The following is a 72,089-nucleotide window of genomic DNA, read 5'->3' on the forward strand; positions in this document are numbered from 1 at the left end:
TCAAATATCTAGAAGCTTCTGACAGTCCATTAATATATGTAAAATGCCACATGAAGTGCCCAAAGTGCAGGTGCATTTTCCCTTATTATCGATCATAGATCATTTCACCCCATTGTTTGCATAGCAGGGGTTCATCCCAATTCTTAACCTTAATAATTCTCTTCGTAAATGCCTGTCGCGTAACCTATCGACATAAGGAAGCATTGTTTGTTTTTCCACGCGGTAGCCTTAAAATATACTGATATTTTATAGTCTTGATCCTGTGCCTGTAAGATTTCTTTCCCTTGCACTCTAAGTTCCCTTTTGTCCATTTTAATCAGTTAAGTTTTGGGGCACAATGTAACCTTCATCAGACAACATGCCTTTGTAATAGTAGCTCTAATTTCTTTTGCCCAAAAAAAATTGCGCTTCTCAATGTAGTTTTTTCACCATTGTGATATTTTAAAATCCTCTCCTGTTCCTAAACGGTGCCAAAACGAAGTAGGGACGTACAAGCTAAAATGTCCCATGAGGTAATTCCCAATTCAAGTCTCACTGCCTGAACCATTGCAGGCTTAGGCAATGAGAATACATTTCTCATTTGCCCGCCTCAGCATCCCAACCATATTTGCCACTCAGGTAAAGTAATTATGCACCATACAAAAACTGAGGGGGTACCACATAGCTGAGTAAGCTTTTAAATCAGATCTATCGGACATCGCGCAATAAGCTGTATTACATTTTTTCCGATGCTGATGATCTCTGCTTTAGTGCATCTAGGTGGGTATGCCATTTTAATCTTCTTTCAAACCACATTCCCAGGTGTCTATATTCTGCACACTTTTCCAGCTTCTCAGCACCCAGAAACCAAGTGAACCCAATTTTCTTTCGGCCAAAACCTAGGATCTTTGTCTTGCTCATGTTGACAACAAGTTTTTTTCAAGCGACAGAGGTCATTGAACCTACTTAACTTCCTTTGCAGTCCAATTTCAGTTAGATCCATAATTACTAGGTCGTCCACATATAATAGACATGGATATGCTTTCCATCTTGTTTGGGGCTTGCCCCTTTTACACTACCTAAAATTGACGGCAAACCTGCTAAGAACAGGGTGAACAGCATAGGGGCCAATACGCACCCCTGCCGCAGCCCATTTCCAATCTCAATGTTTCCAAATAGGCTTCCCTCTGTATCTAAAATTACCTGGGCCCAGTTGTTTGTATGGAGAGATTGTATCAGTCCTAGCAAATCCTTAAGGAAGGATACCATATCCGGTTAAAGTCTCCCACAGCAGCTCCCGGTCCACTGAGTCCACAACTGCGCGGAAGTCCACGAAGCAACAGAACATACTACCCCTCTGCTCAATCGACTTCGGCGCAATGGACCAGAGAGCAAAGCAGTGGCCGACCATAGAATGATCCGCTTTAAAACACCCCACCCCCCCCTGTTCAGGGGGTACAATCTGATTTTCTTCAGCCCAATCCCTGAGCAATTCCAATATTACTTTCGCAAAGACTTTTTCCCCTATATCCAGGAGATTTATTAACCTGTAGTTCTTTGGCGCTTATAAATCACCCTTCTAACTGATTGGTCTTATAATGGCTCCTCTCCAGTTTTCTGGTACAATCCCTGACTCTAGGATCCCCATAAACATCTTTGCGAAAAACTCTGCCCACCACTTAGGTCTTGTTTTTATTAGGTCTAGCTGGTGATGCAGCGCGAAAGCGGTGTCGCCAGCGAGATCTATTGTTGTCGTCTTGCCTGCCAAGTGGTACAGACTGGGGCACGCGCCGATTGGTATCTGTGGACGCGCTTCTAAAGAGACGCACTTGCGCAGATACGCTCCCATGGCGGCATGCCGAGATAATTACTTTCTGTTTTGTGAGTGTGCGTCTCACTGGCGCCATGTGGTAGAAGCTTCATTTGACATTCATTTTTGGGTTTGTGCTTATTCTGCTGCTGCTCGTACGCTATATGTGGGCGGGAGGGTGACCTTCAAATATTTAACTCACGCCATCGCTCTCTTACCTGGCCTACCCGACAGAGGTACCAATTAAGTAAAGATCGAAAGTTAAAGCCACTGACTTGTGAGACATTGTCGTGCACTATATACATTGTACCGCCAGTCTATTCTCAGTGCCACGTCCAGGTCACCAAAGCAACCTCTTGATGTGCAAAAAAAAATAAAGAACCTATGCGGTTGCTTCCGCCATTACACCATTCTTCACCCGTTATTACCGCCGTGTTTACTAGATTAGTTTCGGCCAAAAAAATAAAGCCCACCCGGTAACATTTGTAGATCGTATATCATAACTATTTTGCTCCTGTGTGTCTTTTGCCCGCAAACAGCCTCCAGCCTCCGATACCACCGTGCCTTAGTGTCTTTTGCTTACAAACATCATCTAATCACACCCCCCCCCCCCCCCCCACACACACACACCCCCACCGGGCTCTTTTGTCTCTGCGCTGGTGTTGTCTCCTCCGCGGGGCTCTCCCTCAGGCATGGGAGCCCCGCGTCATCACTGCTCCTCTTGGCCACGCACTCTTCGGGCGCGGCCTTCCCGCCGAAGTCTCACCCCACGACAGCCTTGTTGATCGTAGCTTCTTGTTGAATTCAGTCTGAGCGGCACATAGTTCAGAACAGTGCTCATTGGTGCACGTGAGCAGTGCAAGTGTTCTCATCATGGCGTTGTCTGTAAGTGCTGGTACAGGCTTACATGATAACACGCTTCTGAAGTTTTTCTCCGTCTGGCCTATGCAGTTCACTATCTGCCTAACATATTATCTAGCTCTGCCGGCAACAACTTATCGCTGCTCAAGCGATGTGGCATAGCTGACGTTGAGCAATGTCTGCTGATTTTCGGGTCACGAAACGGCCATCTTGAGTTGAGGATGCCATCAAATGGGGAACACTTTTTTATAGACTCCGTTGTGTGATTGCTTGGGGAGATCCGACATCGTTCACGCGCATATCCTACGTAGTCTCAGGGTCCAATGGGAGTGCATCTCTCTCTGGACTCGATAAAGTGTTTTGTGTTTGAGGCATCCAATAGCTGCTGTCGGCGGTTTGGACCGCTCCACAGTGGACATGCACAGTGTGGAAGCATTAGGCACAGCAGCTGTGAACATGGAGGAGGTAAGGGTTCTTACAAACCATCACATCGTTTTCTCTTAGGCCAGTGAGTCCCAACAGCCCCCCCTTCCCACACAGCAACCCATGCACCCTCTACACCACCTTTACACCCAACCCAGATATCTTGTAGAGATCTACCTAAACAGCCCACAACAGTGTTTTGAAACCATTTAGCACCCAACACAGCTACCCCCAAAGACACCACCTGCTAATCAATGGAGACCAGCCAGTGCATTAATTTATCACCAATCTACTTTACAGAGACCACCTCGAATATACTCTACATCGCTAGTAAAAGAGAAACCCACGCCTTTCTCGCATATTGTCACTGTCTGCCCAGATTCCTCTACAGATCACCCAAAATAATATACAGAAGGCCCTTCTGATCTCTACTAGCGTCCAATGCAGCCTTCATTAACCACTTTCACGCATTTACTAGGAACTCGGTGGATATTACAACAAGCATTTGCAATGCAATAGGTCTCGCATTTGCGAGAGTTTAAGCTATTGGCATTGTAAATGACAATGCCTTTCATTTATGTTTTAAAAAGCAACACGTAAATAAAAGGCATTGCCATTTACAATGCAAATATCTCAAACTCTCACAACTGCGAGACCTATTGCATTGTAAATGCTTGTTATCACTGCTGGCAGATTATCTGGGCCTGCAGCACGAGTAAGGTTCAAACTTGTTATAATTTTCATAATGTGGCTGGAGGTAAAGTATTCTTTTATATCATCCCTCACTCGTAACCATACTATTGTGCTTGGCTTCTCTTGTATTGGCCATTTCCCATATATTTCTCCCAAGGAGCCCACCCAATCGACTTCAGAGACCGTACAATTTAGGGATTCTATTTTCCTACCAGCGCTATCTTGGGCCAACTTCCAAAACCCTTTCACATCTTTGGATTCAATTACAGCCAACATGTTTGCCCAGCAAATATCTTTCTAGGTTCTTTTTTGTTCCTAGTTAATGATTTATATTTTATCCTTAGCTTCTGGAGGGTCAATGATACTTCCACATTATATCTTGCCCTCAGTCTTCTCTCGCTTTGCCTGACAAGTGCCTTGGCTACACAACATTCCTCGTCGAACCAGGGACACTCATTTTTAGGTCAAAGCCTAGCGTAAGACTGCGCAGTCTCTCTGGCGAGATTTAGTGATATTGGGTAGCTTTGACTAGCAAGCTTTAAGCCCCGCCCCTCTTTCCCATTGGCCAGCGTCACCGTTTATGCTAAAAGGTGGCTGGCCATTGGTAAAGAGCTTGTGGTGACGTACGTTTTTACTCTCTTTCTTCCGTCCCACTTGTCTGGCTCCCCTGACTTCCTGCTGGCGTAAAAAGGTTGTTATTTTCTTTATGGGTCAAAACAGATGGCAAAACACACAAGATGATGGACGGAATGATGCACAATGGCAAAACATTCACGCCCAGTCACAGATCTGGGTTTAATCCATCGGTATTTTGCTCACCAAGCCACCCCAGTTCAGACTTGGCCATATGCAAATCAGTTTTGTCCCTGTGCCTCATAGGAACAGTTCAGATCAGAACTGCCAAGCCATGTCTTCCCTGGACCGGAATCAAGCATCCTAGGACTGGTTTCTGGCTATCAGCTGTCTTCAGCCAGGATAGCTTGACTCCAGTGGCTTAATGAGCACGGGACCCACGTCTGGGCATATCCTTCCCACATAGGGGGAACAGCAAAACACACAAGATGATGGACGGAATGATGTACAATGGCAAAACATTCACCCCCAGTCACAGATCTTGGTTTAATCCAACGTTATTTTGCTCACCAAGCTACCCCAGTTCAGACTTGGCCATATGCAAATCAGTCTTAACCCTGTGCCTCATGGGCATGTGTGTTTTGATCAAAACAGATGGCCCCATAAAGAAGATAATAAACCTTTTTTAGGCCAGCATGAAGTCCGGCCGAGCCCGTCCAAGTGGGACGGCAGAAATAGAGAAAACTCAGCGTCGTGGCGAGCGCTTGTTACGCTGGATATGCTCTCCAGGCTGAGATAGTCAAACAAAGTGCTTCACTGTTTACAAACTCTCGGCGGTCTTTTCTTCTCAAGGAAAAAATACAACTATTCGGTTCCAACACTCTGCAGCTCCCGCGCTTTGCATTCACAGGGGCGGTGGAGAGCAGGCGCCTTTGTCTGCTCCAGGAATGAGCCGCACAAGCTGCGAATCCAGCGACAGCCAACAATGTGACTGGTAAATAATGCAATCAGCTAAGGGTGTCATTGTACAGGAGAAGCACTTAGTGAAGGGAGGGGCAGTCAGAGCAGCAGAGAGGCAGAAATGTGTTAGGAAGCGAGGAGGGACAGAGCGCCCGACTGAGGTACCACTAAGAGCTATATGTGTGTCTCGGTAGTGGAACAGAGTTTTAGAGGTTTGAGGTGTATTGGCAGAGCGCTGTGCGCGGCCCTATGATAAAAGAGCAGGGCAAGGGACTGAACATGATTGCAGAGTTGTGAAGGTCTTGTTTCTTAAATAGCAGGGGTGTTTCAGTACATTACTGAGGAAAAAAGGTAAAAGTGCCTATTGTTTATTTCTACAGGTCAGGACTGGGGTGCACCATCGGTCCTCTGAGTGTGTGCTAGTAATGTAATAGCGAGGGATCGCTGCGAAATAGGGTTGAGGTCCTCTTTGTCCAAACCGGCAAGCGAGGCTGCAGTGTACAATTACAGCGCTTGTATCTGGAGGTCGTGGCTCTATGGCTCGGGTTGTGAGAGCTCCTCTGCCCTCCAGTTATGGCCTTCTTTAACTTTCCGCTGCAAGCCGGGGAGGGGGTATATTTTATGATTGCATTAGGGCCCATGCCATGCACCCTTGCTGCGCCACTGTCCTATTGATGTGCATTGGCAGAGCTGTGCGTGCATCCCGGTGCTGTTATAAGGAGATGGTAAGAGACCGGTTTGAGGTGCAGGGTTACAGAGCTCCGAGTGAGGCAACCTGGGAGAGCTATTGCATGTGGGACCTCTGGCATGCAAATGAGGACTGAGATGCACTGTCACCATCATTTGCATATTCAAGCAAAGAAAGAGCAGGGTGCGTCGTGGACCTTGAATGAGATACATTAGCAGGGCTGTTCCATGACCCAGTAATGGATGAACAGGTGCCCTGCATACTAAGATTGAGATGCACTGGCAGAGCTGTATGCGTGCTCAGCAATGAAAGAACGCAGTACGCTCCAGACGCTGGAAGAGGTGAACTGATTTAGTCCTTCGGCCGATCTAGCAATAAAAGAATGGGGTGCGCCCCAGACGTGGGATGATGTGCACTGACGCAGCTGTTTGGGTGATCTAGCGATGAAAGAGGTGTCGGCACTTGCGGATAATGATTGAGATGCACCGGCAGAGCTGCTTGCACAGTTCACTAATGAGAGAGCAATAACCTTGATAGAGCTGCGCTGGCAGAGCTGCGCGCATGTTGTGTTATTGGAGTAAATGAATGGGCTACAGTCAGGGATTGAGGTGCACCGGCAGAGCTTGTGTGCTCTGAATGAACCTGCAGATTCCACTCTGACGTATCGGCGTGCGCGCGCCAAGACCAAGGACTAACAGGCGTTTAGTTCCAGACAGTCCTCTTGATGAACAGACCGCACATCAAGAGAACGTGTTTGATATATATCTATATCTATACTACTATTATAAAGAGAGAACACGCACCTTTGAGCCAGGTAAACTCTGGAACCACAGCGCCAATCCACACACCCGATACATTGTAGAAATTGTCAGGGTGTACAGATGGACATAGGCTATAAAAAAAAAAAAGTACATTTAAAAATATAACTTTAAAAAAAAAGTAGTGCCCTGGAAGTAGCGCCGGCCGCGATGCTGCTCTGGCCGTGACGTAGCGCTGGCCGCGACGTGCGTGATGACGAGAAGGAGAGACATGGAGCTGCAGTGAAGTGAGCGCGGGCGCGTCATGGCGAAGAGGAGCGGCGGTGAAGTGAAGATCGCAGTAAGGAGCGGCAGCTCAGGTAAAGTAAATGCTCATTGAAATCGAGGCGGGAGGGGGCGGGAGGCAGGAGCGGTTGTGCACAGAGGAACAGGCGGGAGGGAGTGGGGGCGGAAAGGAGTCTGGACGGGAGGAGGGCGGGAGCGGGTGTACTGCCCCCAGCCCCTTTCTGCCCCAGGCAACGCTGGGGCGGGCTGCTAGTATATATATATTTTGCTCCGACACAGTTATTATCAGCCTTTGAAGCACGAATGTGAAAACTCAGTGAGCAAATTGAGATAATGGTAAAAATCAACATTGGGGCTGCACGTCTTCCAAAACATATCTTTCCAAGGAAAACGACTTAAAAAGAATTAGTGAGGACTGTGCCAGGGGCGTAACAATAACCCTCGCAGGGAAAGGGGGGTGTCGAGCTCCAGGGGCCCCCTGGCACTGAGTACCGGTGGCAGGCATCAGGCCTAATAGGCTAAGAGCTCCTAACTGGATGTGGAGCGCGGGCCCTCCCTCTATGTACTTTGGCGGGGGGGGGTCACACAGTTTTTGTTACGCCGCTGGACCATGCCACATGAATCGTACCTCTTCTGTCTATAGCTTTGGCCTATTTGACCTGTGCAATGACTGTATGGTCTGAGTCCTGGGCATCTATGGTCTGTATCGCCTGAGTAATGACGTGTGATACCTGTGTGGAAGTGGTTGGTATCTGTCCTTAGCCTGTATAGTCTGTAGCACCTGGTGATGACGTGTGATACTTGTAAGGTTTCAGACCTGAGTCTGCGTGGTCTGGTAGCGCCTGAGCCATGGCATTTCTGTTTACAGTCTTAGCAAGTGGTATCTTTGTAGTCTGTGGGAGTTATACTCCTGTCTTTGGCTCTACCTGTTACAAGTAAGTATTCTGAGCCTGTATAGGCTCTATGAAGATTAGGGATAGCTCTGCTGTCTGTGTGCTTGTTGTAGCTGAACTCCAAGCTACGAACTCAAAGTTTTAAAGTAAGAAAACTGATTCTATTCAATTTTTTTACATAGTTAAAGTCTATGTACGTGGTCTACATAGTGGGCGTGATAGTATAATTTGTGGAGATATATGATAATTTTCGAAGTCTGGAGTGTTAAGAGCTCAGTTGAGGACAATGAAGTGGCTGATTTAAGCATTCTGCTCCAACATTCCAAGGTTTATCTTTGTTTCTTCCTTTTTAATAACATTCTACCCTTTGCTGATGGAATGTGATGATAGTCTTTAGGGCCTTCTGCCTTGGCTATACTGGTTGTTAAAGGCCTTCTCCCTCGTTATAGGCCCCTGCCTGTATAGGCCTATAAATCTGTTCAGAGCCTTCAACTACCGGAATAGGCAGGGATTAGGCTATGTTAATAAGTCATGCATTGAAAAAGGGACATTGTCCAGGTATAATGCTAAAGTACTCAGTATATGCATTTAGAGAGAAATGTGAGTTGAGTTTTCATGATCTTACACATTATATTTTTATTTTACAGGTACCTTTATTATTGGCAAGAGACGATGAATACAGTAGAGCAGCTACTTGCAAAGTCATTCCATGCACTGAGTCATGAAAACAAACTAATTATAAAACGATTAGGACCTGACCGGCCAGACATACAACTAGAACAATCTGCCATAGACAGAGGGAAGATATGCAAACGTACATTCTCAAAAACCTGGTACACAAAAGTTGATTGGCTTACAGGAAGTACTTCAAAAAATGCTTTGTTCTGCTTTCCCTGCTTGCTGTTTGGTGGTGACTTTAATTGGGCAAGAAAAGGAGTGACAGACTTAAAGCATTTGGCAATTATTATAAGGAAGCATGCACACTTGAAACGTCATATAGAAAACCTGACCAGACTGGGAATGTTGGGCGATGCAACCATTGAAGCCCACGTAAGCGACACATACCGAAGAGCAATATTGAAACACAATGAAGCAGTTGATAAAAATAGACGCATATTGTCAACATTAATTGATTGTATTTGTTTCTGTGGTGCTTTCGAACTTGTGTTTCGAGGGCATGATGAATCTGAAAGCTCCTCAAATCCTGGTATGATAGATTTAAGTGCAAGCTTAGACCATGAAATGGAAGAATGTTTAGCAAATGTTGCAGTGTTAAAAGGCACCGCTAAAACCATACAAAACGAACTTCTTGAATGTATGCTACAGATTATAAGAAGCTACATTGTCCAGCAGTTAAAAACCACAGACTTTGTGGCTATTCAGGTTGATGACACCACTGATGTAGCCAATAAAACACGGGTCGCATTAATCTTTCGGTATATTGAAAATGACAAAGTAGTAGAGAGATTCTACAGTTTTATACATTTAGGAGACTCTATTGCAGAAACTGTTGCTACATCTATGCTCACTCAACTGGACTTGATTTTTCCAGAGCACTCTGAAAAGCAAAAACTAATTGCACAAAGCTACGATGGTGCTTCCGTTACAAGTGGAATTTTTGATGGAATACAGAAAAAAATTCAAGCTGTCTACCCTAATGCTCATTGTGTACACTGTTACGCCCACCAACTACATCTAATTGTACAACAAGTAGTAGGCAAGTTCTGTGAGGCATACATTTTCTTTATGGATGTAGCCAGCATTGCAGCTTTCTTCTCAGGTTCATCCAAAAGAACCAAAATACTTCAGGACATTGTGGAGAGTAGGGTTCCAAACGGATCTGCACCTTGCTTGAACTTTCACATGCTCACAGTCAACCTAATATATGAATATAGGGTTGATCTTGAGAAATGTTTCAATACCATTGAAGCCAGTGGCGACTTTGAATACCAAAGTCGAAGTGAGGCCCGTGGCTTTGGTAGAACACTACAAGACAGGGAGTCCCAGTTCTTTCTGTTTTTGTTTCATGAAATAATGTCTCTTCTTTACAAATTCCATAACCAGCTACTAAAACATAATATAGAGGCTGTATTTATACAAAGGGCTACAAATCAGTTTGTCACCGAAATGATCAAAGTTAGAGAAGGAATTGACAGTTTAGACACCAGACTGCCAAAAGATTCTATTTTTTCAAATCATAGAAAAAACATCAGCAGACTGGTTGGAAATGCAAAGCAAATATGTGACATTATTGTTAAGCATGCAACGGAACGTTTTTTTTTTACAAAGCACTTGATCAGTGCCACATTACTACATAGTGGCCTGTTTGCACTTTATGATATTTCTTTCCCTGAGCAAGCACTGTGTGACGCTGTGGAAACTTATCCTATGCTCAACAAAGCGGATCTAAGAACAGAGTTAACTGTACTATATGGAATGCATGTCTATCGGCAGTCTAATGGTATTGTTTCTTTGCTGGCTTTAATTCAAAAACTCAATATGGAAAACTCCCTTCCAGAGACGATGACTTTACTAAAAATACTCCTAACTACTCCCATGACAACAACTGAGTCAGAACGATGTTTTCCAGCTTTGAAAAGAATCCAGACATTCTTGAGGAGCACCATAATAGAAGAAAGACTAAATGCTTTTGCAATGCTATCTATAGAGAGAGACCTTGTTAAGCGAATTCCAGATTTTAATATTCAAGTAATTGAGAAGTTTGCAGCTATTAAAGACCGACGTGCTGATTTCATCTACAAGAAGTGAACAAAAAGTGTTAATCTTAACATTTCTATAATGCTGGCAGTTTGTGACCTGCTCTGTTGTACAGATATTGGAGTCTGTGAAGTCATTGATGTATGCCAGGCTGCAATCTGTCTCTTTTGCAAAATGGATGCTCTGAAACTCAGTACTGAACATGTGAGACATTACATATTCCATATATTTGTTTTAGCAGCACCTATCTCATTATATTGTGTAGGTTGATACTGCTGTCTATGCAATTGCTATCTGGTCCAAAAAACCTGTTTCATTTTTTATTACTTTGTTCTGCTAGTTTGTTGTTGGATGTAATGGCACTCATATTTATAACATGTGTTGCTCCCAACTCGTGAATATAATGCAAAGTAAGATTCATTAAGATGTATCACTCCAGAGAGGAATGTGCTAATTAGAAGATTAATATGTGTATGTACTTGTGTAGCTGGAATCTGCCCACAAATGCAGGAAAGTTTTGGTCAGGGTCAAAGAAAGCAAACTATACAGTCAACTACAGACGGGACTGGTAACTGGTTAGTGTTTTGTTGCTTTATTGTGATGTGGTGTTATTTTAAGCAGTGTGTCTTCAAATCTTCCCTACACTGCAGCAGGTAGTATTGGATGAGATGTTATTTGATACATGGATTTTGTGCCTGGGCGCATAGTTGGAAAATGTCTGGGCCCTTATTTTTTTTTCTTTTGTACCCTTCATCTGCAATGATGCTGTCCTGGCTGTAGGAATGTGAGAGCTAGCAGAGGAGTGCCTCGGGTCATGTGGCTTTGCTGGCCCACTAAATCATTAATGTTCGTAATAATGTACCTGGTTTTGATGTAGTGCACTGAGGTGAGCTAATGGAGTTCTAGCAAATTGGAGGGGTGGGTGTTAATGTGATCAGGCTTCTTCACCTCTTGCATATATCACTTTAAGTGCCTTGCAGGGCACCCTTTAAGGTTTGTCTTGGAGGTATGTCCAGTCCTGAAAATCTCAGTAGCTTGTAATTACTTAGTAGATTTAATTTGCAAATTATTCAATAAAAAAAATCTTTGAAGTAATAATAATTGTTATCTCAAAGCCAATTTGAGGTTTTCCGGGTATAGAACGAAGCAGCTATGTCCATATTATATTAAATGCCTTTACTGATGTCATTACTAGGCTGGGAGAAGAAAATGGCCAACACGTTCTTATAAAGAGATCGGAGGCTCCCACCATGCGCTATATATATAGCGCATATATATAGCCATGCTTGTCACATTGCACAGTTTGCACGCCACAGTAATTGTTGAGCAGTTGAAATTCAGTAAGCTATAGAGCGTTGTCAAGTCTACACGTTCAAAGTGCTTTTATAAACCTTGCTTAATCAAATGTTCTTTATTATGCACCTTATGCCCACTTCTTTATCAAAATCTTCTTGTGGGAAGGCCCTACCCCCACCAAACTCCCCTTATGTCTGCTGGGCTGGCTTGTTTGTTTGGGATGCAACACCCAGATGCCGTCAGCCACCACAGGGCTAACTACATTAGGGAAATACTATTTGGGGTTAGAATGATGGGCCGAAGCTGGAGGTAATCTGTAACAAACTGATTACTTTGAATGTGTGATCATGCTTCCTATGCTCCAGACGGAATGTTTTGGTTGCCTGTGTATTTGATGCGGTTTGTGAGGCTATGTTTGTCTATCCTGGCTTGGGGAGGAGATTGGGGTATTTGTTTATATGGCAGGGCCACAGTCTGTGATCCTTCCTGGAGACAAACTACATCAGATTCAGAAAAAAACACCAAAACATAATTAATCGCCTACAGGTGAACTGTGCACCGCAGCTAAAGAACACTTCACACACTGGATTCTAACTACCCACTCTCTCCCTACTCAACTGCAAACTGACCTAATGCCAGCTTTCACAACAATGTGAAGTAATCCACAGCACAGAGCTCTAGAAAATGTTATATAATGTGCCTACCTTTGTACAGTGTAAACCAGGGGTGTGGTTAATAAAAGATCTGCTTGTCCATGGGGAAGGTGGCTTCATGCGCTCTATAAATGCTACTTCATTCATTATTTGCTGTGTCAGGGTGTATGTTTATTCTTGTTAATCAAATACTCAAGTGTAGCATTTAGATAAGGTAGTAATCCAGGTTCCAGTAAAGGTTAAGGTAAATGCCCCACCGGGAGCAGCTGCCGTAGTGCTCAGCCTCTAAGGTAAATGACAGTACACTTAAAGATACACAGATAGAACTAAGGATGACATCATAGAGACAGGCTGAGCAGCAGAGTACAAGATACTAAGAAAGGACAAGAAAGAGAGAAGAGCAGGTAGAATCAGGATACAACACACCTTCCCCCTTTAAACGAAAAGTGAAAGAAGATAAAACAGAGAGCAGAAGAGTAGAATAAAATAACAACATAAAAACGCACAAAATAAACACCCTCTTCAGAATGGTGGAGAGAAGAGGTAAGTGCGAGGGTACCAACATTGTACCAACAACATGAGCTAACAAGAATAAAAGTGGTTATGATAAACCACATGACAAAATCAACATTAGATGAAAATGGAACTGAAAGCCTCAATGAAAATTTGAGCAATAAAGGTTCGGTAGCATCAATCATAAATGAAATCTGAACACCTCTATAAAACATAAGCACCGAAGTGGTTCAGCATACATAAGAACCAACTGAATTGAGCCCTAGACTCATCAGCCGAAATAATAAATAGAACTGTGAATCTCAATACAAATAGAACACCTCTAGCAAAGTAGAGCACCAAAGTGGTTCACAAAATGTAAACATAAATATAACTGAGCACATCTACGACTCCTCAAACACGGAGCATGAAAATTTAATATTAACACTTCTAACAAAATAGAGTTAAGCATAGATAACACTGAGCACCTCAACATAAGTTGAGCAAATAAATTGCTCAGTAGCAATACAAATTAAAACTGAGCATCGTTATGGCTCATCAAAAACACTGAGCCCTTTATGGCCCATCACCAATAAACATAATGAGAATGGAGCACCTCAATAGATATTGAGCAAAGAAATGGCTCCAACAAACGTAGCAGAATTAAAATTCCTACAACTAACCTCCAGAAGAAACAAATGGAAATTAACTCCTCAAATACCGACCATTGTGCCTTCCTAGGCCAGGCCGCCCCCACGCTCCTCCTGCTGCTCGTACCTGCCTCCTGTGAGCTTCCGCCGCTGCCTCCTGCGATTTTCTACCGCTGCAGGCGCCCCAGCCGCCGTTGAGCTGCCCGCACTTGTGTCCCCGCTTTTTCCGCCGCTGCTCCCTACGGCCCGCCCCCTGCCAGCCGATTGGGCACCCCGCTCCCGCCACCCAGCGGACCCTCCCTCCCGGCTCCCTTCTTAAGGGGGCTGTGCTCCGCGTTCGGGAGCGACCATTGTGCCTTCCTAGGCCAGGCCGCCCCCACGCTCCCCCTACTGCTCGTACCTGCCTCCTGTGACCTTCCGCCGCTGCCTCCTGCGATTTTCTACCGCTGCAGGCGCCCCAGCTGCCGCTGAGCCGCCCGCACTCGTGTCCCCGCTTTTTCTGCTCCTGCGGCCCCGTCAGCCGATTGGGCACCCCGCTCCCGCCACCCAGCGGACCCTCCCTCCCGGCTCCCTTCTTAACCCCTTCGCTGCTCATGACGAGCTCAGCTCATCATGCAGTACACTGGCCGTGTGCTAACAATGGGGATCCTGGAGTTGCTGCACAGGAGGGGAATTCCCTTAGCACTGATGTGGTTAAGGGGACTCTGCTCCACGTTCGGGAGCGACCATTGTGCCTTCCTAGGCCAGGCCACCCCCACGCTCCTCCTGCTGCTCGTACCTGCCCCCTGTGACCTTCTGCAGCTGCCTCCTGCGATTTTCTACCGCTGCAGGCGCCCCAGCCGCCGCTGAGCCGCCCGCACTCGTGTTCCCGCTTTTTCCGCCGCTGTCTCCTTGCGGCCCACCCCCCGCCAGCCGATTGGGCACCCCGCTCCACCCACCCAGCAGACCCTCCCTCCCGGCTCCCTTCTTATGATGCCTCCTCGCACGCGCAGCGGGCGCGCCAATTGTGCGCCGAAGGCGCGCCAAAGGCAAGTCCGTCTGCGCCTGGACCGCACCCAGCGCCAGGACCCCTGGCCCCCACCGCCGAGGCAAGACTACACAACAGACCTACGATGCCGCAACCCTCCACACACTCCATGCCGACCGGAACCCTGCCTGTTACTGCGCCACGCCGAGGCGCACCCACGGACCCTTCGCCTGCAGAGCCTGCCGATTCACCTGCTACCGGACCTGTACCACCCCCACCGAGTCTATCACCAACAGCAACCACCTGAAATGCATCCTGCTCAACACCCGCTCCACGGCGTGCCTGTGGACGGAACTCTGGGACCTGTTCGACGCGACAGCACCTGACGTCGCCTTCCTCACAGAAACCTGGATGAACGCCTCCTCAGGGCCCGACATCGCCATAGCCATCCTGGACGGCTAAAAGATCACCCGGAGGGACCGCATCAACAGACGGGAGGAGGCGTCGCCATCGTACACAAGAACACCATCCGCATCTCGACTAACTCCGACGAAACCTTCACCGCCGCCGAACACCTGCTCTTCCAGATACACACTGACCCCAAGACCACCCTCAGAGGCACCCTCATCTACAGACCACCGGTACCACGGACTCCATTCAGAGAAGACATTGCAGACTTCATCAGCCCACACGCCCTTCCCTCCACCGACTACATCCTCCTAGGGGAGTTTCGAGTTTAAAATTATTTTTAAAGCGCACATACACCAGCGGTTTCTTGGCGCTACAACTAACAAAGGACCGGGGCCAGAAAACAAGGGCAAACTGCAGGAGGGTTAATTGAAGGACTTCGTGAACAGATGAGCCTTGAGGTGTTTCCGAAATTGCAGGTACAGAGCGAGGGTTCGGAGTTCAAGGGGGAGAGAGTTCCAGAGGAGCGGGGCAAGGGTCGCAAATTTCGAGCCTCCCCATTTCTTTCTCCGGTAACGTGGGATGGTGAGAAGGGACTAGGTGGATGAGCGTAGTTCCCTGGTGGGAACGTAAGGGGTGATCTCAGATGAGATGAACGCCGGTGCCGAGCCCAGTCGAGCCTGAAAGGTGATGGAGGCGAGCTTAAACTGGACCCGGGCACGAACAGGGAGCCAATGTAAAGACTTCAAGAGGGGGGAGGAGTGGTGGAATTTCGGGAGTTTAAAGACCAGGCGGGCCGCCTGGTTTTGGATCTGTTGCAGACGCCGTAAGCTATCTGCAGGAATACCTGCATATAGGGCGTTGCCGTAATCCAGGCGGGAAACCACCATGGCGAAGATGATCAGTTTGAGGGCAGTAAAGGGAAAAAAACGGGACACCCTGCGTATGGTGCGCAGTGATAAGAAGGAAGAAGAAAGCACAGAGCTAACCTGGGAGTGAAGGGTGAGTTGAGAATTAAGTTTTATGCCTAGTGTTTTGACTGAGGCAGAGGGGGTAGGTGGAGGGCCAAGAGAGGGGGGCCAGAATAAAGAGGACCAGGGGCTGGATGAACCACCCGTTAACACCAGCTCGGTCTTGTCTGGGTTGAGCTTCAAGTGGTTGTGGTTCATCCAGTCCCGGAAATGGAGCATGATAGATTGGAAATTTAGAACAGAAGAAGGGGATGAAGGCAGATTGAAAACAAGCTGGAGGTCATCCGCATAATTGAATACGGCGACCTCCATTTGTTGCAGAGAAAAGATAAGAGGGGCGATATAAAGATTAAACAAAAGAGGGGAGAGGGAAGAGCCTTGGGGGACCCCGCACTGAACTTTCCAAACGTCCGCAGTAAAGTCACCCAGGCGGACAGCCTGGGTGCGGTCGCTCAGGAAGGAGGATATCCAGACCAGAGCGGTGCCCCCGATCCCCGCCGCCTTGACACGCGAAAGCAAGATGGTATGATCCACCGTGTCAAAAGCGGCTGAGAGATCGAGGAGCACCAAGGCCTGGGCTGGTTGGTATCCATACCCTCCCTGAGGTTGTCCAGGACCGAGATGACTACGGACTCCGTAGAGTGTGCGGGGTGGAACCCGGCCTGACTGGGGGCAAGAGCTCCATGCTTCTCCACAAAAGAGCTCAGAGCGCAGGTGACATGGCGCTCGAGCACCTTTGCCAGGAATGGCAGGGGGGAGATGGGGCGGAAGTTGGCAGGGATTGAGGGGTCCACGCCCGGCTTTTTCAGGATGGGTACAAGAGTTCTCCCTTAGGAGGGGGACACTGGGGGGGTCAACAAAAGTGGGGGAGTGGGGGGGATGTTGGCTTTGGTAGTAGCTATTTTCTGAATGAAATAGTTATTGAGGGAGTGGCAGAGTTCTTTGGACGGGGCGGGCATTAGAGTTGTTCTATCCGAAAACGCCAAGTTGTGAACGATCGCAAAGATTTCCTTCGACTGGTTTTCTGCTGCGAGGATTTTGGAGGAGAAGTAGGTGGTTTTAGCCTCCAAGATGTCTTTTTTTGTATTGGGTCAAGGTGTTGATAAACTCAATCGTAGAGAGGGGCAATAATTTCTCCTCCAAGCCCGCTCCGCGCGACGCACCGCTAGTTTGGTGGCCTTGAGCTCTTCGTTGAACCACCGGTTGGCATCCTTCTCTCGCTTAGAGGTAATTCGTTTTAGAGGGGCAACAGAATCGCAGCCTGAGGAGAGCCACTGTTCAATGGCCTTGACCTGGGAGAGGGTGGATAGGCCTTGCAGGGAAGGGAGGGAAGTGGTGAGTAGGGAAGATAGGTCTTCCGGATCTACTCGTCCCCAAGCACGAACCCAGATGTTTTTGGGGCGAGGGGGCTTGGTAGGAGGGTGAATGGGGAGGGCAAATGAGATCAGGTGGTGGTCAGACCATGTGCAAGGCGAGATTGAGAGGGACTCCACAGAACAGTTCAGGGACCAGATCTGGTCTAACGTGTGACCTTTGATATGGGTAGGAGAATGAACATGAGATGCAAAGTTGAGGGATTCAAGGGTTTCAGAAAATTCTTTTGAAGACGAGCATTCCGCTGGGTCAGAGGGCCAGAAGTTGAAGTCGCCAAGAAGTAGAATAGAGGAGTTGTTTACGGTGATTGTGGCCAGAACTTCCAGAAAGTCAGGGAGAAACAATAAAGGGGATTGAGGAGGGCGGTAGGTAAGAAAACAGGTAAGAGGGGGTGTAATGGAAGTAGTGCGGATAGCCAGATACTCGGTGGTCGCGATATCTGGCAGGGACAGGGTTTGGAAGGGAAGGTCGGTATGTGCGATGACCGCCACGCCGCCCCCGGCTCTGCCAGTAAGGCGATCTGCCCGGTGGGCGTAGTATGGAGCTGGTAAAGTGGCCAGTAGGGCAGGGAGGGAGTCATCGCAGAACCAGGTTTCCGTTAGAAAAAGAAGATCTGTGGTATGAAGGTCTAGCAGTACCGAGAGTTCGTCCGCATGGGCTACTGCAGACCGGGTGTTGAGATAGAATGCCGCAAGGGTTTTGGAGGTTGCAGGGAGAGCATTGTCTCTAGGAGAGTGGGGGGGGACGACTAGAGGAGGGGGGATGTGAAGGGGAACAGCAGGAGACAGACCAAGGGACGAAATGCGAGAGCAGGTGGAGGCTGGTAGGGACCATGGTCCCTGGAGGCTGCGTAGATGGTCGGGGGTATAGATGGTAAGTGGGGCAGAGTGATGTGCCCCTAGCCCCGGACAGTCGCGGACGGGCGCAGACGGGCTTGCCTTAGGCGCGCCTCTGGCCCATACACATCCTTTTATGAGGGAATCGGAGGGAGAGAGGGAATAAAAGGGGGCGTGGCCGGCAAAGTGGGCGGAGCTTACTCGCTCGCGGTCGATGGCGGCAGCGAGGGAGGATTCCCCAAGGCAGCGCCCAAATCGGCTGTCTGGGACCACTGGAAACAGGCAAAGATTGTGGCAAGATGCCGGTGAGTGAGCAAACACAGCAGTGCAATACAATTTAAAAATCAATTAAAATGAGCAGCGCTCCCGGCTTTCCGCCTCGGGAGTTTGTTAGGAGGACGCGCTACTGGTCAGCGCGCCCTTATAACAGATGAAAGGGGGCGTGGCCGGCAAAGTGGGCGGAGCTTACTCGCTCGCGGTCGATGGCGGCAGCGAGGGAGGATTCCCCAAGGCAGCGCCCAAATCGGCTGTCTGGGACCTCTGAAAGCAGGCAAAGATTGTGGCAAGATGCCGGTGAGTGAGCAAACACAGCAGTGCAATACAATTTTTAAAAATCAATTAAAATGAGCAGCGCTCCCGGCTTTCCGCCTCAGGAGTTTGTTAGGAGGGGACCTCAACTTTCACCTGGAGAGCAACGACAGAAACACCATCGTCCTGCTGGACAACCTCTCCAACCTCGGACCAGCAACTGGTGAACACCCCCACCCACTACGCCGGCCACACGCTTGTCCCCGTCTTCTCATCCAGCAAGTATATCTCCTTCAGCCACGCCACCGGACTCCACTGGACCGACCACAGCTGCGTCCACTTCAGCTTCAGAAGAACTACGACCCACCCCGCCGAAGCTGGAGCAAGATCACCTCCGAGCAGCTCACCGCCTCCCTCAGCCAGAACACTCCGACCAGCACAACGGACCCCAACAAAGCAGCCAGCAACCTCAACAAGTGGCTGACCGCCTGCGCCGATGACCTCGCACCACCAAAGAACCCCTCAGCAGACCCGGCAGCAAGAAAACCCCTTGGTTCACCGACGAACTCAAGGAATCCAAGAAGAACTGCCACACCCTCGAGAAAGCCTGGAGTCTCGACCACACCACAGACAACAGGACCGCCCTTAATCACGCCATCCGCAAACACCATCAGCTGATCCGCGCCACCAAGAAGACGGCACTCAAAGAACAACTGGACAACAACACCCACGACAGCAAGGAACTCTTCAGCATCGTCAAAGAGTTCTCCAACCCCAGCGCCGGAAATGACATCACTCCCTTGCAAGACCTCTGCAACTCACTCGCCTCGTTCTTCCAACGCAAGATCGTAGACATACACAACAGCTTCGCACAGACCACGCACCCTACCACCGAACCAGAGCCCGCCACCACCACCCTCTGCAACTGGACCCCGATCAGCACCGAAGACACCACCCGCACGATGAACTCCATCCACTCCGGATCACCAACCGACCCGTGCCCACACCACGTTTTCAACAAAGCCGACTCCACCATCGCACCCCATCTCAGAGACACCATCAACTCCTCCTTCCACACCGCCACCTTCACGGAGAGCTGGAAGCACGCCGAGCTGACCGCCCTCCTGAAGAAACCTATGGCGGACCCCACCGACCTCAAGAACTACCGACCCATCTCACTCCTTCCTTTTCCGGCCAAAGTCATCGAGAAGACCGTCAACAAACAGCTTGCTGCCTTCCTCGAGACAAACGGATCCCTCGACGCCTCGCAGTCCGGGTTTCGGGCCAACCACAGCACCGAGACCGCCCTCATCGCCGCCACCGACGACATCAGAACCCTGATCGACAACGGGGAAACAGCGTCCCTCATCCTCCTGGACCTCTCTGCAGCATTCGACACCGTCTGCCACCGCACCCTAGTGAAGCGCCTCAGCAACGTCGAAATCCGAGAGAAAGCGCTAGAGTGGATCATCTCGTTCCTCACCGGAAGAACCCAGAGAGTCCGCCTCCCTCCGTTCAGATCCGAGGCCACCGAAGTCATCTGCGGCGTACCACAAGGATCTTCACTCAGCCCAACCCTCTTCAACGTCTACATGAGCCCCCTCGCTGCCATCGCACGCCAGCACAACCTCAACATCATCTCCTACGCCGACGACACCCAGCTCATCCTCTCCCTCACCAACGACCCCACCACCGCCAGAGCCAACCTACACGAAGGGATGAAATACGTCGCCGACTGGATGAGAAACAGCCACCTTAAACTGAACTCAGACTAGACGGAAGTCCTCATCCTGGGATCACCCTCCACCTGGGACAACTCCTAGTGGCCCCCGGCCCTGGGCACCGCTCCCAAACCAACGGACCACGCATGAAACCTGGGCTTCATCCTGGACTCCTCCCTGTCAATGACCAGACAAGTCAACGCCGTCTCATCCTCGTGCTTCAACACCCTGCGCATGCTCCGCAAGATCTTCAGATGGATCCCCACGGAAACCAGGAAGACCGTCACCCAGGCACTCGTCACCAGCCGACTAGACTACGGGAACACCCTCTACGCCTGAACCACCGCCAAACTCCAAAAAAGACTCCAACGCATCCAGAACGCCTTCGCACGACTCATCCTCGACATCCCCCGACACAGCCACATCACCGGACACCTGAGAGACCTGCACTGGCTCCCTGTCAGCAAGAGAATCACGTTCAGACTCCTCACACATGCACACAAGGCTCTCCACAACCTGGGTCCCAAGTACCTCAACGACCGCATGACCTTCTACACGCCCACCCGCCAGCTATGATCGACCAGCCACGCACTCGCCACCGTACCACGCATCCGCAAAGCCACTGCTGGAGGAAGATCCTTCTCCTACCTGGCAGCCAAGACTTGGAACGCCCTCCCCACCCACCTTCTGCGAACCCAAGACCATCTCTCATTCAGGAAGCAGCTCAAGACCTGGCTTTACAAGCAGTGACCTACCCCTCCCCTAGCGCCTTGAGACCCTCCCGGGTGAGTAGCGCGCTATACAAATGCCTTGATTGATTGATTGATTGATTGATTGAAATAATTTGAGCATCAAATGGTTAATTTCAGTACAAATAAACCTAGAAAGAATTGAGCATCACAATTGCTCGTTACTTGTTATAATAAATAGCATTATACACCTTAAAGAAATAGAGCCCTAACTAGGTCCAGGACAAGTAAACTAAACAACTGCACAATAAAAGGGATAGAGCACCTCAATAAATTTATTGAGCACAAAAATGGCTCCCCACAAAAAGATTAGGATGTCCAGCTCTGAGCCATCCTGAGCCATCCTGAGCTTGCTTTAATGGAAGAATTATGAACAGACCTGCATAAAATGGCTTGCATAAAGTATCGCATAACAGGTAATAAATTACAAGTAACTGTAAATCATCAGACCAATAGCACAGTTCGTAAATTAATTAATTTAAATGCAAGATGCAATTAGCAATATTTTAAACATAACAAATTAAAATAATAAATGTAGTCACCGTTGTTTGATTTTCGGAGGCAGCTTTCTGAAAACGCTGGTAAACTCTTCCATATAGAGACTGTCACCAACTGCAAGAAGATTGTAAACCCGACCGAGTCTACACTGAAGAAGATATGGTGAGCGACATCTCACCCGAACCCAAAGCTGTCTCCACGAAATCATCACCCAACCTCTGCAAAAATCCACAAACCGATCCAGGCAGAAAAGAAAATATCCACCAGATCCTTCTCTGAAACTGCCAAAGGAAAACGCACACAATGAACCTTGTTGGCATAATGACTACTTGCACCAACCTGCAGACTGAGCCAAGACCAACCACAAAACGCTGGTAAACTTTTCCATATAGAGATTCATCAACTGCAAGAAGATTGTAAACCCGACCCTGGCTCATGGCACGCCAATGGCCATGATAAATTGCACATACGTCACCTTTTACCCAAAGTTTTGCGAAGGATGATACCATCGGGGAGGCAGGAATTTCCTTTAAAGTACACCAAGTAATCTCAGCAGGGTTCACAGACTCTCCGACTCATCTCGGATGCACAGCCAAAATTGATAACTGTTCACAGCAGACCAACGCTAGATTATTTCACAACTCTCATGGCAGCAAAGTTTGTTTTTGAATATACTATCTACTCCTTTTCAGTCACATGAAAGTTGGTAGCAGGCAGCATAAAGTATCCATGTACAAGTTGCAAGTTATTAAAATCGAATCACTTCCTTTTGTAAGATGACTGTAAGGTAGGGAGTCTCCACATGTAACTGAATATTATGTTATGTAAAAGCAGATTTCAAACAGCAGGTGACAACTCGAACATCTGTATAGACGTACTTTAACATGTCCAAACCCAACTTACTTCTGCCTGTCTGTTGTTTAGACACCGGTGGGGCAATCAAGAGGTTGGGCATGAGGTTCAGTTAGATTCTTCTGTTGCAGGATCTTTTTGATCACGCGTGGTTTCTTTCCTTAAATCGTCACCAGTGTAACATCAAATAATTGAAAGATGACTTCTTATTTGCTGTGTCAGGATGTATGTATGTTTATTCTTGGTAATGAAATAATCAAGTACAGTATTTAGATAAGGTAGTAATCCAGGTTCCAGTAAAGGTTAAGGTAAATGCCCCACCGGGAGCAGCTGCCCTGCTGCTCAGCCTCCAAGGTCACTTGACAGTATACTTAAAGATACACAGATAGAACTAAGGATGACATCATAGCGACAGGCTGAGCAGCAGAGTACAAGAGAATAAGAAAGGACAAGAAAGAGAGAAGAGCAGGGAGTTTTGAAAGCAATGAATCATCAAACTTGCTTTCAAACTTCTGCAAATATTTGCATATTATAAGAGAGCATTCTGATAGCATTATACATTGCCTCATACTGCTATACTTTGATAATGTGTGTACACATGTTAATATTGAAACCGCTCTCAGTAGTGCACTCTGACCATACATTTCCTTAGAATACTCGCCCTAATAAAAGGCATTGCATTAATGAACCATAAATACAAGTTCAAACGGCATTAACATTCAAACACAAAATTACCCTTTCTGCAGACAATGCCCTTACCCAAATCATAAAGTGGTCCCAAGTATAAAATTCACATGAAAACATGTTGCCCTTGACCCCAAACAATATGTCCTGGGTGTCAGGTTATAGGAATTCCTCACCCCTGGTAAAGACGCCCTTACTGTTACACTACACTAGCCAATACATGACAATAAATCCTCAGTACTTTGCAGGAAGGCCAGCAGTACAGAGGAAGTAAACAAGGCACACCTACAGCCATTAGTGAAAGTTGATTTAAGAGCCGGTGAGCTAAAGGAAGAAAAAATTACATTCATTTCAAGCACAGGCAACCCCAGACAGGAATTACGCTGTGCTGTGGGAAGTGGCTGCTCTGGGAAGAATGGTCTAGCAGAATGCAGGGGGGGGTTGCAGATTTGAGCCCCCAAAGGCAAGAAATGCACAGCTGAAATGCAGGCAGCCTATTGTAAAGCCCCACCCTAGCTTCCCATAGACAGGCAGCAGGAAAGGAAAACCAATATATCTTTTCAGTGTACTGATTCACACAATCCATTTACTTCGGAGTGTTCAAAGTAAAGATGTTCCTTTTTTCTCCTTGTTCGGTACCATGTGTGCAGACAATTTTTTTTTACAACCATTTGTTTTTCTAGTCCTAAATCATCAAATGTGACAAGATAAGTTTTACAGAGGAGTTCGTTAAAACACGAGCACTCCTAAAGATGAGTACAAAACTAAGAACAAGCCTCTGCTCCTACTGTTAGGCTCAAGCGGCACAGGAAAGATAACAGAGAATCTTTTGGAGCCTCCAAAAAAATAAAAAACAAGCAGCAAAGTAGCAGGGATTTGGGAGACGGGTGAAATCATCTCATCTTGAAGTCCGAGAAAGAAAATTTAAGCGATTTGAAAAGGAGGATCAAACAGGAAAGATAAGCCACTTGGAAGCAATGATATTTCAAGGACACTGAAAGAAACAAATGAAAAGCAATGGGTGGGCTGTAAGCCAGCAAAGCATATACAAATTGTCTCAAAGACAGTGCAAGCGCTGTTGAGGCTTTGCCTAAAAGAGCGTTTCCCTAGTCAGTCTGCCAGTACAGCAGTACATTTTGATGGTATTGGACAACACCATACTTCGAGGGCAACTCTTTGTGCCTTGTCCGAGCACGTTCCACAACTAGGGACTCTGCTCATTCCAGCACATCATCAAATACTGGCTCACGCCTCATTCTCCAGTCTAGTCAGCCTCAAACTTGTTTTTCAATTCTTTACTTTTTAACCCCTTCCATGCTCATGACGAGCTCAGCTCGTCATGCAGTACACTGGTCGTGTGCTCATGACGAGCTGAGCTCGTCATGAACAATGGGATTTGAAAAATTTCAGCATCCATGTAGAATTACCTCAGCATTGATGTGGTTAAGTTTAAGTTTGTTTGGACCGAAGGTCCTCAAACATTTTCACAAATACATTAAAAAATACATCTTGAATCTCACATCATTCTAAAAACACCATAAAGATCACATTATACAGATCTTCCCTTTCAGCTTAGCCCATAACCGTATGCATCAGATTGTATTACATTTAATTTCTAAAACCATTTAACACCATCGCTGCTAATGGTTTTCCCCTCCTGTGCTGATGCATGTGTAATCCCATTGTTCATGACTAGCTCAGCTCGTCATCAGCACAGCTCAACCGTGCCTCATGACGAGCTGAGCTCTTCCTGAGCATCGAAGGGGTTAAAAATACTTTAACCCTTTGCATACATTTCCCAATGGCAGCGGCTATGTCTTAATGGCTCAATTCTGTTACAAGGATTACTGCCTGGCCCCTATCTTTAATATCATACTTCTTAAAAATTGCCCGTAAAAACTGTATTCAAATATCTAGAAGCTTCTGACAGTCTATTAATATATGTAAAATGCCACATGAAGTGCCCAAAGTGCAGGTGCATTTTCCCTTATTATCGATCATAGATCATTTCACCCCATTGTTTGCATAGCAGGGGTTCATCCCAATTCTTAACCTTAATAATTCTCTTCGTAAATGCCTGTCGCGTAACCTATCGACATAAGGAAGCATTGTTTGTTTTTCCACGCGGTAGCCTTAAAATATACTGATATTTTATAGTCTTGATCCTGTGCCTGTAAGATTTCTTTCCCTTGCACTCTAAGTTCCCTTTTGTCCATTTTAATCAGTTAAGTTTTGGGGCACAATGTAACCTTCATCAGACAACATGCCTTTGTAATAGTAGCTCTAATTTCTTTTGCCCAAAAAAAATTGCGCTTCTCAATGTAGTTTTTTCACCATTGTGATATTTTAAAATCCTCTCCTGTTCCTAAACGGTGCCAAAACGAAGTAGGGACGTACAAGCTAAAATGTCCCATGAGGTAATTCCCAATTCAAGTCTCACTGCCTGAACCATTGCAGGCTTAGGCAATGAGAATACATTTCTCATTTGCCCGCCTCAGCATCCCAACCATATTTGCCACTCAGGTAAAGTAATTATGCACCATACCAAAACTGAGGGGGTACCACATAGCTGAGTAAGCTTTTAAATCAGATCTATCGGACATCGCGCAATAAGCTGTATTACATTTTTTCCGATGCTGATGATCTCTGCTTTAGTGCATCTAGGTGGGTATGCCATTTTAATCTTCTTTCAAACCACATTCCCAGGTGTCTATATTCTGCAACCTTTTCCAGCTTCTCAGCACCCAGAAACCAAGTGAACCCAATTTTCTTTCGGCCAAAACCTAGGATCTTTGTCTTGCTCATGTTGACAACAAGTTTTTTTCAAGCGACAGAGGTCATTGAACCTACTTAACTTCCGTTGCAGTCCAATTTCAGTTAGATCCATAATTACTAGGTCGTCCACATACAATAGACATGGATATGCTTTCCATCTTGTTTGGGGCTTGCCCCTTTTACACTACCTAAAATTGACGGCAAACCTGCTAAGAACAGGGTGAACAGCATAGGGGCCAATACGCACCCCTGCCGCAGCCCATTTCCAATCTCAATGTTTCCAAATAGGCTTCCCTCTGTATCTAAAATTACCTGGGCCCAGTTGTTTGTATGGAGAGTTTGTATCAGTCCTAGCAAATCCTTAAGGAAGGATACCATATCCGGTTAAAGTCTCCCACAGCAGCTCCCGGTCCACTGAGTCCACAACTGCGCTGAAGTCCACGAAGCAGCAGAACATACTACCCCTCTGCTCAATCGACTTCGGCGCAATGGACCAGAGAGCAAAGCAGTGGTCGACCCGCTTTAAAACACCCCACCCCCCTCCTGTTCAGGGGGTACAATCTGATTTTCTTCAGCCCAATCCCTGAGCAATTCCAATATTACTTTCGCAAAGACTTTTTCCCCTATATCCAGGAGATTTATTAACCTGTAGTTCTTTGGCGCTTTTAAATCACCCTTCTAACTGATTGGTCTTATAATGGCTCCTCTCCAGTTTTCTGGTACAATCCCTGACTCTAGGATCCCCATAAACATCTTTGCGAAAAACTCTGCCCACCACTTAGGTCTTGTTTTTATTAGGTCTAGCTGGTGATGCAGCGCGAAAGTGCTGTCGCCAGCGAGATCTATTGTTGTCGTCTTGCCTGCCAAGTGGTACAGACTGGGGCACGCGCCGATTGGTATCTGTGGACGCGCTTCTAAAGAGACGCACTTGCGCAGATACGCTCCCATGGCGGCATGCCGAGATAATTACTTTCTGTTTTGTGAGTGTGCGTCTCACTGGCGCCATGTGGTAGAAGCTTCATTTGACATTCATTTTTGGGTTTGTGCTTATTCTGCTGCTGCTCGTACACTATATGTGGGCGGGAAGGTGACCTTCAAATATTTAACTCACGCCATTGCTCTCTTACCTGGCCTACCCGACAGAGGTACCAATTAAGTAAAGATCAAAAGTTAAAGCCACTGACTTGTGAGACATTGTCGTGCACTATATACATTGTACCGCCAGTCTATTCTCAGTGGCACGTCTAGGTCACCAAAGCAACCTCTTGATGTGCAAAAAAAAATAAAGAACCTATGCGGCTGCTTCCGCCATTACACCATTCACCCGTTATTACCGCCGTGTTTACTAGATTAGTTTCGGCCAAAAAAATAAAGCCCACCCGGTAACATTTGTAGACCGTATATCATAACTATTTTGCTCCTGTGTGTCTTTTGCCCGCAAACAGCCTCCAGCCTCCGATACCACCGTGCCTTAGTGTCTTTTGCTTACAAACATCTAATCACACCCCCCCACCTCCCTCCGACACACACACACACACACCCCCACCCCCACCGGGCTCTTTTGTCTCTGCGCTGGTGTTGTCTCCTCCGCGGGGCTCTCCCTCAGGCATGGGAGCCCCGCGTCATCACTGCTCCTCTTGGCCACGCACTCTTCGGGCGCGGCCTTCCCGCCGAAGTCTCACCCCACGACAGCCTTGTTGATCGTAGCTTCTTATTGAATTCAGTCTGAGCGGCACATAGTTCAGAACAGTGCTCATTGGTGCACGTGAGCAGTGGAAGTGTTCTCATCATGGCGTTGTCTGTAAGTGCTGGTACAGGCTTACATGATAACACGCTTCTGAAGTTTTTCTCCGTCTGGCCTATGCAGTTCACTATCTGCCTAACATATTATCTAGCTCTGCCGGCAACAACTTATCGCTGCTCAAGCGATGTGGCATAGCTGACGTTGAGCAATGTCTGCTGATTTTCGGGTCACGCAACGGCCATCTTGAGTTGAGGATGCCATCAAATGGGGAACGCTTTTTTATAGACTCCGTTGTGTGATTGCTTGGGGAGATCCGACATCGTTCACGCGCATATCCTACGTAGTCTCAGGGTCCAATGGGAGTGCATCTCGCTCTGGACTCGATAAAGTGTTTTGTGTTTGAGGCATCCAATAGCTGCTGTCGGCGGTTTGGACCGCTCCACAGTGGACGTGCAAAGTGTGGAAGCATTAGCCACAGCAGCTGTGAACATGGAGGAGGTAAGGGTTCTTACAAACCATCACATCGTTTTCTCTTAGGCCAGTGAGTCCCAACAGCCCCCCCTTCCCACACAGCAACCCATGCACCCTCCACACCACCTTTACACCCAACCCAGATATCTTGTAGAGATCTACCTAAACAGCCCACAACAGTGTTTTGAAACCATTTAGCACCCAACACAGCTACCCCCAAAAACACCACCTGCTAATCAATGGAGACCAGCCAGTGCATTAATTTATCACCAATCTACTTTACAGAGACCAACTCGAATATACTCTACATCGCTAGTAAAAGAGAAACCCACGCCTTTCTCGCATATTGTCACTGTCTGCCCAGATTCCTCTACAGATCACCCAAAATAATATACAGAAGGCCCTTCTGATCTCTACTAGCGTCCAATGCAGCCTTCATTAACCACTTTCACGCATTTACTAGGAACTCGGTGGATATTACAACAAGCATTTGTAATGCAATAGGTCTCGCATTTGCGAGAGTTTAAGCTATTGGCATTGTAAATGACAATGCCTTTCATTTATGTTTTAAAAAGCAACACGTAAATAAAAGGCATTGCCATTTACAATGCGAATATCTCAAACTCTCACAACTGCGAGACCTATTGCATTGTAAATGCTTGTTATCACTGCTGGCAGATTATCTGGGCCTGCAGCACGAGTAAGGTTCAAACTTGTTATAATTTTCATAATGTGGCTGGAGGTAAAGTATTCTTTTATATCATCCCTCACTCGTAACCATACTATTGTGCTTGGCTTCTCTTGTATTGGCCATTTCCCATATATTTCTCCCAAGTAGCCCACCCAATCGACTTCAGAGACCGTACAATTTAGGGATTCTATTTTCCTACCAGCGCTATCTTGGGCCAACTTCCAAAACCCTTTCACATCTTTGGATTCAATTACAGCCAACATGTTTGCCCAGCAAATATCTTTCTAGGTTCTTTTTTGTTCCTAGTTAATGATTTATATTTTATCCTTAGCTTCTGGAGGGTCAATGATACTTCCACATTATATCTTGCCCTCAGTCTTCTCTCGCTTTGCCTGACAAGTGCCTTGGCTACACAACATTCCTCGTCGAACCAGGGACACTCATTTTTAGGTCAAAGCCTAGCGTAAGACTGGGCAGTCTCTCTGGCGAGATTTAGTGATATTGGGTAGCTTTGACTAGCAAGCTTTAAGCCCCTCTTTCCCATTGGCCAGCGTCACCGTTTATGCTAAAAGGTGGCTTGCCATTGGTAAAGAGCTTGTGGTGACGTACGTTTTTATTCTCTTTCTTCCGTCCCACTTGTCTGGCTCCCCTGACTTCCTGCTGGCGTAAAAAGGTTGTTATTTTCTTTATGGGTCAAAACAGATGGCAAAACACACAAGATGATGGACGGAATGATGCACAATGGCAAAACATTCACGCCCAGTCACAGATCTGGGTTTAATCCATCGGTATTTTGCTCACCAAGCCACCCCAGTTCAGACTTGGCCATATGCAAATCAGTTTTGCCCCTGTGCCTCATAGGAACAGTTCAGATCAGAACTGCCAAGCCATGTCTTCCCTGGACCGGAATCAAGCATCCTAGGACTGGTTTCTGGCTATCAGCTGTCTTCAGCCAGGATAGCTTGACTCCAGTGGCTTAATGAGCACGGGACCCACGTCTGGGCATATCCTTCCCACATAGGGTGAACAGCAAAACACACAAGATGATGGACGGAATGATGTACAATGGCAAAACATTCACCCCCAGTCACAGATCTGGGTTTAATTCATCGTTATTTTGCTCACCAAGCTACCCCAGTTCAGACTTGGCCATATGCAAATCAGTCTTAACCCTGTGCCTCATGGGCATGTGTGTTTTGATCAAAACAGATGGCCCCATAAAGAAGATAATAAACCTTTTTTAGGCCAGCATGAAGTCCGGCCGAGCCCGTCCAAGTGGGACGGCAGAAATAGAGAAAACTCAGCGTCGTGGCGAGCGCTTGTTACGCTGGATATGCTCTCCAGGCTGAGATAGTCAAACAAAGTGCTTCACTGTTTTCAAACTCTCTGCGGTCTTTTCTTCTCAAGGAAAAAATACAACTATTCGGTTCCAACACTCTGCAGCTCCCGCGCTTTGCATTCACAGGGGCGGCGGAGAGCAGGCGCCTTTGTCTGCTCCAGGAATGAGCCGCACAAGCTGCGAATCCAGCGACAGCCAACAATGTGACTGGTAAATAATGCAATCAGCTAAGGGTGTCATTGTACAGGAGAAGCACTTAGTGAAGGGAGGGGCAGTCAGAGCAGCAGAGAGGCAGAAATGTGTTAGGAAGCGAGGAGGGACGGAGCGCCCGACTGAGGTACCACTAAGAGCTATGTGTGTCTCGGTAGTGGAACAGAGTTTTAGAGGTTTGAGGTGTATTGGCAGAGCACTGTGCGCGCCCCTATGATAAAAGAGCAGGGCAAGGGACTGAACATGATTGCAGAGTTGTGAAGGTCTTGTTTCTTAAATAGCAGGGGTGTTTCAGTACATTACTGAGGAAAAAAGGTAAAAGTGCCTATTGTTTATTTCTACAGGTCAGGACTGGGGTGCACCATCGGTCCTCTGAGTGTGTGCTAGTAATCTAATCGCGAGAGATCGCTGCGAAATAGGGTTGAGGTCCTCTGGCCAAACCGGCAAGCGAGGCTGCAGTGTACAATTACAGCGCTTGTATCTGGAGGTCGTGGCTCTATGGCTCGGGTTGTGAGAGCTCCTCTGCCCTCCAGTTATGGCCTTCTTTAACTTTCCGCTGCAAGCCGGGGAGGGGGTATATTTTATGATTGCATTAGGGCCCATGCCATGCACCCTTGCTGCGCCACTGTCCTATTGATGTGCATTGGCAGAGCTGTGCGTGCATCCCGGTGCTGTTATAAGGAGATGGTAAGAGACAGGTTTGAGGTGCAGGGTTACAGAGCTCCGAGTGAGGCAACCTGGGAGAGCTATTGCATGTGGGACCTCTGGCATGCAAATGAGGACTGAGATGCACTGTCACCATCATTTGCATATTCAAGCAAAGAAAGAGCAGGGTGCGTCGTGGACCTTGAATGAGATACATTAGCAGGGCTGTTCCATGACCCAGTAATGGATGAACAGGTGCCCTGCATACTAAGATTGAGATGCACTGGCGGAGCTGTATGCGTGCTCAGCAATGAAAGAACGCAGTACGCCCCAGATGCTGGAAGAGGTGAACTGATTTAGTCGTTCGGCCGATCTAGCAATAAAAGAATGGGGTGCGCCCCAGACGTGGGATGATGTGCACTGACGCAGCTGTTTGGGTGATCTAGCGATGAAAGAGGTGTCGGCACTTGCGGATAATGATTGAGATGCACTGGCAGAGCTGCTTGCACAGTTCACTAATGAGAGAGCAATAACCTTGATAGAGCTGCGCTGGCAGAGCTGCGCGCATGTTGTGTTATTGAAGTAAATGAATGGGCTACAGTCAGGGATTGAGGTGCACCGGCAGAGTTTGTGTGCTCTGAATGAACCTGCAGATTCCACTCTGACGTATCGGCGTGCGCGCGCCAAGACCAAGGACTAAAAGGCGTTTAGTTCCAGACAGTCCTCTTGATAAACAGACCGCACATCAAGAGAACGTGTTTCATATATATCTATATCTATACTACTATTATAAAGAGAGAACACGCACCTTTGAGCCAGGTAAACTCTGGAACCACAGCGCCAATCCACACACCCGATACATTGTAGAAATTGTCAGGGTGTGCAGATGGACATAGGCTATAAAAAAAAACTGTACATTTAAAAATATAACTTTAAAAAAAAAGTATTGCCCTGGAAGTAGCGCCGGCCGCGATGCTGCTCTGGCCGTGACGTAGCGCTGGCCGCGACGTGCGTGATGACGAGGAGGAGAGACATGGAGCTGCAGTGAAGTGAGCGCGGGCGCGTCATGGCGAAGAGGAGCGGCGGTGAAGTGAAGATCGCAGTAAGGAGCGGCAGCTCAGGTAAAGTAAATGCTCATTGAAATTGAGGCGGGAGGGGGCGGGAGGCAGGAGCGGGTGTGCACAGAGGGACAGGCGGGAGGGAGTGGGGGCGGGAAGGAGTCGGGACGGGAGGAGGGCGGGAGCGGGTGTACTGCCCCCAGCCCCTTTCTGCCCCAGGCAACGCTGGGGCGGGCTGCTAGTATATATATATTTTGCTCCGACACAGTTATTATCAGCCTTTGAAGCACAAATGTGAAAACTCAGTGAGCAAATTGAGATAATGGTAAAAATCAAGATTGGGGCTGCACGTCTTCCAAAACATATGTTTCCAAGGAAAACAACTTAAAAAGAATTAGTGAGGACTGTGCCAGGGGCGTAACAATAACCCTCGCAGGGAAAGGGGGGTGTCGAGCTCCAGGGGCCCCCTGGCACTGAGTACCGGTGGCAGGCATCAGGCCTAATAGGCTAAGAGCTCCTAACTGGATGTGGAGCGCGGGCCCTCCCTCTATGTACTTTGGCGGGGGGGGGGTCACACAGTTTTTGTTACGCCGCTGGACCATGCCACGTGAATCGTACCTCTTCTGTCTATAGCTTTGGCCTATTTGACCTGTGCAATGACTGTATGGTCTGAGTCCTGGGCATCTATGGTCTGTATCGCCTGAGTAATGACGTGTGATACCTGTGTGGAAGTGGTTGGTATCTGTCCTTAGCCTGTATAGTCTGTAGCACCTGGTGATGACGTGTGATACTTGTAAGGTTTCAGACCTGAGTCTGCGTGGTCTGGTAGCGCCTGAGCCATGGCATTTCTGTTTACAGTCTTAGCAAGTGGTATCTTTGTAGTCTGTGGGAGTTATACTCCTGTCTTTGGCTCTACCTGTTACAAGTAAGTATTCTGAGCCTGTATAGGCTCTATGAAGATTAGGGATAGCTCTGCTGTCTGTGTGCTTTAGCTGTAAAATGAGCATAGCCTAAGTGGCAGCCCTGCTATTTATGCGTTTAGCCTGTAAGACCAAAAGCTGTGTGACATGAGGGATAGCGTTCCCCTTCTCTACCCCCCCCCACCCCGCGCCGTTAATATGTGAATAAGCTAAGCGGTAGCTCTGCTGTCTAACCCCCAAGACTTAAAGATATGTATAACTTGAGGAGATAGGTCTGATGTTTATGGTCAAAGCTTACAAGATCCTAGGCTGTAAGATCTGAGCCTATAATCAGTTAGAATTCCAGTCTTATAAACAAACATGCACTGTTTTGCCCTTTCTGCCTAACTGTCAAGTGTATTAATAACTGCAGCTCTAAGTGGCTTCCAAATATAAATAAAAACACATGTTTTTAGGGAATGCTACCCTGCCCACATCCCTCCTCACCTCCAGTCTTCTCTTTTCATTTATTTTTGGTTCAGCTTTATAACTGCTACTTTTGCGGTTCATTTAACATATCGTATTGATGTCAATATAGAAGGCGGCATGCCAAATACTTTTGCTGACACTAGTAGTATATAGGGATACCTTCACATCAACTATGGCCGGAAAAGTGACCGGTCTGGCAGCAAACTCCTGGCCTTAAATTTGACAGGTCTGGTCTTAAATTTGACAGGTCTGGCAGCAAAAACTCCTGGTCTTAAATTTGACAGGTAGCAATCAATGTCTGGCCGCAAACTACGGGCCTCAATCACACAGGCCGGATAGATCTGGCAGCAACTACTATGGTCGCAAAAGTGACACCTGTCGCTGTGTGCTGCCACGGGTTCCCAAAGTGACATGCACCACTTGTGCTGCCAAGGGTGTTTAAAAGCAGCTGTCCCGGAAGGGGGCGTATGAGTCATAGGTGGGTGGGTTGTTTTTTTTGGAGACAGAGGCGTGGTGGAACCGCCCTGAGGCCATGTGTCCCTGTTGTGGTGTAGAGGTAAACGCCTCTTTTAGGGGTTGTGGTTTCTTAGAATACATATAAGCCTGTGTCAGGATCCTGTTCTAGCAAGCAGCCGCTGGACTACGTGAAGGGTCACCATGGCATAAAGGAAGAGCTACACTCTATTTGCGAGAAAACATTGGTTTGGTGGCTCACAGCCCCACATCAGTAGCTATTACAGAACCGTAAGCCCCTTGGTAATGGACGAGAATGCTCAACCTGAAGAGCCTAAGGATATGGGCTGCGACATTATTGCTTTTGGCGGGAGCCTTTGTAAGCGCATGGACGCCCACAGTCTCAAGGATTGGTCGCGCCAGGTGTCCCCGATTAAACGCAACCGCAGCTCTAGCGAGTGTTTGAGTGACGACGGGTCGTATGTTCAAAGCATGCTCTTGGAGGTGGAGGATGATGAAGAAACCATAGTTCAGCCTAATACACCCGTCTATGAAGACTTGGGTTTTTACGAGGGTGTTGTTCCTGAGAAGGTCCCGGTTCAAAAGCCTGATACAAGCATCAAAGCTGCGGGGGCCTCGGCTGCTATTAGCGATTCTCAAGATGTCAGAACCGCGGCAGATGGGGCATCGCAGGATATTAACAACTCTCAAGATGGCAGAGCAGCCACCGAGGGCTGTGAAAATGTGAAGGTTAGTCAAAAGTTTATGAGCAGCCATTTACATAAGGATGTATTTTATTTCTTCAACTAGCTAACGTTAATATATATATTTTTTTGTGCCCCCCTCTAGAGAGCAACCCCTGCTGGATGCACTTACTTCATAATGCACAAAGAAAATCAAACTATTCCACCTCCTAATACGCACATATATGAAACCATGGATGTTCAGATGGCTATGAGTCCTACGAAGGTAGTTGTGCAGCAGCCTGATACAAGCGTTGAAGATGATGGGTCCCCGATGGATATTGCCGACTCTCAAGATTTCAGAGCAGCTGCCGAGGGTGGTGAAAGCGTGTGGGTAAGTAAAAAAAAAAAAAAATGTTAGGAGTAGACCCTTTTCATGAAAGTTTGGTTTGTTTCTACCGCTAACGGGGTGTCAATATTTATCTTTTGAACCTAGGATGAAACACCGAAAAGAACGGATGCCCAGGGGCAGACTACAATAGGTCGCAGCTTGAATCTGTCTTGTATATGCTGTGCAAACCTGACTGGGAGTTCCACAGAGCCGAGTTCACCTGTTCCTATGGAATGTGGAGATGGTTCTAAGAACGACGACTTTGAAAAAGCAACACCGTGGTTCACCAGAGACGTCATATTGGGTGTTAAAGGTTTCACAGCTGTGGTTGTATGAACATGTGTCAAACGGGACTGTTACAACCAGTGTATCGGCCATCGTATTATGGACCCTCAACAGGGAGCGCACAAGTGTCTAGCCGAATCCTACAGAGACCGAATGATTCAGCACATATGTAGTTTACTTTTCCGTACAAGTTGTATAAGCTGCTATGGGTGGTGCACGGCCTGAACGCTGAAAATAATTTTGTCCACCCTAACATGTTGAAGATCTTGGTGGCGACACTCAAGGAGATACGCTATGCCAATGTACCCTGTGCAAAACTCAGAAGCATGCCAAGCGCCTGTGCGTGCTGTGACAGAAAAATGATAGAAAGACTCATAGGAAGGCGCATGTGTAATGTGTATCTAAAAAAACAGAAAAGTAGTGGCCATGGCACCACAAAGGTTATTTTATAATAGATAAGTCCTGATGTATTGCTACGGGCTAGCGTGTATTTAAAGTAAAGTAGTAGAATGTTACACCCTAAAAGTCGTATATGTGTTAAACCGGACTTACTATCCATACTGTGAAAAGATATGAAACCCCTTTGTCTGTGATATGGTAATATTAATTATTTTTAATAAAATGTTCTTACACAAAAAAGCGTCTATCATTTCCTGTACTGTAACGACTGATAATATGTTGGGGGTTTGTTAAGAAAACTTTATTATGATACAAGAGGGGTTGGCAGCTTGGGAAGCAGCGCCGCTCTATTTAGAAGGGCTGTGGATGAAAAGGAGTCGGTAAGCAGAGAAGCTGTGAAGACATGGTTATCAGGAGAGGAGGCGTATTCACTACATAAACCTGCCAGAAGACGCTTTAAGAGGCTGCCTACAATCGTTAATGCGTGTATAGATTATCAATGGCAAGCGGACATAATCAGCCTTCAAGATACAGCAAAACATAACAACGGTGCCTGTTCTATATTAACAGTCATAGATGTGTTGTCCGAGTACGCCTACACAGAGGCGCTACGGGATAAAAGTGGGGCTATCTGCACAAACGCTTTTAAAGCCATCTACGCTAAGGGGCGTATTCCTCAAAAACTACAAACAGACGCCGGAAAAGAATTCTTAAACAAGTCATTTCAGAAATTATTAATGCAGCACAATGTTCAACATTTTGTAACACACACGGAGGTAAAAGCAGCAGTTGTAGAACGGTTTAACAGAACTTTAAAGTCTAAGATGTGGCGGTATTTTACGGCCAACAACACATACAGATACGTCAATGTTCTACAAGCTTTCCTAGCTGTATATAATGCCAGTTATAATAGGACCCTCAAAATGGCAGCCGAAGAGGTAACGCCTAATAATTTGTTAACTGTTTGGAGAAATGTGTATGGCCGTAATTTTGGTACAAAGGTGAAGAAGCCAATTTTTAAAAAAGGTGATCACGTAAAGATTTCAAAATTGAAAGGAGTCTTCACGAAGGGTTATCAACAGACTTTCAGTGATGAAATATTTATAGTTGAAAGTGTGGAGCTTAAGGAAGGGCTGTATATTTACAGGTTAAAGGACTACGATGGGGAAACGGTGTTGGGGTCCTTTTACAAGGAAGAGTTACAAAAGGTGCCCAATGATCCGAACCGTGTGTATAGGGTTGAAAAGGTACTGAAAAGGAAAGGTAGCAGTGCTAAGAGACAGGCATATGTCAAATGACGAGGATGGCCGGATAAATTTAACAGTTGGGTGTTGACCAGCTCCCTGAAGGGTGTGTGAGCTAAAACAGCTGATAAGATGGAGACAACACCCTTTTATATAACCTTACCATCCAACGCTTCTAAGGACATGTTCCCCAGCAATCAGATTTCCAATTACACCGTCAAACTGGCTAAGCCTGGGGATCTGAAAGGAGACTGGGAGGTTGCCCTAACAGAAATCCAATACCCTAGAACATGGAATACCTTTACATCGGCCGAAACCAAGTTTCACATCAAGCGGGAACAGGACTCAATGGGCATACACGCATCCTTCCCTCACGGTTACTACCCAAACGTTTCAGAAGCCATCAACAAATCCATAGCAGGCATAGAACCACATCTGAATATTCACCTGGTGCTAGATAACGTAAGAAGGAAGGTGTTTCTTAAATCCATAAATCGCAACACCTTGTTTAACTGCTCCGGTAAATTAAGAAGGGTTTTAGGGACAGTACAACATGTGAAAAGTCCTGTGGAACAAGATCACACGTGCCCCGATATTACTGGGGGTTTCTACACACTCTATGTTTATAGTGGTATTGTAGAGTCTCACAGGATCAGTGATAGTTACTCGCTGTTAAGATGGGTTCATGTACAGGGGGATAATAATGCGATGGTCAGCATACAATTTAACAAACCTGGCTACGTCGCAGTTTCTAAAAACTATTTTGACACTATTTCAATTATGATCTACGATGATCAGTCGGAGCCGGTGGCCTTTAAATACGGGAAAGTTATTGTTAAGCTTCATTTAAGGCCTAGATACGACAGAGGGTATTAATCAGCCAACATGGTGGTTATGAAAACCTACGGAGATCCTTCTATGTACAGGGACTATTACAGAACCCAAGCCGGCTATGGAGGACCACCGTACTTTCAAGGTTCACCTGTTATAAACGGGGCTGGATTAGGAGGATTCTTTAGGAGTCTGTTTAGAAGAGCAATGCCTTTCCTGAGAAGAGGCTATGAAATTGCAAAGCCTCATGTTAAGGCAGATGCCACGAGCATTGCCCAGGAGGTGGTGGGGTCTGTTACATCGGCGGTTGCAGAGCGCATGAGCAAGCAGCCTCAAGAAGGAGTTGGCTTGATGTATAAGCCACGTGCGAGTGTCAAAAGGAAACTGCGTGTTTCCAGACGCCGGGGTCCCCCAGCCCCCTATAAAAAAGGAGGACAGCTTCAAAACGCCGTCCGAAAAGAAGAGCTCCATGACGGAAGAGAGCTACAAAGAAGCGAAGCAGTTCTAAACTAAATATTTTTTTAAAGCTTCATAAACAGCGCTATGGCTTCGTACATTGTGGATCTGGAGAGTGCGCCAAATCAGAGTTGGACTTGTTTACTCTAAAACCCACCCAGACAAGCATCAAAAACAGCTTCTTCATGGAGGTGTCACCTTTAACAGCATTGACACCGTTGGCACCTATAGAGTTTTTTGAGACCACGGATATGTATTTGGATCTCAACAACACTCTGTTGCATCTTATGTGTAAAAGCGGATGGGACCGATATTGAAGATGACGCTAAAGTGGCAACGATCGCTTACCCTCTAGCTACCATGTTTAATCAAGTGGACATCACCCTGGGCGACCGACTCATCACGCAGAACGATAACATGTACGCCTACAGAGCCTACATCGAGAGTATTCTAAATTACAGTAGCGACGCCCTTGACACACAACTTTCAGCGGGTCTCTTTCGCAGGGATACACACGGGCATTTTGAAATCACCGCTCTGGATGGCGCCAATAAGAGTTTTATAAAAAGAGCGGGCATGCTGCAGCCAGCCGTACCCTTGACCTCCTGGGGCGCATACATTCGGACCTCTTCTTCGAAGATAAACTGCTCATCAACGGAATTGATCTTAAGATCGAGCTCAATCGCAACAAGGACTCATTCTGCCTCATCAACGGGGATGCGGAACAGTACAAGCTGTGCATACTGTCCGCGAGCCTGTTTGTAAAGAGAGTGAAAGTATCCCCAAGCGTCAGGATAGCGCACGCCGAAGCTTTGCAAATATCCAACGCCAAGTACGCTGTGGAAAGAATAGCTCTGAAGGTATTCAGCATCCCTGCCGGGACCCGCTTAACACAGCAGCCGCATTTATTTCTGGGGCAACTACCAAAGCTCATCATCATCGGTTTTGTGGACAATACAGCTTTTAGCGGCACCTATGCCTCAAACCCCTCCAATTTTAAACACTACAACATCAACTACGCAGCGGTGGTCCATGAGGGTAACGTGATTCCTGCAAAACCCTACACACCCAGTTTTACAGCCGGTCATTACATCAGAGAATATCAGGGACTGGTTTCGATAACAGGGAAGCATCAGAGGAACTGTGGGGTAGCAGTGTCAAGGGAAGGCTATGGACGCGGATACACGCTGTTCGCATTCGACCTGACACCCGACATGGAAGATGGCGATCACTACAGCCTGGTCAAAAACGGGAATCTAAAAGCTGAAATACGATTCGCAGATCCACTGGTAGCTAATGTGAACATGGTCGTATTCTCTGTATTCGACAGCATCATTCAGATCAACCACGCGCGACAGATTTTGTTTGACTATCTTTAAAACATTTGTGAAATGGATACTGTGCAGATACGTGACTTCTTAAGCAGACATAAATACTCTAGGAAATTCTTTTTGGGGTTTTCCCTAGCGATGGGTTAACAGCCGAAATAGGGATAGAAAGGCCTCGCACCCTAGTCTTTAACACAGACCCTCATGACCAGGGTGGGACACACTGGGCTGCCTTGTTTATAGCTGGGGACAAGGTTATTGTGTTTGACAGCACTGCAGAGTTCCCTGAGCACAGACTCTATACACCTCCTATATTCAAGTTTGTGAAAAAAGCTGCAGCTGTGGTGAAGTATAACAAGCTAAGGGTGCAGGATTCCATGGCCATCACATGCGGGGAACACTGTATTTATTTTATCAGTAAAATGTCACAGGGTGTTTCGTTTAGAAATTTCTTAAATCTATATTCGGGGAATCTTGTTAACAATGACCGTATAGTTGCGAAATATGTAAAGGAAAACACAAGGGCATCGGTCAGACCTGTGAAAACAGAATATGTACCTTGTCAAAACTGTAAGGGTTTATAACAGATGTGTGCTTAATGTTGAACTTGTCAAATAAAGAAATTTTTTTATTTTAAAAATGCATTCAGACTCTATTTCAATATACATGCACCATAAAATGTTGTTAAAAGACGACTGAGACGGTTTGAAAAGTTATAACAGGTGTTTATTACAAACAGGTAGGTAGGTTGGCCAATAGTTGACAAAACTTTATTGCAGAAACCTAGGAATAAAAACCACACACAATTATTCAAAAATCCACACGAAGGGTGATTTAGGCCCTGTCTTTTTTCGAGCGGGCCCCGCCGTTGCAGGAGTAGCCCAGTTAGGGGATAGCCTTCGACCCTCAGAACCTGTAGGCGATGGCAGTAGGGGGTCCTTCAAATTGTCTAACAGTCACCGGTGTCCATTATTACCAACGAGCGTGGATGGTATATTGAGTTCAGCAGCGGCTCGCAGAAACTGCTCCCAACCTCGAGGTGCATTTTGAGGAGTTAGGATTTTGGGATGTTTGAGACCTTTGACTAGATCGTACATGTGCGACCCTGCAACCGGTTGTCCCTTGTAGAGAAATTCGCTGCGCTCATTCCAAGAGGCTAGGTCTTACTCATTATCATCTACGCAGCCCCTCTGTGCCTTTGACTTATATTTGTTAAAAGCTCACTAACAAAGGTATCTGAGGATGTTGCAAGATCGGTAGGCGGTTGTAGGGGCTGAGGGTCGTTGGCCGGAGCTGCTGGTTGTTCAGAGTCTGGGGTATAAAGAGTCAGCTTGTTTTTCTCGGTATTCCATTGGGTGTAGTAATTTAAGAATTTTTTCAGAGTGCTGGTGTAAAGGTTAGCCTTGTCTTAGGGGTTTAGACCAGTCCTGCTCAAAATGTCTTTAATTTCAGTATCCAGACGTAGAGTCTCATTTCTACGGATATCCCAGGCGCTGCCTGAGGAGGACCCCAGCTGCTCCATTTGCTGCCTAGGAACCAGATACATTTTGTGGCATGATCCATCACTGGCCTGAGAGGAGGCTTGTAATTACAGGTGTAGCTATCCAGAGCAAGTTACCTATAAAGCCCACCAACTGTTTCACCAGTTTCTTCTTGGTGATGAGTGTGGCCCTTTTATTACTGAGCTTCTTGATAAGCCCCCTCTTCTTCTTCAGAACCTGTAACTCTCGCTTTGATATATGGACGTTGCCTTTTAGGGTGTTTAGGGCTATTTCTGAAATGGCAGCCACTAAATCATCAGAAGCTGTGCCCAGGATGGCCTTTCTGTGTTGGGCCTGGCTGTAACAAGCATTTTCAGGAGGCTAAATTGCAGCGTAGGGGGGCAGACATGGTCACCAGTGTGCGTTATAAGGGTGGGGCTGTAAATGGCTCTAAAAGACATCGGCGCAGCTTTTTATAGGTCCTGGTCTTGGGTTTTGGGATGTAAACTACCGGTAGCTCAGGTGGAAAAATATCAGCCCTCAGTCTATAGTCTTCTAGAGTTTCATTTTTTAAGTCTACCAACAGGTACCCGTGGGGTTTTGCTGTAGCGTTGTTAAAGGCCTCCATGAAGAAGTGTGTGTTTCCAGGGTACATCTGTTTAGCTATGACGGTTATTTGCTGTTTGTCACGGGGGGTTTTAAATAAAACAAGGTATGAAGCGTTGAGAGCTATAGACAGACTGTTCTTTCCCTTGTAAAACAAGTTCTGCACAATGTAGCAGATACTTAGATTGCAATGATGTGAATATTGAGTAAAAGCTCTCTCTAACTCAGGATGATCACCACCTTCACGCATCAGGTCATCAACAATTATCATATTTACAAGGGTCGGGGCAGTAGCTCATCATCGTTGAGGTTATCCGGTATACCCTCTATAAATTTGATATGGGGGAACCTGCGGGCCAAGTCTGTATAAAGAGGCTGCCAGCATGAATAAAGCCACACAATGTTGTTAGGGGTTTGTGATAAAGCAGAGTCAGCATTTTCTAAGAGCTTTTTTATGAAGTAGCTTTTACCGCAGTTTGAGGGACCTGCTAGCGCGCAGTATAACGGATGTTGTAACCTAGTGTCCATGATGGGGCGGCTGTCTCTCTAATGGGCCTAATAACCATAAGGCCGGGTTTTATAGTCAGCGGTCAGGACCCTTTTATCAAAAACAACTCGCAATGTTTTATGTAGGGGCTGAGTTGTGATTTCCCACTTCTTTTTGGATCGGACTATGCAGGGCTGGTTCACGACTATGGTTTTAGCATTTTCAGAATCGTCTGCTGTAGCGTATTCATGCACCAGATTCTTCAAACTGTCAAATTGATTTTTAGGGTGTTGCTGACATTTAATGTTATCCCTTTGACCTTCATACACACTTTGTTCTTGTTTGTACGGTAACTGTATGTTTTAGGCCCGGACGGCGTATATTCTAATATATACTCATCCTTATCTAGCTCGCTGGTTAGATTACCCAGATAATCCCCTAGAGGAGGGTCTTCATCCCCCGGCTTGCTCAGAAAAATCGCAGAGTCTGTATCATGATACAAGCACCGATCCTGGAGCTTATCCATAACCCCGTAAAGCTCTAGACGAGCGTGGGCAGTCGAGAAGCAGGCTATGAATATGTTTATGTTGTTACTCGACGTGGGGTACTCCTAGGTGTATTTCCAACACAGAGCCGCGGTATCGTCATCGATAAACTCACAGCTGGACACCTCGTAGCAAGGGGCAAACAGGTACTTGAACAGTTCATCAGGATCTGTTATTAAGTTGGTATTTGAAAGATTTGTGCGCTGTGCAAATTTTCCCCATAAGGAGTTGAGACAGAGTTTGGCTAACTGGCGGCGTGCAGGATTGACCTCTATCAGTTGGGGGCGTAAACTGATACCCTCGTGAGCGTAGTAGTTAGCGATGTATTTCTGTTTTGCATCCTGACTAGTACACCATTCTGGATACCCTGAGGCTTCCTGTTTGTCTCTGAGAAACAAATTAATGTAGGGGGCAAAGAATTGTGTTGTAGTGTTCATAAAATGCCACACCTCGTGTACTCTACCGAGCCTGTACCCTTTCTCTAAGGCAGCTTGTACCTTGATGCTACACCAGGTCTCTATGAGCATCCTTTGTTCCTCGGTGTGTCTGCAAACGTCCAACCTCTTTAAACATCGCACATGTTCGACAGAGGGGGAACATCAGCTTACCATCGACTCTGCATGGTAACACCGGAAAGTAAAGCTGCTTAGGAGGATAGATTTCACATTTGACAAGCCCAAAGTATTTGGATAGGGGCTTAAAATCTCTATAGATGATGGTGGGGTGACCCAATGGGTACAACTTTATTTACTTCACAGAGGGTACAGACTAGTGAAATCATAATAGTGTATTTTCTCACCCTCAGCAGCTGCCTTGTACAGTTGTATTTTGTAACAGAGACAGTGGTCCCTAAACAAACAAAATTGATTCAATGAATATAGACTAGATAGTTCTATATTAACGTCCAACCGGACAGTTTTATTTAATTGGATGATTGATTGTATCAAAATCTAAAAAATGTAAGTGGGACACCAGCCGGTGCCCGACTAAACACACTCCACAAGAGGAAACATACAACATAAATTGTAGGCAAAACAAGAGGCAGTCTGATTGGCATAAATTATACACAGACTAATCATGAACTACACATATGCACTTATAAAATCTCAATGCATTAGTGACATTTGTGTATGCTGTCGACGACGTTTCGAACTACAATTGATTAAGAGTTCATCTTCAGGACTAATGATCCTTTGCCTAGTCTGAATAGCTGAGCTAAATTCGCATGCCAGTAATCCATTATTCAATTTGCCAACAAATAAACAAAGAAAGACACAAGGATAAGAGAGAAGGGGGAATAAAAACAGTACATTAGAAATTGGCATATCAGATTAACCACAGTGTTTATCACATTTTTTAGCCGCTGTATTCTCTCCAACAATTATAGTGACAAAAACCAATAGTCATTCAAACCTTACAACCCATATGACTTGATATAAGCCAAAGTGAGAAATTCCATATAACCTTATTGTGGGTAATAACAATGACCACAGTGTGTAATACAAAACTGCACTTAAAATAACCCCGCCGTGCGCGCCGAGGTGGGACATTTCATGTAACCTTATTGTGGGTAATGACGATGAACACAATGTGTAATGCAAGGTTGCAATTAAAATAACCGTGCCGAGAGTGCCGTGTTGTAAGGAAGAAAGGAGGAGTGAAAACCAGTGTACTTAGAGACAACTGGCTGGTTCGCATGCAGAGACACCAGTTCTACCCCGCACACCGCATTTCCCCATTATTGTATTGACAGGATGCCTATGCTTTACGCGATGAGTTAGCAAGTATTTTGATGACTGGCGCTTACCGAGCACGTCAAGGTGGTGAAGGGAACGACTCGTCTATAAGGATAGTGCCGCGTTGAATTACACCGTTACAATGCCTGAGGGTGCAGAATATATATGGGGTTATATTTAGCCACTGTATAGTTAAGGCTACTCCGCGGTGGGTTAAATGCACGGGCTTACCGGGAATTAAATTGCAAAACGTCCAAAGCGGTCGGCACACCACCATAGATTAAGGATGCCACAGTCCTGAGTAAAGGTCCGGAATCCTAATGACGGACAACGAAAATCCACAGAAATAGTAAGTGACCTGTGTCATATAGTGTGAACCAGCGAGTTTAGGCGCTATAGTTATTGCGCTTACCAGGTACCGGTGCGGGAGGGATCCACAATGGGGGTTCAATTTCCGCAGGGGTCAATACCCTGAAATCGAGGGAGTTACATATAAATCATACTAATTCGGACTTAGTAAGGTCTGTAAAAGGAGGGTATGTCAATTAAGAACTCACCAAAACTATTCAGAATAGCAGGTCCTCAATGGGGGTCCGTTCTGCTTGCAGCTGAATTCGCGCTTGAAGCTAGACGCCACACATGCTCAAATACTACTTGGAGCAAGCCGACAGTATATTCGACGTAATCGCGGCGGCCATTTTGGAGTGGTTACCAGGGGTTTCATTATTACTGCGGCGTGATTAGTTGCTGATCTCGGCTTATATTGACTGGGTCAGTGAGGGTGTCATTTCTGCAATACGTGTTAACCATAACAGTTTCAATAGTGCAAATTATAACGAAAAATTATAAATGAAATTATGTAAATTACAAAGTGAATGAAGCAGAATAACAGTGTGACCCTTATATTCCAAAACACTTGGCTGTACCATTTGCATCAAAGACTTTCCAAACAGTGTTTAAGCATACACATGGACAGAAAAAACAATTTTTGATCTTGCTTTCTGATCTCAGATAATAGGAAAAAGCCTTAGTGATTGCAGGGCAGTTTGGGGGGGAGGCGAAAAGGCTTCACAGCAATGAGGTCCAGTCCTCCTGCCTGTTAAGTCCTTCATGCAGACTCCGTGTCTTCAAGATCCAGTATAACTCCTCCTTATTTAGAAGTTGCTGGAGGTTAGCACCACGGGGAGGTTGCTTGACCAAGGAAATGACAGTCCACTCAAAATCAAGTTCTGTATGGCCCATGTCCACAAAATGGTCAACTAGAGGAGCATTTGGGGTCTTGCATCGAATACGGCTCCCATGTTGACACATCCTCAGTTTAACTTTTTGCGTGGTTTGTCCGATGTAGATTTTGGGACAGGTACATATAATAGCATAGATTACATTATTACTACTACAATTTGTCAATTGTTTCCGGACATGTCTTACATCATTAAAATAATTTTTTTTTCCTTCTACTGTACTCCCACACATTGTACAATTTCCACAGTTGTATGGCATTTGTACGCCCCCCAAATGAGGCATCTCGGGGCTCCAGAGGTTTGGGTAAATCACGAGTCTTAAGAAAAGAGCAGAGGCCTGTGTCGGTTTTTAACATGTCTAGCCACTCGTGCTCCCAAAGAACTCTCATAGCAAAGCCCTGCTTTTCAACATACTGTGTCTTTGTCAGAGTACTTCTGTATAAGTGTTCAAATGTGGCCCCAGCATTTTGTTATACTCGTGGGGTTTGTAACACTTGGGACAGCCATGGTAAAAACAGCCAACAGGGCTCGACAAATCCGAAAAATGGTACTAGTCCTGCAGGTCTAGTACCATGGAAAATCCCCTCGACCTGACTGCAACCCACTTGACCTCCATCTCTGAAAACGGAACAAAAGTGACAAGATAACAAGATTTAAAGGCATCTTTATTGCTCATTCCCTTTAGGAGCAATAAAAGTGCCTTTAAATCATGTTATCTTGTCACTTTTGCTCTGTTTTCAAAGACAGAGGATAAAAGTTAGTTTGACTTCCTACTCGCCAGAAAGGGCGAGTAGGACCTAAAAAATAGCTCGTCCTGATCCATTCTCCCTCTCAAATGCGAGCGGGCGAGTGGATTTGTCGAGCCCTGTGTTGAATTCAAAGGCCGACGGCATGCCCTTAATTACAGAGTACCCGTCCAGGTAGTAGGAACCAAGGCGGTATTCACCACCTTGTAAGGCATGTTGAATCTGTATGTATTCTTTCTCAGAGACGTGCATGAGCCATTGGATAGATGAGGTTTACCGTTATAGAGGTCTGGCGGTACTAGAGTGATAGTTTCTGGCCTCAAAAACATGTGCTTGTAGATGGACATACACATGGAGGCCAGAGTGACGCTTTGAAAAGGGTCTATGTATTCGACCGATTTTAGCATTTCAGGGGTTTTGGATTTCACGGCCATGAATTTTTTAGTTAGGGTCTTGGATTTCAAGGCTGTGACTTCTTTAGTCATAGACACCACAACATCTCTGAAGAGGTTAAAAGCCTGCCTCAGGATCATTACATCAGCCTGACAATAAGCTTTCAACTCTGTTTGAAAGTGAAACTCCTTTTCACGGTTTTCAGAGTACCATTGTAGAAAGCTCACTTTCTCATCAGGCATCATGTATTCAACCCCGTAGCTGTCAGGAGGTGGCATGGGCCCCACATAATTCTGGTTGGCCCAGGTGTTAAGTGTGGAAAATAACCTTTACACCCTGGGAACCCAAAGGCCTTTGGCAGCTTGCTCAATTTGATGGGTAGGAAATTCAAGGTGTCTATGAAACGTGTTTGCAAAGGGCATACCGTCATCAGCATCAGTTTAGAACCCTGGGTTATGAGTTCCACCTGTATCTTTTCACGAATCATGTTTTGCAGAATAAAGAAGGAGTTGTAGGCTTTCGAGTTGTGGGCAAGCATTGTATACCCTTGGAATTTGGTTTGGAAATCACCAACACACGTTCGCCCTTCAAACTCCCAGCTATTGTCGGAAGTTAGATGGTGTGCGTGGATACAGTTAGGCTGGTGTAGCTCCGTCTCTTGTGTGCACTCATATGAAACACTATATAGTCTTCGGTCTTGGTCTGGGGGAGACCTCTAACCATATAACACTGGTGGTTGGTGCCGGCCGTGAAAGACACATGACAACGGGGACATATCATACCTTTGCACTTGTGATCTGTTGCCACATACCGACCACACTCGCGGCAATCCTTTTTAGGGATGCAGTTAAAAGATTTCTCGTGTATGTTCAAGCAGTCTTGCGAGCGAGAAAACATCCTACACGTGCCGCACCTCACCTTCAGGGTAGCGTCTTCTATGCACCCGTCCCTCTGACGCATCTTACAATGCATTTCACACTGGTGGTATATTTTATTGTTGTATATATGGTCACAGTGGGCGCACACATACTTGACCCCCAGAAAACCTTTAAGGTTCAAGATTCCGTAAAAATGATTTTCGTTGTGAAGGACATATACCGTCTTGTTTCTCACACGTTCACCTGTTGTAAAGTACTGCCAGGAGTCGTTGTGATAAAGAACTTTCACTGTCACTGCGAAATAGTTCTCAAAAAGACCTATGTCACCAAAGCCGACCATGCGGTCAGGAGGTATTTCAAGAACCTCATGGGCTTCAGCCGCTCTAGACATGACCGCGTCAGGGGTCTTGCGATCCATCAACAGCCCCACGATGCTGGCTGCCAGACATGTATTGGCTGCGCCATTGTTAAAGTTAAGCAGCCACCGTTGTTTCTTCCCAATTATCTGACTGTATAGTATGCTCTTTAAAGGTCTGGAAACACCCCCCTCACGCCCCCATACAATGAGGTCTACGACTCTAAAGGTACCATAGGCAACTAGTTCAGCCTTACTCTGTTAAAGCCTTGAGAGGTTTTCTAAAAATTGCACAGCGTCAAACACATCACAGGCCTTCCGCCTGGTGAACAATGGACTGTCAAAACCCTGCTCCTGGAAGCGGAGTTGGAAAAAGTCATTAGGACCCACCGCGCGTAACAACCTTTCTATGAGCTCCTGCACAGCCTGATGTATAGCTTGAACCCCATGATCGGATAATGTCATATGGTTTAGGTTAACATATCTAAACTCCTCATAGTGTTCTACGGCCCTAAACCTCTCTACATTGCGACTGTAACTTCTAACACACTCTAAAAACAAGGGCTCTGGACCCTCACCATCAGGAGTGTGACTTGCTGCAGTGTTCTGTGTGGTGTCATTTTGAGGGTTCTGATCGGTACCTGTCTCTAGGGCTCTTGTAAACCTTCGGGCAGCGCACATTCTGGCCTTCTTCAGCTTGCGTATTAAAAGCTGGTGTTGTTTTGCACTATTACCCCACTTTTGGTTTTTTTTCACGGGCCCAGGCTTTTCTAGGCACCAAGCCCCAACCTATCTGAACTGGGGGGTTTGTGTTGGTGTTCGTCTTGTTCATGGAGGCCGCCGCTACAGAGCCACCCATAGGTCCTTCTGAATGTTCAGGGGTTTGGAGTTTTAAAGCATGACCCCATACCCCCTTCAAATGGCCGACCCTCGGTATGTTAGCTCCTGCCCCTATGTATTGTCTGGGGTGTAGTGATGGTTTATATGTTTCAGGCATTGGTCTTTAGGCTATGGTACCTTGCTTGAAGGGGTCTAGGGAAACATGGGTGTCTTGTTTGAGGGGTTCTAGGGCAACAGGGTTGTCTTCTTTGAGGGGATGTAGGGAAACAGCTGGACGATGCTTGAGCAGATGTAAGAAGCGTGCAGACTTTATCAGTAACCTCAGGACCTTACAGCTATATTTTGATTTTAGGGGCCTCTTGTGAACACCATCGGCCGTGGGCCTATTTAGAGGTTGGTGCTGATGTAGTCATGACCGTATATCATATATGTCTGCCACAGCCGCCTGACACGCCTGGATGATCACTTTTTTACACATCCCAACCCTTTGCACGATCTTCTGATGGGCCTCCCTCGTGTACATGGTCTTGGGAACCCCCACACCCCCCATTTTAAGTTTGCAGCTTGCGTCTGGCGTTTTAGTTTTCTAACCGCCATCTGCATCTCTTTTACATGAGCCGCAAATACCTCATATGTGTTTACAGACGCGTCTTGCACCTGCTTAGGAGGGCCCACCTTGCGCTGTCTTATAAATGGTTGTAACTCCTCAGGACCCTCTTTCCCGCTAACAACCTTAGCCCCATTCTGTAACGCCTCTTCAGCACCCTCTTTCCCGCTAACAACCTTAACCCCATTCTATAACGCCGCCCAGGACCCTCTTTCCGTCTAACAGCCTTGGCCCCACTCTGTAACACCTCCTCAGGCCCCTGTTTCCCTCTAACAACCTTAGCCCCTTTCTTTAACACCTGTTCCGCTAGTGTTCTAGAAATAGGGACCCCCTGTGAACGCCCTGGTGCGGACAGGAGCGGATCATTGCAAACTTTGTATGGAAAAAGCAGCTGTACCCACTGGGCCACCGGGTTATTGTTATCCCCACATATTGCGGGGGGCGATGTGGTGCTTAAGCTGGGCGCGGGGCTGGTCAGATCATATGCTCCCGGTGGAGTACTAGGGGACAAAGGGTATGAGGATTGTGAGGAACTGTCGTTGTAATCAAGGGTCCTAGATGAAATGTCTATGTTATGGTGTGGTGACTGATTACCAGGGTTCTGTAACCCCCCTGTGTTCGAAGCCCCACTGGACCCTGTTTCTAGGGTTGTGCCTAAGCTGTCTACCATGCCCCCCAGCTCCTTGAGAACGTCGCTATTCATGATATAAGACCCTTCTAGGGGTTGGGCATTATAGCATTTTGAGATCCTAGGATGAACACTCATAGGATGAACACTCATAGGCTTTGGGGTCTGCTCAGGGGCGTGCACCTCTACCTGAACCGTTATTTTATTTGGAACTGTCTGTTGTTTCAGGACACAGGATGGATCCTGCGCTGTGATAGGGTTGCTGAGGGGCTCTGCTATCTGTAGCTTAGGGACCCCCAGTTTCAGCTTCAGGTATTTTCTTGAGAGGCGCGTTGTTTTAGGGGTTTGTCGCGGCGACATCTCTTCTACACCCTTCGGTACAACTACCGCCTCCTTGGGGCTCATGGGTGTATAGGCCTCATTCAAGGGCTTGGCATCCCTTTTTACAGATAAGTCTAAGGGGGTAGATTGGGGCTTAGGGGTCCTCGGTTTCTTCTTCTCAGGGCTTAAGGGCCTTGCCGGGAATTCTGGGAGCACCTGAGCCATCTTCTTGAGGTTTAAGGGTTCGGTTTGGGGCTCTGTGAATACCTTGTTGGTCTTTTCACGTTTTAAAGGGTAGGGTAGATTCTCTGAGTCCCTATGTTTCTTCTTAAAGGTTGCAATGTTTGAGACACATTTTCCTTTTGATACCCTGAGAGGGCTCAGACCCGATGTACCGGTTTTATGCTGACCCCACCCCTGTGCAGAATAGATTGCTGTAGAGGCATGTTCATCATGTTGGATGGTGTGTAGGACGTTGAGAGTTTCTCATGGCATATACGCCTACTCACGACTTTTGCGCCGTTTCTGTCGTTCTGGGCGGTTGCTGTTATGTCCCTTAATGGCTGCGCAGACCTCTCTTCAGCATCCTGTTTCTGAGACGCTTCTAGAATATAAACAGGAAAATATATATATATTAGAGAAAGCATAGAACAACACGTACAATCACCACCGTCCTAAGTTCTACACAGCCACCTTTTTCTATAGGCATTGTATTGTAAGTATGAAGTCCTCTGTAGCCAGATGATAGGTAGATAAATATTGTAGATTTATTGATAAGATAATAACATCAGTAAGTCACTGGAAGATGGTAAGTCCAAGCGATGCCCCACCAGGAGCAGCCTCTGTCCTGCTCAGCCTGCACACACCAACTGACACTCCACAGCTCAACAAGCACCCATAATTCCATCATTCATCCAACATTCTAAACATCTTCAGGCACACCAACACTCAAACTGGCTGAGCAGTAGAGAAGAGAAACTTAGGCAAGGGGAAATGCAACAGTAGATTACAACACACCCCCCTCCCTAAGGAAACCAAACACAATAAAGGATAATAAAAGATGCATGAAAATACACTGAGCAAAAGAATCAAGTACATATAACATAAATAAAAATGCATGACAATTCAAAATGCCAATGAAATCACACACCTTGAATCACAATAAAAGAGTTCCCGGAAAGCATTAAACTTAGACAGTATTAAAATAATCAATCCAACATTACATAAGTAAAACCAGAAAACCTCAAAAAGACTCATAACCAGGTAAAGCCCAAAATTGCTTCAACTCAAACATTTAATAAGTAAGAAGCAGAGAAAACTCGCAAGAAAGTGTCATCTGCAACATAATCTTATCCAGGATAGCACTTAAAGAAAGATACAGGAAAACCCATTCACCCACAAACCAAACAGTGAGTGTACACGCAGAGAAACTACATGTGGATGTGCTTACTCTACGCAGACCAAACCACAATAACCAATCAGGAAAACCATTCACCCACAAACCAAACAGTGAGTGTACAAGCAAAGAAACCTCATGTGAAGGTGTTTACTCTACGCAGACCAAACCACAATACCCAACCAGGAAAACCATTCACCCACAAACCAAACAGTGAGTGTACACGCAGAGAAACTTCATGTGAAGGTGTTTACTCTACGCAGACCAACATAAAAACATTCACTCACCCAATCCAAAAGTGAAGTAAATCGACAAACTAATGTCAACCAGGTAAAACAATTAATGTGAATCGTACCACACAAAATGTGAATCCATAACCACAAATAAGTGGTTGATAAACCAAAGGAAACAGGGATAAGTACTATACCCCCAAACTCAAAGCAACCCGTAACGGAAAACCACACCAAGCTTAGTATGAAGGCAAAGACAACAAAGACAATACACACACTCCTCCTTTCATTCCATATAAATTCACAAAAACAAACAGAAACAACCTGTGACAACTGCAACATGCCCCCATACAACTGCAAACACTCCGTTGTAAATAGGTAAAAGCAACAGTAACACAACAAATTAAAACAATAAACGTAGTCACCGTTGTCTACGATTGGTGAGTGATTTCTCACCCGAAATCCTTGTAGCCTCTCACCCGAAGTCCATGTAGTACAGGCCAGATCCAGTGTTTCCAGATGCACGCAATTGCGCCACCAGTACCACAGTCCAAGTCATGACGACAATGTTCCAATTAACATAATGCATTATTGTGACTATCGATGACCATCCTTAAGCGAGGGTGTCCTCACCCGAAATATCCCAGCATAAAGTCTTCAACAGTGCCACCTAACAGCCCACAAAGTAAAAGCTCAAGAAGTTCAGTGACAAGAGCCGGCACCAACAAGGACACGACAAACCCACCATCAATTAGTAAAGTCAATTGCTGCTTCCCTTGACCAGAACAAATGACGAGAAGTCGGATGAACATTATGAATAAAAATGGAACGCCAATTGACTTGAAAACCATAGAACAGTAATCCCAAACTTTTTTTTAAAAAAACGCCGTGATCCTCAGCAAGACAAAGAGATCCTTCCCAAAGTGTTAAGATGGCCGCCACAGCGTCGTTCAGCGTAGTTTTCTAAAGGAGATGGGTCACGTTTTCCTCTTTAACGTCACAAGAATCACCAACACGCTGAAGAATTTCAACAACGTCATCAAATGGACGCTAGCAGAGGAACAGAGAAGAGCTCTGCTGGCCAACCGTCACCGACTCCACAAACGGTCAGTTGGCCAACATTGAAAGATACACTGGCCCAATTAAAATGTAGATTGACGTTGTCACTGCCAGAACACGCTGCGAGTGCGCAGACCCCGATCCCTCCACCGGCAGATAAAAACTGTGCTCTTCAGTAGTGAGAGTCTCCTCACAATAACACCAAAGTCCCTCTGTGCGAGACGACACTCAGCCCCCGACCTTGCTTCCACTCCCGCAGCCAGTCCGCTTCACTCGTTTACAACGCGAAGTGAAAACTCACCAGCTGCCGCCTCTGGTCCCAGGTCAAATCTCCATTCTCGCAGCCAGTCCGCTTAACTCGTGAACACCACGAAGTGAATACTCACCACCTGCCGCCTCAGGTCCCAGGTCAAATTCAACGGGCAGCAGGACAGCACACCAAAAAAAAAAAATAAATTCAACCGGCAGTAGGACAGTCAGCATGTGATAACCATAAGTAGAAAAAATGCAGGCAACAAGCAAGACTGATAAATCCAAATCTTTCGTTCACAGGAAAGCCAACATACTTTAAACGCTCTGGACTGCAGGCTGTCCTGTTGACTAAGAACACTGGTGGGGCTTACCAGAGCGTAGCTTTATTTTTTTTTTAACCTTCTTTCTTTAAAGTTCTGTTCATTAGTTCCTGTAGTTAATCAAGTCCTTAGTTCCAGCGTAATCCAGGGTAGTCCAGGGTAATCCTTCACCAACACGCTGTTTCTTTTACCTCGTCGCCAGTATTGTAAATATGAAGTCCTCTGTAGCCAGATGATAGGTAGATAAATATTGTAGATTTATTGATAAGATAATAACATCAGTAAGTCACTGGAAGATGGTAAGTCCAAGCGATGCCCCACCAGGAGCAGCCTCTGTCCTGCTCAGCCTGACCACACCAACTGACACTCCACAGCTCAACAAGCACCCATAATTCCATGACATCATCATTCATCCAACATTCTAAACATCTTCAGGCACACCAACACTCAAACTGGCTGAGCAGTAGAGAAGAGAAACTTAGGCAAGGGGAAATGCAACAGTAGATTATAACACATTGCTACAAGCCACTGGACCCTTCTGCTTGAGAGTCTGTAACACCTCTAGTACTTCTCACACCCTTTTGTAAAAAACACACCTGATAGAGGGCTTTTTGCAGCTCCTTTCTTTGACGCCGGTCCATCTAGAGAAGTACTTTTCCCCGCTCCTTTCTTTGGCGCCGGCCCCTGTTTAGAAGTACTTTTCGCAGATCCTTTCTTTGTCGGGGTCCCTCTTTACACGTTAAAGCTTTCCTCTTCAAGGGTCTTTCTTTTGAACATTGCACAGCCTCTTGTACCTCGACGACGTCCGTGCATAATGTAGGGGCCCCTGTGAAGAAAAAATAATACCCAACATTAGCCATCTTTTTCTGAGGAGTCCCCCTATACACCCTCAGGGTCAAGATTTTGGCCTACCCCCAACTACCCAGCGTCTTAGACAGTTTAAATAACAGCGGCCTTTTTTATTTACATGTAGGAACTGTAGTGTTTTGCACACTGTTCAGAGCTCCTTGAGCCTTGATATACACCTTAAGATCTTCAAAAACTTGCTGTTGGTCGGGATCATAAGCTGTACAAGCATACATAGATGAGAACCCCATTAGAAAGAACTTCTGAGAGCTTGGTGTACAAAACTAAGTAGAACTACACAACTCTAAATATATAAATACCTGGCTGCGGGGCTGTCACTTCTCCGGCGTTGCTAGTTATTACAGTGGTGTCCAACGCAGGGGGTACACTGATAACGGCTGTTTTTGCAGGGTCTTGCATCTGTATTAAATAAACACAAAGGTTTTAAAACGCCTTTCTTAAACAAAGTATTACAACTTCAAACAATGCAGGTATACATTTAAAGGCTGTTAGGATGGGGCAACAACCCACATTTTAAAAAGCGTTGCATGTGTTATGCTAAAACATATATTCAAAAAGGGGGTACCTGTGCAGCGCAGAAATATGTACTTTATAAGCTATGACAATGGCGTTAGCCTTAGCAGACCTTTTTAAAAATCCATAGAAACACCCTGCGCCATATCCTATGCTTCTGGGTAAATCACCTAAGGTACTGTAATATCTTGTTAATATGTCTTACATGCTTTACACTCCTCCATCTGTAGAACACTATAATGTTGATGTCATTTAGAATGTTGGTGCATGAAGCAGACAGTTGGAGAAGGGCTGACAGCCTTGCTGGCTGCTCCTGGTGGGGCTGATTACATCTATACTTCAATGCTGTAACCTATCTGAATAAATCCTCTTGAAATATCACAATCAGCGTGGACTAAGTTACTACATATTTTATGGCGACGATTTTAACCTAAGAACCTGCATCTGCTACCTCTGAGGACCGCTGTGGACACCCTGACTTTCTACTTACAACCTCTCCAAGTTTTGAAATCTCAACTACTCCAACTCTTGATCTGGCACATCAGCCCCACCAGTGACCGCCCACCGGTCGCCCTCAACGCTCAAGTGCCAGTTCGAGTTCCCGTTTCTTCAGTGAGGGTAAGCCTGCCAGTATGCGTGTATGTGGTTTACCTGGGGTATATGGACATTAATTGCGCATTCAACAGAAGGCTCTTGTAAATCTAATGAAACCTGCGAAAGGACATTTTGAAGGAGAGATTCTGCGCCAGCTAAAGCGTGTTGTACACTGCTTAAAGAGCCCATTGATGTTGCGCAGAGAGAGCCTTTACAAACAGCAAGCCTTTTATTGCTTCTAGATTGCTGCACGGAGAGTGTCATTTTTAATAAGGAAAAAGCGACTTGTCTGACACCTGAAGACACATGTCAGTTTCAGTCAGTGAGACTAACAGACTTTTTTGACATTGACACTTCTCAGATTGCATGAGAGACATGACTGAAGTTACTCTGTCACTTCATCACATACAGTGGCACTTGCTGAGAGAATGATGTCAGGTGACAAAGTTCGCTTGAATGTTTAAACAGTATTTGAGTAAATGTTGTTAAGCTGGCAACTTTGAAAGAGCCAGACCGAGGAAAGAGAAATCGGAAACAGAATGAGGAAAATGTCTGATTTGGAAGCCTAAGAGATTTGACATTTTGCCTGGAGGTCAGTGTGAGAACGGGTCCAAGCGGTGACATTGTGACAATTTTAAAGCACTTGTGAGCCGATTTTGTCAGTGGGAGAGTTTGAGCAAATGGTGTTCAACATGTAAAAATCGTACTTTTAAAGGTATGGGGAACATCAAATTTACTTCAGGCGGACATTCATAACTGCCACTATTCAATTTAAAACTTGGCTCGAGACACAAACACAGCGCGTGCAGCCTTGCCTGTGTCCGGTGCTTTTGCGAAGTCTTCTTCACCATTCTTCCTTGTGACGTCTTCCACAATTGGAGCTGCCTTCTTTCTTCAAGGACCTCTGCAAGCACCTACGTGCCTGGAGCCACCCGGTGTTACGTCACGCTGCGTGCCTCCATTTTCTCACCGGAGCCTTTATGATGTTTTTAATATGCTTCTGACCATAATCTCCTCACCTGCATGTCAAACACTTCCTGTTCTTACCGCATTCCATTGCTGAAATGTTTCATAGTTTGTGATCGGTAGGTTCTTACCAGTTTGTTGTACCTAAATTACCAGCTGTTTCTGCGCACTAGTGGTGAGTGGCTTTCTTTGCATTTTTTTTTAACATAAACAATATTTGACACAAAGAAGTTTATCTGACGGAGGATAACAGAACAACTTTGAAAGGAAAACAGTGTTTTGTCCTAACCTAGTACAATGCTGCCATCTACTGGCTATTTCTCATGTATCACTTTTCAGTGACTGTTCCGATTTTTATCTAACAAGTTACAGTATTATAATATTGCATTTTGATGAGAGATATATAGCCCCTACACAGGAATAAAACCTTACACTGGGTAAGTTTTCCCTACAAGAAAGTAGACTCTACTTCACATTATGTGGTGGGGATTGTTATGTCAAATTTTATGCTTATTTACATATGTACCCTTACGTGAGGGTGGACATTTGACTTGTTGCAGGGGTGGGACCCTGTGTACTTAAAACGTTGTTATGGTTCCAAGTCCCATGTTTCTGTAGTGGGTGTCAGTCCCATCTACCTCGTGTTATGGGTCCAAGTCCCATGTTTCTGTAGTGGGTGTCAGTCCCATCTACCTCGTTGTTATGGGTACAAGTCCCATGTTTCTGTAGTGGGTGTCAGTCCCATTTACCTCGTTGTTATGGGTACAAGTCCCATGTTTCTGTAGTGGGTGTCAGTCCCATCTACCTCGTTGTTATGGGTACAAGTCCCATGTTTCTGTAGTGGGTGTCAGTCCCATCTACCTCGTGTTATGGGTCCAAGTCCCATGTTTCTGTAGTGGGTGTCAGTCCCATCTACATCATTCTTATGGGTTCTAGTCCCATGTTTTTGCTTTAGTGGGTGTTAGTCCCATGCATTTCATGGTTCCTCTAGTCGAGGTACGTCCTCACACGGACATTATTTTTTCCTTTCACTACAGTGCACGTTGTAACCTTACTTAAGGTGTCTAGTTGGATTGAATGTTTTATTTCGACTGTGCACAATAGTTTGATTCTCTCTTGTTAATACCCAGTACTTTTTATCTTTATTCATTACTCAAATGTTCAAAATGTATGGAGAAGGAGTTTTACATTGTATTTCTCTTTCTCTGTCACTTTCTTTTCTCCTGATGTGGATTGCTCACTCGCGTGCCTTCCTGGCCAGTTGGTGTGCAGAGAGTAATCATTGATGGTTTCTTTCTTATTTCTTTTTCTTTGCGTTGTTTCTTTCTCATAATTATCAGAAAAGAGGATATGTCTATCTGTTTCTTTCTTTTATCTTTTGTTGCTTTCTTTGTCTCTTCTTTTGCTTTGTTTCTTTCTAGTACTCTTCCCTCTTCTAGCTAATACACCTTAATGCATTTTGTCATCTCTTTTGTTTTCTTTTGGAAGAGAAGAGGATATGTAATATCTTTGTTTCCATTTGGAAGAGAAGAGGATATGTAATATCTTGTTAATATGTCTTACATGCTTTACACTCCTCCATCTGTAGAACACTATAATGTTGATGTCATTTAGAATGTTGGTGCATGAAGCAGACAGTTGGAGAAGGGCTGACAGCCTTGCTGGCTGCTCCTGGTGGGGCTGATTACATCTATACTTCAATGCTGTAACCTATCTGTATAAATCCTCTTGAAATATCACAATCAGCGTGGACTAAGTTACTACAGGTACCCCTATCCCTTCTGGTCTGTAACCACTACTCATAGGTGTGTGGTACTCTTTTGCAACAGCTACACTTCACTTTTCTCTTGTAACAACAAGGTCTGCTAGCTCTTATATTTTGATTGCTTTAGAAACCTGCACAAGGACCACCAATGCCTACATAACGTGTGTTCTTGTGTTTGAGTGTCTACCTTATATGGTAGTAATATGCCACTATTTGTACTTGGTTTTCTCTTGTACCCTAAACAAGCCACTTTTTTTTCTACTGTAATGCCCCTTTTGCTACCTCTTACATTTTGTTTGCGCCCATTTGGCACTTGTGCCTCATGTAACTTAACGTTTGCTTTTGTAATTTGCTCACTTGTAATTTTCGCCGCATGTATCATTACTGCTCCTATTGTGAAGAGCTCTGCTGCATAAAGCATAAATAAATAAAACACACACACACATCTACCCTATATTGCAGTATTATACCGCTAATTGTACTTTGTTTTCTCTTGCACCCTGCGCACATTTCACTTTTTCCTTATGTAGCTTAACATTTTCTTTGTGTAACCTGCACACGTCACTTTCTCCGCGGTAATGCCCGTTTGCTACCTCATGTATTATGCTTGCTCACAATTGTCACTTTTGCCTCATGTAATTTACACAAGACTGCTGGGCAAGGCCCGCCCCTTCAGTGATGCACTGGTGACATCACTGAAGGGGCTGGCCTTGCCCAGCAGTCCCGGGAAAGAAGCTCCAAGTCGCCATGCTGCCGCTGCTCCGGAGGATCCACGTGGGCTGCTTGGAAATGCCCCAGGACCCTGCAACGCCTTGGAACGACCTCTGGAGCCCAGCCCAGACACCCCCCGAGCATCGCCAGCCGCAAGTGGGCTCGGGGGTATTTTTAAAGGGAAAAAAAAGCGGCACAAACTGGAACTCGGGCCACAGAGCCCCTGGGACACCAGGACGCTCACCCCGAGGAGCGCCAGCCGCAAGCGGACTCGGGGGTTATTATTATTTTTTTTTTAACGCTGCACGCCGGCCACAGAGGCCAGAAGACCCCGGAGCCCTCTCCCAACACCCTCGAGCAGCGCCAGCCTCAAGCGGGCTCAAGGGTATTTTTGAAGAAAAAAAGCGGCACAACCTGGAACTCGGGCCACAGAGCCCCCGAGACACCAGGACCCTCACCCCGAGCAGCAACAGTCGCAAGCGGGCTTGGGGGCTATTTATTTATTTTTTTAAACGCTGCACGCTGGCCACAGAGGCCAGAAGACCCCGGAGCCCGCTCCCAACACCCTCGAGCAGCGCCAGCCTCAAGCGGGCTCGGGCTTATTTTAAACAAAACTGAGCCTCAGGCCCCCAAGCGCCCGACCAAGGGGCCCTCTTCCCAACACCCTCGAGCAGCGCCAGCCTCAAGCCGGCTCGGGGGCTTATTTTAAACAAAACTGAGCCTCAGGCCCCCCAGCGCCTGACCACAGAGCCCTCTCCCAACACCTCCAAGCAGCGCCAGATGCAAGTGGGCTCGGGGTGTTATTTTTTTAAAAATACAAGGCCCTCAGGACCCCGGAGCAGCACGACCACGGATCCCTCCCCACCCAGAACTCCCAGAGCAGCGCCATCCTCAAACAGGCTCTGGGGGGGCTTATTATTTTGAAAGTGGGCTACATGCCAAAGCGACCAGCAGCCCTGAAACCACCGGGCACACACCAGCCTGAACCAGCATACTGAAGGAACCACCACCCTGCCGGATCTCCCCCATGGATCCATACCACTGCTTCTGACCATCAAATAACAACGGCTTGGTGAGTACATCAATGCATTATTTATTTAGAATTTGTAACACTGTATACTATTTAGGACCCTCTGGTAACGTTGCAGTACAAACGCCTCAAAGCCTCTTACATTATTGACATTAAATGTATAACAGCATGGTAAAATGTTTCTATAAAAAATGTATAATCTTAAGACTACACCCTTGTGACACACCCCAAAACTCCATTTATACACTTTAAATACATTTACATTACAATTCACGTCTTTTAAAAACTTCATTGTCACCATTATTCACATTAAACATGTCACAGCGCCTTAAAGATTAACAGTTGACAAACCATTCTACATATTACTATTTAGCATTTTCAAAACTACAGCTTTGTTAAACCTGCATGTACACCCCTAATACTTTAAATACCACATAAACATACATCATTGCTCCATCCATTATTTACCTTCCTTACACTGTCGCAGGCGCGTCAATCTGGGATAAGTTGCTCAGGTCCATTCTTGCCTTAAGTTCCAACGATTGGCTCTGTACCTCCAAAACAATCCATGCAAGTCGCTTCCCAAGGGTTTTGAATAGATGCTGGTGCAGGAACCCACAAGGTGGCGCAAAGCAATCCAGGCCAGTCACTCCCAAAGGTTTTTTTTTTAATGGGTTGTTGGTACAGGAGTCCTCAAGGTGCAGCAGAACAATCCACGCAGGTCGCTCCCCTATGGTTATTGAATGGGTGTTTGGGCAGTGTTCCTTAAAGGGCCTTTTTATACTTGTCCAGCCATGCTAATTAGAAGCCCCCACCACCCTTTATGGCGTGAGGGGGGTTTAGAACATTGTCATGGGGTCTTAGTGTGGGAACCTTTTCTATCCCTGTACAGTATAAACAGTACAACACTTTATTACTTTGACAACTGTGCTTGGGGGGCAATCGCAAAACTCTCTACAACTTCTTGACACTTTTACAATTGCCTCGTATGTTAAAGCTGTTTGGCCCTTCTCCTGGGAAGGAGGGATCCCGGGAACAGGCTCTATCTCCAATCCTAAACCCATCACCTGTCATTTTTGAGGCCAGATCTGTCAAGTTTGGGACCAGTCTGTCAAATTGAAGGCCAGGCATGTCAAATGTGGGCCCAGCCTGTCAATTTTCCTGCCAGGCCTGTCACATTTGGGACCAGGGGCTTTAGGGTGTGTGTGAATTACATCCTAACAGCTGACACCCTGTTTCAGGTTCTCATGGGAAGCTTTGGCTCTACATGACATCTGTCTTTTTCCACATCTCAAAGCTCAGGGGTGGCTGTGGTTTATTATTTTATAACATGCCCAAGCCTTCCTGGGAAACTGACCCTGGTTGTGCTTTTAAAACATACTATGGGTTTCCCACCAACTACATTTTAAAGCTCCCCTTTTACGATCAGCTGCTTCTTAAGAAAGACCCTTTTTTTCAAATATAAAAACGCCTCCCAGGTCCTGGGATGGGGACTCAGGACTGCTCAGCAACTGTTCAACCAACAGCTGTCTGTAAACCCCCCAGTTTTAAACATGCCCAGACATTTCCCTACTACATGCACACACACTTTTTCTATGCACTTTTTTAAACACATACACAATTACCCCATGTTTTGCAGCCAAACCTGTCACTTTTGGGACTAACCCTACATGTCACCCATTTTAAAACCAGAGTGTTGTGGCCAGCAGTCTGCGACCAGGCCCTGTAATTTTTTAAGGCCTGTCAAATTTAAGGTCAGGCTTGTCAAATTTAAGGCCTGTCAAATTTAAGGCCAGACCTGTCAAATTTAAGGCCAGAGTTTAAGGCCAGACCTGTCAAATTTAAGGCCAGAGTTGATGTGAAGGTATCCCTATATACTACTAACACTGATTGGTTGAGTGAGAAAGGCATGCAAATATTTATCATGAAAGAAGTTTAGCCCCTGCGACATATTTTTATATTAAGTACCTTGTTCTCGTTTGTCAGATACTGCTAAAACCCAAATTCAGTTTTGACAGGATTTGAGGGCAAGAAATGCCTTACTGTGTTCACCAGTCGGGCATGTTCTGCTATCCCTCAAGTACCATTGCGAAGGTTTATTACATCCAAATCATCGTCTGTTGTGAATATAAATAAGCACTGGATAATGAAGACGTGACAGCCCAGAAGAGTGACATTTTTTTACCAACTTCGTTGCAAAATGTCAAAACATATTGAGACCCTTAAAGGTAGCGATACAAGTAATAATAAGCAACAGACTCCGCACAGTTGGGTGTAGCCAGGGCTCCTGCAATGGGCAACTAAACACTGGGACATAAGCAACATGCTGTGCAATATTACTGTGAACGTAGATCTTGCAGAAAGAACTTGGAAAAGTGTGGACCGTGAGTAAATCGTAAAGTGTTAAGATATGAATTCGGATGGCTGGGGGGGAAAGCTTAGGCATTTTATGAATTGTTTTAAAAGAGACAGGATGGAATGTCACCCAGATCAATCAGTGCCGAAAACGGATTGGTGAGATTTTACATCCAGGTAATTTTTGTCTCACAGCTGAAATTCGCATTCCTAGTTAGGCCTTCAACAATACTGAGAATCACATTTGCAACATTGGGGGACATAGCTAGCCTATGCACAATTTCCTGTTTTCGCTCTAAATATATTCATGTTTATGCCAGTGAACTTGAGTCTCATCCATACTTGCATGCACTGTCCCAGAGTGTACGAACACCACGTGAACCAGCTTTGTGCACCCACATAAGTACATATGGGTCCTATTATCATATATCTTCAGATTAATGTTTTTCCACCACCGGGTACCCCATGACAAAGGCCAAGCATTACAGAGCCTCTCTGGTTAGTTGCCCACGAACCCAACATCGCGGTGAGTGAATGGCCCTAAAGCGCTATCCTCCGTAGTGCCATTGGGTGGGTGGTACGGAGCTGATCAGCAGCCGGCACAGGAAGATTCACAGGTGGTCCTGTCTTCACTCCTATCTACTCTACTGTCTCCCACCCTACACCCCTACACCTCTTCGTTTTCTCAGACCCCTCCCCCCTCTATCAAGAGACCTCCCTTTGTGACGCATGAAAGCAGTAAAGCACCATGTGGGTGTAGTAGGGTATCCTCTCTCCCACCCCTACAAAATTTGGGGTGGGCCTCTGTAATGCGAGTCACCCTGTGGTCTACTACTCTCTTTATTACTCACTCTCTAGTACACACTCTCTACTACACACTCTACTACTCTTCTCACTCTGCTACTCTCTACAACACACTACTACACACTCACTACTCTCTACTACACACTCTACTACTCTCCTATTCTCTACTACTTACTATTCTACACACTCTACTACACACTCTACAACACACTCACTAGTCTCCACTACACACACTCTACTACACACTCACTAGTACACACAGTACTCTACTACACTCTCTACTACACACTCAGTACTCTCTACTACACGCTCGCTACTACACACTCTACAACTCTCTACTACACACACTCTAATACTCACTACTACACACTCACTGCTCTCTACTACTCAATCTCTACTAAACACTCACTACTCTCTACTACACTCTACTACACACACTCTACTACTCACACTACTACACACTCTACTACACACTCTCTACTACTCTCTATCACACACTCACTGTTCTACTACTCTCTACTACACACTCACTATCTACTACACACACTCTACTCCACCATTCTACTACTCACTCTTTACTATTCACTCTCTACTACTAACTACTACACACTCTCTACTACTCACTACTACACTCTCTACTACTCACTACTACTCACTATCTACTCTCTATTCTCTACCTCTCTCTCTACTACTCTCTACCTCTACGCGCACACATATGCACCTATGTATATACATTAACTGCAAAAAACCATAGGTTTCAGAAAGGTTATAGTTAAGAATTACCATTTAAAAAACCTTAGAATTCACTAAAAAAACATAGGTTTCAGGGGTGTTATAGTTAGCAGGACATTTTACTCGTACAAAACCATTTAAATTCCTCTGTTATAGTTAGTTCTACTAACTATAACTCGCACGCCTGCAATCCACTGCTGATGGTCACATATTACATCATTCATGACAATGGTCAGTGACATCACTGATGACATCGCAAATGACATCACTGATGACATCATCCAGTGAATGTGGTTTGGTTCGATATTTAAATATATATTATATATATAGCAATCTGTATTGAAGACTGACTGATGTATAAGTGTCTGGATGGAGGATTTAGTAGCACTGTCATTGACTGTCTAAGTGACTAATTTAAAGTGTCTCGCTAAATATAAGGGATAGTGACTAAACTGTGAATATATGTTTCACTGTATCTCTTGTTATGTAAACTACTACATAAGTTGGTTAGTTGCTATGTAAAGTCTATATTAGTATTAAGTGAGTATTTGTATAGGATAGTGAATGTGTGTGTGTGGTTCGATGAGAGGTGTGTGACTGTCCAAAGATGTATAAATAGTTGATTTAGTAGGTATATGAGTAAAGAGTGCACGTGGAAACACTTGTTTGGGTGAGTGAATCTCTTTATGGGTGTGGTGATGAGTAAATATATTTCTCAATGATACATGTCTAACAAAGTAGAAATATAAAAGGCAGTGTATGTGACAGTTGTTGGTAAATAAATAAGTATACTTAACACTCAGTGATTGTATGAGTGACTATCAAAAACTGTATACTTCCAATAGTGATTTTATAACACACTAAGTTTGAGTTACTATCTATATGAATAAATGAAGTGGTGTTTGTATAAGTGTGTAGCTTAGTAAATGTAAGTATGATCAATTGTTTGCATAAATGAGTAGGATGACTGCCTAATTGAATAGGATGTGTGCTGATGTGTAATGTCGATGTAGTTGTATAGGTATATTTAATAATGTTCTATTGATCTTTGTTAGCACGTATGAGTGAATCTTTAGGTAAGTGTTTAGATGTGTGTGTTGATGTAGGAATCACTGAGTGGGTTTTTAGAAACTTGTATTGGTGTGTCAATGGTTTCAAATATGGTACTCCATATTTTAGAATGTGTTGAAAGGTTATACTAGTGTATGATGAGTTGTATCAGATTGTCACGTGGATGATGTCATCAGTGATGTCACTGACCATGTCATGAATTATGTAATATGTGACATCATCAGCAGTGGATTGCTTGCGCACAAGTTATAGTTAGCAGAACTAACTATAAGGGAGGAATTTCAATGGTTTTGTACGAGTGAAATGTCCTGCTGACTATAACACCTAATAACACTGCTTAGCCTTGAAACTCCCCTGTCAATCTGCTGCTACTTCCTTTATGCCCAGATGTACATGTCTCAAATCCCTGCCTGCTCTGCTGTGATCATGACTGTGGTTTCTGGGGTGCTGTACAACGTGGGAACGCTACGCTACTCGCGCTTCATTTCCGGATTCCAGACCCCTCGGAAGGTCGGAGACACGGAGGTTTGGAGACTTGGAGCGCATGGAGCAAGGCACTCGAAAAGGTGCACAATACGTGGAGAGCGGGGATTAGAGCCCGCATATAATTTCGCCTTACATTGCCTGTAGACCTGCTGGTAGACCTGCCTGATAACATGCGGGTGCCCCTTGCAAGAAACCCAGTGGGGGGTAGAGGTCCAAAAAAAGGGGAAAAAACCCAAAGAGGGTTAAGAAGTTAACCACGCTGGAGAGAAGACAACTCTTAGGGCAAGCCCGATGCACCACTATATGACACAGCAGAGGTAAGTGAAAGTGATCCAGGTGATTAGCTATCAAAAGTTAAAGTGGTCCAGGTGATTAGCTAGCAAAAATCTCTTCATATTGCGCTGGCTTGGGCGCAGTAAGTGGAAGCAGCGCAGGTTTCATTAAGTATTTGAGAAAATAAATTGCATGTAGGTGTGTAAGAGTGGAGACGGAGCCATTGAATTGAGACTTATTGGGACTCCTTCCGCAAACTACATTTAACGTTATTCTGCTGTTCGCCCCAGTCATATTTTGTTGAACTTTGAGCTTTAAATCATATTGGATCCAAAATTAAAGCAAAATCCAAAAGCAAGACTATTTAGGACATGATTTAGGGCGTCGGGGGTGCTCAAATACAAAACCAGGAGTGCCTAAGGGAAATAAAGTGATTACCCCAAGACCGCTTTGCCCCAGAGTATGTCCTCATGTCCATCTCCCCCTGTGCTCCGCAGTAAGAGACCCCTCCTTGCTGCTGCAAAAGGCAAAACGCAGGGGAGCGCTTCAAAAAAGAGGAAGATTGGAGGGAAGAAGGAGTTTGTTCAGCATGACCAAAGTGATCAAAGTGTGTCATCAAGTGAGGCTCCACGCTCACCCCATGCAACTTCAATAAGGAACTTTGTATTTAAGCATTACCATAATGGAGCCCAACGGACCTCAGAGGAGGTGGCAAAGTCCCCCCACAGGCACCTCTGTCTTCCGGCTTCAGCAATGGATGCTTCACTCTTAGTTCTGGATGAACTGCAACCAGTAAATTCTTTAGTGGATCCTTCTAAGTGTGGAACTTCGTCCGTAAGAGGGGGTTCAAGATTGTCCTCTTCTCGCTTGAACTTCTCGTTACCATCATTTAGTCCCGAAGACTCCAGCTCACCTCCGTCACCTTCACCAGAAGACCAACAGGATCAAGAAAGTCCAACGTCATGACATAAAGTCTCCACGGTAGGGGGACCAAATTCTACGCTTGGATCGCAGGGGAGGTCTATATCTTTCCAGCGCTCCTCCTCATCATCCCTGTTGGACGTAATGTTACTTATGCAGACCACCTTGCATGGGATTCTAGAAACTCTGGTGTCAATAAGGACAAACCAAGTCGACCAGTTAAATTCTTTGAATGATATTCGACATGAACTGAAACCCTTAAAATCTTTCAAAGACAATTTGGGTGGCTCTATGAATACTCGATTACCTCCTGTAGTAATGGCTACAGAGTTGCTGGGGTTGCGTAGTGTCACATCAGAGAAAGCTGAATGACAGTTAGATATGGAGAGTTTGGTTTAAGTCTCTGAATACACTATGCTTGTGAGGAAAAGGCAGCATGGTTTTATGCCCTCAAAATTTACCGTAAGATCGTATCGTACAATGGGGGTTAGGTCCTGGAATGGATTGCCTGGGTGGAGTGTCCCACTTGTATGCATGAAGAAACTCATGCATAAGAAAAGGGAATATATAGTAGTGGTATTTGTACCCAAGTCCAACATCCCAGACCCCAATGTGGAGGTACTGCAAAAAGGTACATAAAAAGGTACATAAAAGCGTAAAACTTAATGTGAAACCCTGTCCTAAATTCTGTCCTGACTTGTCTTCTATCTCCTCTGCAGTCCGCTCTACCATCTCTAATAAGGATCTAAAGGTAGCTCGTAATAAGATGGTTGAGAATCCGCCCTTAATTAAATTGCCCTTAGAACACCCCCCAGCTCAGGAATCCTTTATCAGGAAGTACAGAACTTCTGCTCGATATTATTCGTCGAGGGAAAAAAGCAAAGAAACTTCGACCCCTGAATCGCTCTAAAATTCTTCCGTTCCAACAAATCCCTTCTCTTTCAGGGAGAACCTCGTTGGACTTTGAGTCTGTGGGGTTTCAATTGGGCGATCAAAGTATAGAAGTTTCCAGCTTCTTTTATATCTCCTTGTATTGCTGACCTGGTACTTCAGGCGAACGAAGACCTAGCAAAAGTATGTCCCGTAAAAAAGAGCCCTCAATTATTAATACCTCAGCAAGGTTCATTTCCTCCCGCCATTTTAAACATGCACAGTGGGTTATCTGCAACTCAATGGGAACGATCCCTATCATATATTCCGTCCCAATGGCTGCAACACCTGCCGGAGGAAGGAGATAGGAATATAAGGCCCACTCCACTCTAGATTGAGGAGTCCTCTCAAAATCTAAGAATCCTAAATTGGAATATCCATAGGTTTGAATGCTTGAGGAACAGCTGTGTACTGTAAGAAAGTTTGAAACCCTTTCATCTGGTATTCCTTCAGGAGTCTTGGTTAAGAGAGGACCAGTCAGTCAAAGGCTTTTTTTTTCTTTTTTTGATAGTCAACTTTATTGGCATTTTTAAAACAACAAGGAAAAGTCATTGGCGGCAGCTCAGCAATTAATAGGTACAGTTGAAGAAAAACAGCATCATACATAAAAGGGTAAAAAGTAATCCAGTCCGACAGCACATATACTCGGATTGAGCAAAATACAAAGCAAATATCAGTGTTCACGGTGGCAGCAAATTGAACCATTTCCCCCAAATTTTGGAGAATTGTTCTGGCGAACCCTGGGATTCGCAAAGGGCCTCCTCCTGGGCCCTGCACCAGTCCACCCCTTCACCGTGGGAGCTGAGTCTCGGAGCCAGTTACGTGCAATGTCCCGCTTAGCCACAGCCACCGCCGTCCCAGCAGGCGTTTGTCCGATCTATTGCCATCTAGGCCATCAAATATCCCCAGGAGCAGCTGAAGCGGGTCATGAGGGACCTCCCAACCCAAGGCTTGTGTTAACTCCCTTTCCACTCCTCTCCAGAACCTCTCCAGTCCCGGGCATGCCCACACCATGTGAAATAATCGGCCGGGGAGCGTCCACATCTAGGGCAGTCTGGGGAGGCTCTCAAGTGGGCTCGAAAGAGCCTCTCCGGGGTGAGGTAGAACGTGTGCAGGTAATATATCTGTACCAGCTGCAACTTGGAGGACGTCATCAGGGTACGAGGGGCCATCAAGGCATCCCTCCAGTCGGCCTCTTCCAGGGGTCCTACCCACCCCATCGGGCACGCAAGTGGTCAAGGGACGCGGGCTGTTATTGACTAGGGCGCAGTAGATTCGGGACACTCTCCCCCCATCCCCCCTCCCCAAGTCTCCCATCATCACCTGGGCCTCTAATGGGCTATATTCTGGGAGGGTAGTTGGGGCGGGGAGGTGTGCATGGAGGGGGTGATGCAGCCGGAGGTAGCGGAAGTGTTGGGCGTGGGGGGGGCGTGATGCTGCTGTAGGTCGGCAAAGGCTCGAACGTGGTCTCCCACCCATACGTCCCCGAGCACCGATATCCCAATGAGATCCCAATGTCGGAACCCGTCCAGGGATGATACCTCTCGGAGCCAGTTCCCCTGCCAGAGTTGCGTCTGGCGGGTAAGTGTGCAGTCCCATCCTGTGTGGTGTAGGGAAGTACGCCAGGCCAGCAAGACCGCTCTGGTAATGGGGGCCAAGGTTTGCGGAATCGTGCAGCCGTAAGGGAGGGCCTGGATCTGAGGGAAGTCCGTCTCTGCCAATTCCAACCGATATGCCGGGTCGGAACAGCCGCCCGCATACCAGTCGTGGATAACTATCAGTTTGGTGGCGAGATAGTAGAGGTAGAGATGAGTCACCCCTAGGCCTCCGTCGTAGAGTGGAATCGAGGTGTTCTGTAGGGTATAGAGGAAACTGGGAAGAATCATCATTTTGAACAGTGCGCTCCGCCCGAGGGGATTAAGGGGAAGGGAGTGCCATTTTTTCAAGTCCGATCTCCTTCGGGCCACCAGGGGCGTGATGTTCAGTGCCCATTCCAACTCCCGCAGGAAAGTCACCCATATCCCCAGATATTTGGCCGAATTGTGACGAAGAGGGATAGACGACTGCCAGTCGAAACATTCCCGGGAGGGGTGCAATGGGACCAGGGTGGACTTGGCCGCATTAAGCCGAAGGCCGGAGACACGCTCAAAGTCCCGGAGGAGGTGCAGACATCTGGGACCCGAGTTCGCCGGGTCTGCCAAGTACAGGAGCACATCGTTTGCATAGAGGGCGATCTTATCTACGTGACTCTCAGTCCAGGCCCACCCCTGGATGAGGCGATCTTGCAATATGAGCGTCGCCAGGGGCTCCGTCGCTAGCGCGAATAGGAGTGAAGATAAGGGACACCCCTGGCGCGTCCCTCTACGAATCGGGAATACCTGCAAAAGCGATTCGTTGACCAGTACTCGGGCCCTGGGATTCGCATAGAGGACCCCAATATAGCTGCGGAACCGCGGGCCGAAACCCATTTCTCGCAGCACGTCCTTTAGGTACTCCCAGCCCACAGTATCAAAAGCTTTCTCGAAGTAGAGAAAGAGGAGGGCTAGATAGGGAGATAGACGGGATCGATGGGCCAAGGCCAGATGAAGACAGCGGATGTAGTGACGGGTTCCTCTGGGCGGCATGAAGCCACATTGGTCCGGGAGGGCCAGGTCTTGTAGGAAGGGCTTAAGTCTCTGGGCCAGTATTGTGGCGAAGAGCTTGATTTCGGTATTGATGAGTGAGATAGGGCAGAAGTCTGCACAGTCCACTGAGGGTGGGTGGGTCTTAGGAATGACCACAATCGTGGCCAAGTCCGACTCGGAGGGGGGGGGCTTTTCTCTATCGCATGGTGGAAGAGGTGCAGCAGCTGGGGGCCAGAGTATCTCTGAAGGCCGCGTAGAATTCCGGAAGTCACGGATCTCTGGAATGACGCTGTGGATCTTAGGGTAGGACACCAGGTTGTGAAGGAGTTTACCGTTTTTATCACCCCAACCATAGATCTGCGCTACCGAAGAGCGCCACAGCTGCTGGGCCGAGTCGAGTGAGACCTGGCGAATCTCCTCCCGGAGCAATGCCAACTGTCGGGTGGGATCCTCTCGACCGCTTGCAGCCAGTTCAGCTTAGAGTGGGCTGCTCGGGACTTCAAGTCCTCCAGCTGGGCCAGCCGATCCGCTCGCTTTGCATGGACGAGTCCCCTCGCCACTCCATGGATCACAGCCTTGCCGGCCTACCATAGAGTCCCCGGCGACGGGACGGAACCATTGTTGGTAGAGAAATAATGGGCAAGTTCCTGCCCCAGTTCCTCCACTAGGGCCTGATCCTGTAAGAACCAGGCATTGAGGTGCCATACCGCACGCGGTCCCCCCGGGGTAGAACCCATGAGAAGGGAGACCGGGGAGTGGTCCGACAACCCTCTTGGCAAGATAGTCACTCCGGAGATCAGGTGGCAGTCCGTGGTCGGGAGCAGGAGAAGGTCTATGCGGGAGTGGGTGTGGTGGGAGGCCGAGGTATGAGTGTAATGTGTCGTACGAGGTTCCATACCCGACAGGCATCGCAGAGCCCCAGGGAAGACGCCCAACTCGAGAGGGCCGCCGCGGTTGAGGAGTGGGTCACCGAGGGGGGACCCGACGTGTCCCGTTCCGGCTGCATCGCAGCGTTGAAAATCGCCGCCCACCAGTGTGAGGCCAGGTGGGAAATAGGAGAGGATATGCGTGAGGGAGCACAGCGTCGGGGGCAGAGGGCGGGCGGGACATAGACATTCAGGATGTTCAGGGGGCAACCTTCCATCACTCCCGAGACCGCAACATATCGCCCCTGTGGATCGGTGTAAGCTTTAGTCAGGGTGAAGGGGTGACCCCTCCGAAGCAGAATCGCCGCTCCCCGGGACCCGCGCTGGAAATCAGAGTGCCAGACCGTCGCGTATCCGTAGCGAGCTAGGAAGTGACATTGGGTGCCTAAGAGGTGGGTGTCCTGGAGAAGGAGTACGTCCGCTGAGAGGCGATGCGCCGCTCGGAGGACCGCCGTGTGCTTGATGCGGTCGAGGAGACCATTGACGTTCCAAGAGAGAAAGTGGAGGGGCCTATTCAGAGATTATGCCATTGGGGGAGGTGGGGAAGTGGGGTGGCGCAGGGGCTTCGAGGGAGCGCCCCGCAGGGGTAGGACTCATCACATCGCTCCGGGGCTAGAGAGCAGGGTGCGAAGCGCAGGTCTACAGAGCCCAAGCGTCTGAGGCATCGGTGAGTCAGGAGGAGGAGGGGG

General features: G+C 46.4%; 2 protein-coding genes across 2 annotated transcripts; one reads left to right on the forward strand and one right to left on the reverse strand.

Moving 5' to 3' along the window:
- Positions 1-8,026: 8,026 nt before the first annotated feature.
- Positions 8,027-11,742, forward strand: LOC147733401 (zinc finger MYM-type protein 1-like). Its single transcript, XM_086958022.1, has 2 exons — positions 8,027-8,069; positions 8,571-11,742. The coding sequence occupies exon 2, from the start codon at positions 8,596-8,598 to the stop codon at positions 10,690-10,692; it is 2,097 nt and encodes a 698-aa protein (XP_086814148.1). The 5' UTR covers positions 8,027-8,069; positions 8,571-8,595; the 3' UTR covers positions 10,693-11,742.
- A 35,303-nt stretch (positions 11,743-47,045) lies between these two features.
- On the reverse strand, positions 47,046-55,099 carry LOC147733402 (uncharacterized). Its single transcript, XM_086958962.1, has 4 exons — positions 54,999-55,099; positions 54,429-54,658; positions 51,096-51,179; positions 47,046-50,791 (listed from the first exon to the last, which is right to left on the reverse strand). Exon 4 carries the CDS (start codon positions 50,657-50,659, stop codon positions 49,706-49,708), a length of 954 nt encoding a protein of 317 aa, XP_086815088.1. The 5' UTR covers positions 50,660-50,791; positions 51,096-51,179; positions 54,429-54,658; positions 54,999-55,099; the 3' UTR covers positions 47,046-49,705.
- Positions 55,100-72,089: the final 16,990 nt, after the last annotated feature.

Source organism: Lissotriton vulgaris, chromosome 2_1 (assembly GCF_964263255.1).
Source record: "Lissotriton vulgaris chromosome 2_1, aLisVul1.2, whole genome shotgun sequence".
In the NCBI taxonomy this organism is placed as follows: domain Eukaryota; kingdom Metazoa; phylum Chordata; class Amphibia; order Caudata; family Salamandridae; genus Lissotriton; species Lissotriton vulgaris.

Coding starts and splice junctions, on each gene's coding strand:
- LOC147733401 (XM_086958022.1), top strand. CDS start 8,596: ATGAATACAGTAGAGCAGCTACTTGCAAAGTCATTCCATGCACTGAGT.
- LOC147733402 (XM_086958962.1), bottom strand. CDS start 50,659: ATGAGCCCCAAGGAGGCGGTAGTTGTACCGAAGGGTGTAGAAGAGATG.